This window comes from Periplaneta americana, chromosome 3 (genome assembly GCF_040183065.1).
Source record: "Periplaneta americana isolate PAMFEO1 chromosome 3, P.americana_PAMFEO1_priV1, whole genome shotgun sequence".
In the NCBI taxonomy this organism is placed as follows: Eukaryota; Metazoa; Arthropoda; class Insecta; order Blattodea; family Blattidae; genus Periplaneta; species Periplaneta americana.
In genome coordinates, this window is record NC_091119.1 from 32602677 (window position 1) to 32674765 (window position 72089).

The 72089-nt window shown below is 35.5% G+C and overlaps 1 protein-coding gene across 1 annotated transcript; it reads right to left on the reverse strand.

Moving 5' to 3' along the window:
* Window positions 1-263: 263 nt before the first annotated feature.
* On the reverse strand, window positions 264-30986 carry Stip1 (Stress-induced phosphoprotein 1). Its single transcript, XM_069820250.1, has 11 exons — window positions 30752-30986; window positions 30321-30530; window positions 29140-29423; window positions 17556-17748; window positions 14724-14850; window positions 12717-12859; window positions 12341-12518; window positions 10080-10241; window positions 5888-5991; window positions 5639-5802; window positions 264-905 (listed from the first exon to the last, which is right to left on the reverse strand). The coding sequence occupies exons 1-11, from the start codon at window positions 30758-30760 to the stop codon at window positions 833-835; spliced, it is 1647 nt and encodes a 548-aa protein (XP_069676351.1). The 5' UTR covers window positions 30761-30986; the 3' UTR covers window positions 264-832.
* Between the last annotated feature and the right edge of the window lie 41103 nt (window positions 30987-72089).

Here is a 72089-nt window from a genome sequence, read left to right on the forward strand (position 1 = left end):
TACCATAGCTTAATACTGGCTGTGCTAAGGTTTTATACAAGCCTATTCTTGTGTGTCTTTGTACTAGTGAGGGTTTCATGTGATTGAATACTAAGCTTTAGTAATATGATTAAACAATTAACACAAGTTATTAATATCCAATATTTGAATATACCCATCTCCTGCACACAGTACACGTAAAATCAAAGGTTTCTGTGCTTCATTTTAACATGATATTCATGAACACAAAGTGAGAGAGGAATGGGAGAAGATATGCTACAAGCTCTGCTACCAAGACTTTATTGTAACACATCATGTAGACAAAGCACAAATGATGAAACCATTTAATAGCTGAAGAACAATTGTTTGAGTTCATTCACTTTCGTTTGTTACATCTTTCTTCCACTGTTACTGTAATCCAGTACCAACTTAAATTTTTCACTTTCACATGATATGTGCTCTACCTCACAGTTTGAGAACCATTACTGGATAAGTCTTAAAAACAGGACGATTTTAAAGATGGCATCCCATTTCAACCTATCCCACTTCAAGCACTAATCACAAGAACAATGCAAAATTCAATTGCAACAGTTGTATGAAATAATTGTTTTTTCATCAGTTAGAACTTGCTTCGGTGTATGTTAACAATGATGTTACTACCACAACACCTAAGCATTTCTAACATTAAATGAGGCTCGCATATCATTCATGCATAGCGAACATAATTTTACAAATACGTAGTACTCATTTCCTCAAATCTTGGAATATGACTATGCACAGGCAATAAATGCATATTTCTGTCACTTAAAACACGTCTGTAATGTTAATAAAGTAACATTCAAGTCAAGTCCTCTCAATGAATAGCAATCAATCCTGATTCAAGGAGCTTCTGTATCTTCGCAGCAATCTCTGGATTCTTCAAGTGACTGAAAGAATATGAAAGAAATAACAATTACATTTATTATATAAGAAAAATAAAAGGGAACATTAATAAGAGTAAACAGTTGCAGTGGAACCATGTGAATAAAATGATTATTAAGCCAATGAATGAAATGAAGGGATCTTAAATACAGTAAAAGTCCGACATAACAAGAAGTGTTACACCGTGGATTTGGATACAACAAGGTGAAGCATATGGGCTATTCTATATGAAATCAATCAGTAAAAAACCTCGCATTTTTTATACTCTAATTTTTTCCCTATTTATACAAGGTGCTGAGGAGAGTGCATTTTCAAAAATATACTATCGAAAGTCAAACGGTTTTCGTATTATTGAGCGACAAATTAGCGTATTTTATAAAAACAAGCCTCTTTCAGCGCTCAGAACTCTAGAACCATTTACTGCAGAACATTGAACGGGAGCTCATTTTGAAGCTGACATTTAGTAGGTAAGAAGTAATACTTATTTTTATTGTATACAGAGAGACAGATAATCTGATTTTACTTACTTTGAGGCTTTTTGCCCATTTGTAAAAATGTAAAAAATATTGAGAAAAAACCTTGCATTATTAAGAGAGATTCGGCATTGTTTGCTTAGTGGCTCGGCAATAACTTTCGAGGGTATTAAATAAATTATTTTCACACGCCTAGACTTGAACGGCGCAGTACCCCACGCACTGGCCGAGAGCTGAAGATAAGCGAGCATTGGGCGTCATTTTACTCCTGTGTTTATGAAAACCTGTGATAAAGCTAGCACAGCCATGACTGCTAGACGACACATCACGTGTTTGTCTCCTGGCCTTGCTTGTCTCGACTACCTACAGTCAGCTGGTTAGTTCATGCGCGTACTATTTATTTTATTTGATATTTTCAATACTTTCTTATCAACGGTGCAACAGTAAAAAATATGTGTTTATTTGTACTTTCAATGTGGAATCTAACCATATATTTTAAAAATATTTTTTTCGTGGTCAAAGGCGTCTTAATGAAGCAAAATCTAAATTTCTCCATTTCCATAAAAAGTAAGAAAAACTGTTTACATGTCAATATAAACTATAATTTCTCAGCAGCAAAATAAACAATGATTTTGATTATTGGGTGCAAGGGTTTCGGAGCCACAACAGTTTAAAGTTGCTAATTTTATGAAAGTACGATAAATTTAAATATTTTTAATTTAAACACTATGAAGTTCTGTTGCCTCAAACTTTGCACAAAGCATTGTATGACAGTTGTCAACGGACAGAAAAAGTTTCATTGTATTTAAAAATTGCAAGGTCAATTTTCTCTATATTTAGGTCGATTTGAGATGGAATAGCCCATATGCTACCTGGGGAAGGGGGAAGTCATCATCAGTGAATATCAATTTAGCAATTTTCCTATGGTGGGAGTATTCTTCTGTTCATCACATACACATTGTGTTTATGATATGAAATAATTGCATGGAACCCTATTAGAAATACTTACAGAAAAACAGTAAATTAGTTCTACACAAGGTTGCGAAAATGTTATGGTTTATTTAACAACGCTCGCAACTGCAGAGGTTATATCAGCGTCCCCGGATGTGCCGGAATTTTGTCTCGCAGGAGTTCTTTTACATGCCAGTAAATCTACTGACATGAGCCTGTCGCATTTAAGCACACTTAAATGCCATCAACCTGGCCCGGGATCGAACCCGAAACCTTATACTGCTGTGAGCAGACACAAAATGGCGTCTCAAATGCTAGGAAGTTAAATGGCGCGTTTGTTATCTAGCAGATGCACTTGGATCATGAATTTCAATGTTGTCAACATTGTATTTTTACAGCCAACGATAATACTGAGCTCATTCTCTGGATGTTTTCGCGAATTTGTTATATGTCCATTTGTCAACCTGTGTATTTATAAATACAATAAAGGATTGCTGATGAACATGCGTCGTCGTATTTTTACACTGTTGTACCAGATTTAAATGAGTATTTACATCGCATTGCTACTGTAATTTTTTTTTTACAGTACTGAGTAAGTGTGATGGTGAAGAAGGAAAGGAAAAGTTTCTGAATTGAAGAGAAGATCAATATATGCACTTCAGGAAGTCGACTCTCTTTTGGGACGTGTTGCTTTGGCAAAGGAGTTGGGGATATCGGTCATGATGATGACAATGATGATAATGATGACTGATGATCATAATTGTAATGTTATTCCCATATGTGCAGAGGCAGTTGCAGCTTTAGGAACACTGAGGAAATATCTTTCTGCTGCCGATGGTGATGACACTATTTTTGAGAATCTGTATGAACTCTAAAAACAAACAAGAGTCACTGCAAAACAAAAATAAATAAAAATATCAGACTTCTTCACTTCTTCATCTCGTCTTTTCAAACTTTTCCTCGTTTCTGTAACACTTAACACACATGTATTGCATATTATTTTATGGTCGATCTTAATAAAAAAGATTAATTATTATTAATCATTTTAGTTTGCTATTTGTCGGTAGGTGTCATTCATTTGTTTTTATTTGTATTTGTTGATAGGTGTTATTCATTTGTTATTTACTTACCGCACATGTACTGTATGTACGTTCAACTTACAAGGTCTACCAAGAATATTGGTAAAGTCGTTATTCTACTTAAATGACATGTACAATTTTATATAGCTCAACTAAAATATGTTTTTATATTGACTTAATCTGTTTACTATGTATTGTATATTTTTGTTTAGCATAACTGATGAATTGTATGTGCTGTAAATTGAATAGTATACTGTATGATGAATTGTATATAGGTCTACTGTAAATTTAATGGTAGTCTGTATAGCTCAATTGATGAATTGTATATGGTGTAAATTGTATAGTAGTCTGTATAGCTCAACTAATGAATTGTTTATGATTATAAATTGAATTAATCTACTTGATATTAATTGCACAAATTTGTATAGCTTAATGAAAGTATGCTTGTAAATTAAATTATTCTGCTTACTTTGTACTATATATATTTGTATAGTTTTAGCCGATGAATTGTATATGCTTTAAATTGAATAGTAATCTGTATAGCTCTGTTGATAAATTGTTTGTGTTTTTAATTTGAAGTAGTTTGCATGATATGTATTATCAATTTCTGTGTTTCACAATTGGTTGAATTGTTTATGCCTTAAATTTAATTAACTTGTTTTGTATTATACATATAGCTCAACTTATGAATGATCGTTTGCATTTGTAAATTTAATAATCTGATTGGCTATGTATTGTATACTTTTAGTAGAGCCATCGATGTAGCTCAGTCGGCAGTCTTGCTGGATTGCTGATCCGGAGCTGTGTTCGGGTTTGGGTTGGATCCCTCTTTGGTCTTTGGTTTCTTCCGAGGTTTTCCACAGCCGTGGGACTGAAGCCGGATGGTCTATGGCGAGTCTTCGGCATCAACCCCTTTGATTTGATTACCTGGTTGGGTTTTTCCGAGGTTTCCCCAACCAAAAGGAAAATGCCGGGTAATATTTTGGCGAATCCTCGGACCTCACCTCATCTCACTACATCTCGCCAAAATATTGTAAAAAATTGCACAAAATTGTAGAAAATTACTCAATTGTAAAACTGTAAAAATTGTAATTGTAATATTGTAAAATTTTGACTTGTTCCACATCTTAAAGCTTCATTGCTCATGTAAGATCTATGGAATAAAATAAATGAAGGAATGAATGAAAAAACATGATCGGCCAAAAAAAACTATTATGGTATTTCCTTCTTTTCAATAACTAAACTAAGAACTCTGTGCCAGCCAAGAGGTTATCTGGAATCAATGGAACTGACGACAGTGAAATGGTATTTGGAGAGTAAAGTCCAAAGATTTGCTACCAGTATTACCTGATATTCGTCTTAAAGGTGGAGAAAATCTAAGAAAAAACTCAATCAGGCTATTAGCCCAAGTAGCATTCGAATCCGCACCTTAGCACAACCTGGGATCCTGAGTACCTCTCATTACCTCGAGATTATGTGGGTGGCTACTATTTTCTTGAATTAAAATACCAAACGAATACAGTAGAATCCCGATTATCCGTCACCCTATTAACCAACTGACGGATTATTCGACTGTCTATTTCTCGATCTTTTTTTTTCTGCAGAAATAAATAACTTATATGAAGTACTGTTTTGTACATCATATTATTAGGTTCTATATATTTTTTGATAGAGAGTGTTATTACAAGCCTTTATCACTACACAGCATTGTCTACTGTTCAAATTGCCGTTCTATAATATAATTTGTATAGCCTATAAAATGTCTTCCACGGGTGTTAACAGAAAACGTATTGTGCTTAAATAAAAAAAAAAAAAAGGAAATAATTTAATGGTTTGAGAAAGAGAAACTGTGACTCATCTCGCATCAGAATACGAGAATGGAGTTACAACTGCGCGATTTAATAAAAACAACAAGGATACAGTGTTAAAAAGTATGTAAATCTACAACATGAGACCGCCTTTATTCCTATCTTTCCTGAGACAGTCATTACAAATGGTTTCCTTGTCCCTTAAAAACCTGTCGTTGACAACCAGACTTAAATACGTGAACTTCTGATCCACTACTTAGCATGTTAAATACTAGACCATGGAGGAAATTACAAATTCTTTCTTGGTACAGATTATTCGATTTTTTCGATCCACCATTCAGTCCATCCCCTTCATTACCATGGATAATAGAGGTTCTACTGTATTAACAAAAGCATCTTTGAAAATATTCTCTATAATTTTACTCACTCCTGCAAAGCCTTGGGATCATTCTGCATCTGCTCAAGAATAACTCTCATGGCTGGATCGCGCATGATAGCTTGAACCTCAGGATCGGCCATAGCACGTTTACGAACCTCTTCAGGGTTTGAATTCACTGCCATTGTGCAAGATCTATAACCTTCCAATGCCTCCTGAAATTTCAATAAAGTAGCATTTAATTAACAAATTCAGAGAAATATACCGCATAAGAATAATACGCATAAACTTTATACTTACGGCATTGGTAGAATCAAGTTCAAGTGCCTTCTGGTACGCAGAAATTGCTTTGCTATGTTGTTGCATACCTTGAAGAATTTTACCTTTCCTAATCCATCCCTTGACTGTAAAAAAAATAACAAAATAAAAATAAATTGTTGCGCATATTGAGTATACAATTGCAGACTTTCTGGATAAAAGAGTCAGGATTACTAAAGAAAGAAATACCAACAAACATCATTTAAGATTAGTACAAAATAAACTCTGAGAGAAATCTGAAGCAGAAACAGAAATGGTTCACAGCAGTATTAGGAAAGACCTTTATTAACCAATTGGTTATTAATGGAGAAAAATTCGCTCCAGCACTGGGAATCGAACCCGGGTCCCCGATTCTATGCACCAAGCACTCTAACCACTGAGCTATGCCGAGGTCCAATCCACAGCACTGGATCGAATCTGTCTCCTTTGGTATTTTTCCTCTGTATCTTTACTCCATGTTCGACATATACTGTATGTTGACACATATCAACTGTCATCACTCATACAAGGAGTGCACTCATTTGAGTGATTTGGTAGCCGGGATTCCACAGTATATGCACTGCTGGCAAATAATCTACGTAAAGATTAATTTTTATTGTCCTACAGAATTATCTATTATGATTACCATTGGCTACTGACTGACTGACTGACTTACTGGCTTTTAAGAAACCCGGAGGTTCATTGCTGCCCTCACATAAGCCCGCCATCGGTCCGTATTCTGAGCAAGATTAATCCAGTCTCTATCATTATATCCTACCTCCCTCAAATCCATTTTAATATTATCTTCCCACTTACGTCTCGGCCTCCCTAAAGGTTTTTTCCCTCCGGCCTCCCAACTAACACTCTATATGCATTTCTGGATTCGCCCATAAGTGCTACATGCCCTGCCCATCTCAAATGTCTGGATTTAATGTTCCTAATTATGTCAGGTGAAGAATACAATGTGTGCAGTTCTGTATTGTGTAACTTTCTCCATTCTCCTGTAACTTCATCCCTCTTAGCCCAAATATTTTCCTAAGCACCTTATTCTCAAACACCCTTAATCTCTGTTCCTCTCTCAAGTGAGAGTCCAAGTTTCACAACCATAAAGAACAACCAGTAACATAACTGTTTTATAAATTCTAACTTTCAGATTTTTTGACAGCAGACTGGATGATAAAAGTTTCTCAACTGAATAATAACAGGCATTTCCCATATTTATTCTGTGTTTAATTTCCTCCCGAGTATCATTTATATTTGTTACTGTTGCTCCCAGATATTTGAACTTCTCCATCTCTTCAAAAGATAAATTTCCAATTTTTATATTTCCATTTCGTACAATATTCTGGTCACGAGACATAATCATATACTTTGTCTTTTCGAGATTTACTTCCAAACCTATCTCTTTACTTGCTTCCAGTAAAATTCCCGTGTTTTCCCTAATCGTTTGTGAATTTTCTCCTAACATATTCACGTCATCCGCATAGACAAGACATTGGCTATTAATGGAGAAAAATTCACTCTGGCGCCAGGAATCGAACCATAACAAATAATTCTGTTGCTTTAAATTTCGCTTCTCATTTGTATATATTAGAAGGAACGGGAGAATTCGGAAATTTTCAGCAACACTTCCTCCACTTGGATCTCTTAAGGGGTTAGGTACAGCTTATAGCAGTAAAATTTTGTAAATATTCAACATTTTTTCCTCCATTACTGTATCTTGTACAATAATAAAAATTAATATGTGTAACACACTGTCCTTCTGCTATATGAAAAAAAAATGTTCTTAGGATTTAAAAAAGAATTATTTACATTTTTTTTTTTTTCAAAATTCAGTTCACTGTGCAGTGATGAAGCGTTTCTCACATAACTAAAAAAACTATCCAGCATTCTGTGATGAAATTTTTTGTGTGTATTTATGCATGTCATATCTACAATATGATCCAAGATCACTTCTCTACCTTTGATAGATTGTCTGATAAAAAATAAATTCTTTTAAAAAATTGTCAAATATCAGTATTTTCTTCTCACTTACTTACTTACTGGCTTTTAAGGAACCCGGAGGTTCATTGCCGCCCTCACATAAGCCCGCCATTGGTCCCTATCCTGAGCAAGATTAATCCAGTCTCTACCATCATATCCCACCTCCCTCAAATCCATTTTAATATTATCTTCCTACCTACGTCTCGGCCTCCCCAAAGGTCTTTTTCCCTCTGGCCTCCCAACTAACACTCTATATACATTTCTGGATTCGCCCATATGTGCTACATGTCCTGCCCATCTCAAACGTCTGGATTTTATATTCCTAATTATGTCAGGTGAAGTATAAAATGCGATTTTCTTCTAACGCAAAATAAAAAAAAATATTATTTATTAAGGAACGTAGTTGAAAGAGCATGATATTAAATATGTGTTTCCACAATAAAATAAAAGAGAGAGAACATAAAAAAATTAACAAGTTTGTGAGTTATGAGGAAAACACTTCATCATTGCACAGTAAACTGCCACCATTTTGAAGAAATATATATAGGCCTATATAATATTTTTTTAATCGTAAAAATATTTTTTTTTCACATAGCAGAAGGACAGCGTTTTACATATACCAATTTTCATTACTGTACAAGATACAGTAATGGAGGAAAAAAAAAAGTTGAATATTTCCAAAAATTTTACTGCTGTAAGCTGTACCTAACCCCATAATAAATGTACAAATAAAAACTCACTGTTTGATGCTGAATCTCACTGGATTGCACCTAATTGAATCAGTACACAAGTAATGCACATACCCACACAAAATAATCCAGAACTTCAGTTTGCTTCTGATATGCATTGAGAGGAATATAAATCTCCAAGCTCAGCATAGCATCACAATTCATTGGTCGGAATTATTCAGTTGTTTCACCTTTTACACAGTTCACAAAGCAAAAGATGCATTAAGAACAAAAGCAACAACAGGATAATGATACTCTTGGATAGACTATGTATTATAGCAAATATGAAGATAAGCAGGATAGAAGTAGTCGAGATTTAGATAAAGCAAACAAACATGAATTCACTGTGGGCTAAAGCAAGGAGATGCACTATCACCTTTACTTCTTAACTTTGCTCTAGAGTATGCCATTAGGAAAGTCCAGCATAACAGAGAGGGTTTGGAATTGAACGGGTTACATCAGCTGCTTGTCTATGCGGATGACGTGAATATGTTAGGAGAAAATCCACAAACAATTAGGGAAAATACGGGAATTTTACTGGAAGCAAGTAAAGAGATAGGTTTGGAAGTAAATCCCGACGAGACAAAGTATATGATTATGTCTCGTGACGAGAATATTGTACGAAATGGAAATATAAAAATTGGAAATTTATCTTTCAAAGAAGTGGAGAAGTTCAAATATCTTGGAGCAACAGTAACAAATATAAATGATACTCGGGAGGAAATTAAACACAGAATAAATATGGGAAATGCCTGTTAATATTCGGTTGAGAAGCTTTTATCATGCAGTCTGCTGTCAAAAACTCTGAAAGTTAGAATTTATAAAACAGTTATATTACTGGTTGCTCTGTATGGTTGTGAAACTTGGACTCTCATTTTGAGAGAGGAACGGAGATTAAGGGTATTTGAGGATAAGGTTCTTAGGAAAATATTTGGGATTAAGAGGAATGAAGTTACAGGAGAATGGAGAAAGTTACACAACGCGAAACTGCACGCATTGTATTCTTCACCTGACATAATTAGGAACATTAAATCCAGACCTTTGAGATGGGCAGGGCATGTAGCATGTATGGGCGAATCCAGAAATGCATATCGAGTGTTAGTTGGGAGACCGGAGGGAAAAAGACCTTTGGGGAGGCCGAGACGTAGATGGAGGATAATATTAAAATGGATTTGAGGGAGGTGGAATATGATGATAGAGACTGGATTAATCTTGCACAGGATAGGGACCGATGCCGGGCTTATGTGAGGGCGGCAATGAACCTCCGGGTTCCTTAAAAGCCAGTAAGTAAGTAAACAAACATGAAACAATGTATACCGCACATAAATCAAATTAAGAAAAAAAGATTATAAACCAAAAACTGGAAGAAAACAACATGAAGATACTGGACTTCTGCCAAGAGACAGAAATTGGTCAGAGATTCCAACTCCATAGGTATATATAAAGATGTTACTGTGCATCAGGTAGTATAAGCCGATACTTACTGAATTTAGGATCCAGTTCCACGCATTTCTCACAATCTTTGAGTCCAAGATCAAAAGCAGCTAATTTTGTATAACAGGCAGCTCTATTGCTGTAATACTTCGGGTCATCTGGGTTACGTTTAATGGCCTCAGTATAGTGCTTCATAGCTGTTGCATAATCACCTGAAAAATATTATAATAAGAGATATGAAACTTCCCCTTTTAGCAATTTTATCAGTTTCGATATACACAATGTCAACACTTGGTGCACCATTAGCTGAATGACTGAATATCAGCTTTCCATGCTGCCATTGTACTACCAATTTTCCATTAATCATCACTAGAGCTGGGATTCATATATACTAAAAGCTAACAATTTTAGACGGTATAATTTATAAACATACAAGCCATGCCCGTCACTACTTTTAGATGCCATTCTCGTCATTCAGTACTTCCATTTGGTACCACTAAGGGTCTAAATAATCCACTTAATAACCACTTACAAATCAGCATGTGATTTACAAGATGCATTGTCTAGTCCTTGTGACTAAGTTCTCTGTTATTACATTTCAGTCTTGTGCATCAGGTTTAAAAATCCTCATAACAGACATCACATCCATTCAGCTATATAGGCCCCTATTCGGTGTCATTCTTAACTGTTAATACATATAAATCCCAGCTCTAATCATCACCATCATTCTTGGTTTACAATAGGTAATATCTACAGGAAACTGATTTATGTATATCTTAAGCAAGTTTCAATAATTTTTTAGTAGGTTATTTTAAGATGCTTTATCAACATCTTAGGTTATTTAGCATCTGAATGAGATGAAGGTGATGTCTAGCCTGGGTTCGATTCCTGGCAAGGTCAGATATTTTCTTATAAAATTTCTATCTCAGGACTAGGAGAGATGGTGGTTCACAACTTCTAATCACAAAATTTCGCACCAATATGCCTGGGTTAAATCCAAAATCTCTCTGCAGTGCATATGAAGGGAAGGCATATGTCACTGTTGATAGTAATTCGACCATCGGATGGGGACGTTAAGCCTGGTGGCCCCTTTGGTGCTATTCGACAGGAGTAGGCTACGTGCCAGCACCGGGTTTCCCCCTTCTCAACACACACGCACGCACACACACACACAAACCCTCCCCCCACCCCCGCCGGTGAAATGAGTCTGGGGTCCAGCACCAATACTTACCCAGCATTTGCTCATAATGGGTTGAGGGAAAATCCCAGAAAAAACCTCAACCGGGTAAGTTGCCCTGACCGGAAATTGAACCCGGGCCACCTGGTTTCGCGGCCAGACACGCTAACTGTTACTCCACAGGTGTGGACAGTTTCAATAATAATACTGTATAAAGTATGTGGATTTACAGGAGGTCATCACAGACTGATCCAGAGGTGTGGTCCTGAGCACTTTAGGTCCAATGGGAATGCTGTGCCTTCTTTTTCTATCACAGGATACCTAACACTGTTAAACTAGTTCCATCTTTGCCATAATTTTTAGTGACCCTGCACAAGTCTACAGAATCTCTGCAACGATGCCTGTAACTGGTTTTAAGTTCTGACTTCCACCAAGGATCACTGCAGTCTTGTAGGGTTTGTCCAGAAAAATAAAACCTGACAATAAAATAGCGATAATTTTGTCTCAAATTTTCTCATTCAGGAACAGGGTTCTTTGCAGTTTTGTAAATCTGTGATATGAGACCAGAGCAGTCACTGAGAATGTTTGTACAATGAAATGTTTTATTGAAGCTTTTACAATGTTAATATTTTTGTTAAATGATAGGTATTAAAAGGATAAAAATGACAGTAAATTAATTTATAAATTAGCCATTAATTGAAGACCTGAATTGACAAACATCCCAAGTTCAAAATTTACCGAATTTGAGTTAGAGTTTTTACCTGCCTGACACATTGTGTTTTGCATAGGGTACCATTCTGTTTAAAAAAAAAATCCCAAGTCCGAATCCAAGCTTGTGTTTTTGAATCATACAAATACCTATTTATTTCAGTACTCTTATATTGCAAACCTATTGCTCTCCTGAAAAATGTACTTGAATGGACTTGGGATGTTTGTCAATTCTGATCTTGAATTTCATTCTGAAGGAAGCCAAAGTTAAAAACATTTAATGTTTTCGTAAATCCACTATTCTCAGCTCGATATCAATCTGTAAACCCAAGAACCAATGACGAAGGATGGTAACCACTACTGTACCATGGATGACATATTTTTAATAGTTTCACTTCTCATCTAACAATAAAAGAAAATACGAACCATTCTTAAATAGTTCATTTCCCTTCTCTTTCTCTTCCTCGGCCTTTACTGGATCAATATAAGCCTTTCTTTCCTCCTCTTTTATTTTCTTCTCAACCTCCGAGAGTAATGCTTTTATTTCTGGAGTACGGAATTCCGACATTGACTTTTCATATGCAGTCTTGGCACTACGTAAATCCTGGAAATGAACAACATACATCTTAAATATGAAAGTTACAAAAGGATGTAGTGTGAATTCAGTCAATTTAATCAAAAACCATAATTGGAGCCACGTGAGTTTAACAAGATTTAGATTTCTGATCATTGGTACTTTGCAAAGTTATTTTGTAATTTTATTCCTTCACCTTTAAAATAAACAAAAATTCACAGTTCTTACCCCTAATTTCTTGTGTGCATTGCCAATTCTAGTAAATGCTTTTGCAATCAACTTAAAATCTGCTCTATTTTCTCTACCAACTTCAATAGCTTTTTCACACTGTTCGATACATTTCTGGTATTCCTTCTGTTCAAAGTACACAGCTGAAAAAAAAGAAAAGAACATAAAAAAAATTAACCATACATACATCTTGATTACACAACTTTTAACACTATATCACTTCGGAATATGTATTATATGTCTTTTCCATGATAAATTTTACTGTACTTGGTTAACATGTATTAGCCTTCTTCAGAACTGGTTGTTGCTGGTCTTGGCGCCTTTTGTTTTGTTTCCTGTGGGGGTGTGTTTGTGTAGTGTAATGTGGAGTCAAAGAGTATGTGTGTTCTGAAATTGAGTTGTGTGTTGAGAATTTCACAACACACAAACACACAAAAATACATCCAAATAACAAATATAAATGATACTCGGGAGGAAATTAAACACAGAATAAATATGGGAAATGCCTGTTATTATTCGGTTGAGAAGCTTTTATCATCCTGTCTGCTGTCAAAAAAACTGAAAGTTAGAATTTATAAAACAGTTATATATTACCGGTTGTTCTGTATGGTTGTGAAACTTGGACTCTGAGAGGAACATAGGTTAAGGGTGTTTGAGAATAAGGTGCTTAGGAAAATATTTGGTGCTAAGCGGGATGAAGTTACAGGAGAATGGAGAAAGTTACACAACACAGAACTGCATGCATTGTATTCTTCACCTGACATAATTAGGAACATTAAATCCAGACGTTTGAGATGGGCAGGGCATGTAGCACGTATGGGCGTATCCAGAAATGCATATAGAGTGATAGTTGGGAGGCTGGAGGGAAAAAGACCTTTAGATAGGCCGAGACGTAGATGGGAAGATAATATTAAAATGGATTTGAGGGAGGTGGGATATGATGATAGAGAATGGATTAATCTTGCTCAGGATAGGGACCAATGGCGGGCTTATGTGAGGGCGGCAATGAACCTCCGGGTTCTTTAAAAGCCAATAAGTAAGTAAGTCCTAATAATTAATGTAATAAGAACATTAGAGAAAATAACTGCCACACAACGCGATGTTTATGCACACTCGCTCACGAAACTGTGGAAAAATTTAACTTTGTATATAGGCTATAGTAGTACCTACAACGCTAACATCATAACCATGTTTTTTCAATTCCTCTTACATTATATTTCCGCTTTTCTCATGACTCGTGCTTGCTTCTTCAGCAAAACAGTTTAAAAAATTACGAATATATTCATTTAGTATAACTTTTCTGTGGGCAAAATTAATTTACGCTTTTAAATTTCTATAATTTTCATTGTTAGAGTTGACTACCCTGAATAGTCCTTTTGTCGTTGATTGGCGGAACGTTGTGAATTCGTCTCTTCTACTATTTCATGTCTGACCAAAGCCACGATACTAACTGTTGTTGCAGGGTGAGGGGGTGTAGCCTTGTTGCCATGGTAACCATAGCTGAGTGAGGAAGAAAATCGAGCTCACTTCACCAGTGCAGAACTTAAACGTATCAGAGTCTTGTTGCTACGGTAACTATAGAAAGCGAAATAGAAAGTCGCAATGCAAGAAGTGAATTCACCAGCGCTACATTCGTTAATTCTTCAGTGCAGTACGATTTTTGAATGTACATTAAACATAAATATCATAAAATCAGTCGCATTGTGATGTATAATAAAAGTAAAATGAATTTTTCAATTTTTAAAATTCTATGGTGAAGTTGTGCTTCACTTGGTTCACCTGAAAAGCCGCCTCTGGTTTTTATGGTGTAGTCTCTAAATGTTTAAATAAAATCTGGTTGCTAGTATTCATGTAATCACATGTTTTACCTTATTTCACTCATTCAAATTGAAAATATGTCTTAATGCATACCTTTATTTTCCAATACTTACACTTCAGAAAGAATCAGGTTAACTGCAACACAAAAATATAGGATTCTAATGGATCAAATAACTGAAATACACATACCTGCTATATTATTTAAGTATGTTATATCACTCGAATCCAATTCTATTGCTTTATTATAATGTTTCAAGGCTTCTTCAAAATTCTTCTTCTTGTAAGCTTGGTTTCCTAAGTCTTTTTCTTTTAGCGCCTAGAAAGAAATATTTTCATTGTCACACATACTGCAGATATGATTAAAAAAGTGGTACAGTAGAACCTCTATTATCCGTGGTAATGAAGGGGGTGGAATGAACGGTTAATCGAAAAAATCGGATAATCCGTACCATATAAGGTTTTCATAAATTAAATGCATAGATTAATACAGTTTCGTAATTTTCTCCGTGGTCTTCTGTTTTAACATTCTAGATAACAGATCAGACATTCACTAATTTAAGTCTGATTTTCAACGACTAAACTCCTTATGACAGCTGTCTGTGAAAAGATAGGAATAGTAGGCCTACAGGTCTCATGTTGTAGATTTACATACTTTATACGCTTTATATATTTTTTTCATTAAATCGTGCACAGTTGTAATTCCTACTTCGTATTCTGATGCGAGATGAACCACAGTTTCTCTTTTTCCAAACCATTCAATTACTTGTACTTTTTTCGTGGCACAACATGTTTTCTTTTGACACCTGTACAAAACATTCCGCATAGAAGTTAGACAGTAAGAGTAGACCATACAGTATAAGGGTAAAGGTTTGTAAAGAAAACACTCTGTAGAAAAAAATTCGTACTAATATAATGTACATACAGTACTTCATATTTTTTCTACATAAAAAAAAAAGAGCGAGAGAGAAATTTAGTTGGATAATCCATCAATCGGTTAATAGGGTGACAGATAATCGAGTTCTACTGTAATTCAATATTAAATTTTAAGTCATGCTCAATAATCTAGAAGATATCAAGTATCGTGGAACATGAGTTTTTCAGATAAAAGAATTCACATTGCAGCTTTCTCCAGAACTCTACTCAACAAAAATACGGAATTGTATTTTTCTATCTCACAACATTAAAAATTCACATGTAACGTATGGAATCACTCATATCAATTTCATTTTAGGAGGCGCACTGTTGGCCGAAAGGCTAGAGCATCAGCTTTCCATCCTGGTAATCCAGGTTTCGAATACCTTCAGGTCCAAATGAAGTTTGTGGTGGAAAGAGACAGTGTTTGGTGGTAGGTTTTCATGGAGCACCCCGTTTCCCCTATCAGCATTCCACCAATGCTCCATTATTATAGTTCAGCTCCTATGGTGCATGAGCGGCTGAAATAACTACAAGCTTCAGCAAACTGCCACTAGAGGGGGATGCTTGGGTGAATAATGTTAGTCAATTGTCTACCAGTAGTTAAAATATATATACTGGGTGAATTGTAAGTAATGTCAATAATTTTGGTTTGCAGTAGCAGGAAAATGATGAAATTTGAAGTAACTAAGCTTGTGAATTAATAATTAATTAGTAATACCAGTATTAATATTAATACCAATACATAATTCAGTTGTGTTGTGATTCCTATTCAACACTATATTCAGCCAAGTGTAATTTTAAGAAGATATAACTTAATAGATCTACTTGGTATTAAACACACATGTGGCTAATGGACAGAAGTATATTTCACATTTCAATTCATTTCTTTCGTGTTTAGAATTTTATTAAAATGTCCAAGAGATGAAATACCATGGCAGCAACTTCTCCAAGAAAGAAAGTGCTTGCCACTCGAAGTATTTACACTTTGCGAGGTTATATTTAATATTATGTACACCTATCATGTGCTGAAGAAAGAAGACATTAAAAAAATAAATTATGCACACTGACAAGCCAATTATAACGAGAATATCAACATTTTTAAGGGTTAGTATTTTAAGAAGATTATACATTTCAAAATGGTATTCTGTTTTCGGAATTCGTACTAATCATTTCATGTGATCAAACAAAATACATTTTTAGGTTAGGTCTCATGAATTGTAAACTGTTTAGTCAAAGCAATGAATTTCATGTTGTCACACTAAATACATTTTAATATTAGATCATACTAATCTACTAATTACCGACATAATATGCGAGAAACCACGAGGGAAATATACTATTTCATAAATTATTGAATCATTTAGAAAACACGTCCCAACATAAAAATGAGATGTGGTAAATAAGTAAATTAGCAAGACATTGTTATTGTCAATACTACATTATTATTATTACATGGCAGCAACTTCTCTAAGAAATAAAGTGCTTGCCATTCAAAGTATTTATACACTTCACGAGGTTATATTTAATATTATGTACACCTATGATGTGCTGAAGAAAGAAGACATTAAAAAAGAAATTATGCACACAGACAGGGCAATTATAACGAGAATAGCAACATTTTTAAGGGTAAGTATTTTAAGTGATTATACATTTCAAAATGGTATTCTGTTTTCGGAATTCGTACTAATCATTTCATGTGATCAAACAAAATACATTTTTAGGTTAGGTCTCATGAATTGTAAACTGGTTAGTCAAAGCAATGAACTTATGTTGTCACACTAAATACATTTTAATATTAGACCAATCTAATCTACTAACTACCAACATAATATGCGAGATATCCATGAGGGAAATATACTATTTCATAAATTATTGAATCATTTAGAAAACACGTCCCAACATAAAAATGAGACGTGGTAAATAAGTAAATTAGCAAGACATCGTTATTGTCAATACTATATTATTATTATTTCAGTATTTTTAACAAACACAGTACTCTTTTCTGAAGTGTATGTAACTTTCTTAAAAAAAAAAAAAAACACAGAATTACATACAATCTCACTTCAAACACAAATCTGTAACTACCTTGTCCACAAGATAGTTTACCTGTACTTTTTCTGGACTGAGATCTTCTTCCATCTTCTCCTGTTTAGGCTGAGGTTTTTGTGTTGGTCTTGAAGATGCTTCTTTCTTCGGAGGTGGAGGAGACATTTCCATGTCATCATCTCCTGGTGTCTCAATATTAAGACCAAGCAAAACGCTTAGTGTGGTTAGCACCCGTGTATCATTCAATCTGTTGCTAAAGAGAGAGGGAACAGAATATTAAACACAGTCTAGATTTCATAAGCTCTACAAGGCAAAGCTGATTATGTCGCAACTATTTAGCATCATCAAGTTAATTAATTATTACAAATCTAGTGACGCTGAAACTTCAAATTCTGTTTTTAATAGTAGGATCAAATAAGATAATCTTTTACTGTATTACTGAGCCTCTTACAATACTAAAAACGATTCTTCAATACATATTATTATTGTTATTATTATTATTATTATTATTATTATTATTATTATTATACACTAATGGTGAAATAGTCCTGTGAGATTCCTAAGATTACAGCTACTACAGACATTATTATGACATGAGGTGAGAAAACGGCAGGCTGCTCCTTGCACAGTCCGCGATGAGCGGGCGGTCAAGAGGTGCGATGTAGTAGATCCTCAGTCGCAAATTGCATTCGCTGTAGTCACAAGTCGTGTTACAAAAGTCTTGATTCTTCAAGTGTACAAAGTTAGTGTATAAAGTTCAGTGATTATTGTGTAGAGGAAGCGCAAAGAAAGCTTGCCCATTTGACTGATGCCCAGAGAACGATATTCGGTCCTCGTGCCGCCATGCTCGTTACAGGGCTGCTATGAATCACGTAATGCTGATTACAGGGCGCATTCGAAAGCGCGGTCTTGAACTGTTCGTATCATGTGGAGTGTTGCTGTGCAGAGCGGGTAGAAGCTAGCATTTGCGTTACATATTCTGCGTTTTATCCCTGATATCAGGAGTTTTATGTAGTTCAAAGTGTGTTTGTTAAATAACAGAGTTCTGTATAACATTCTATGTACTTAACAATGCCCCCATTTCGCTCTAAATTAGGAAGTGCTAATGAAACCTTACACAGTCAAACTAGGGAATTATTTATAACGTTTATAAATGTATGAAAAACGAAACAGGCTCCACTCGTGACATAAGGAGTATATACAGATTAAAATAAACCGACCATAGTGCCCTAGTTATCGGAACATTTTAATAAAATCACCTAGTATTAGTGTTTTATTACAACGTCAAATATAAATTATTACACAATTACATATTTCTTACAACATCTTCGTCATTTCATTCAGTGATTTTATACTTACTTACTTACTGGCTTTTAAGGAACCCGGAGGTTCATTGCCGCCCTCACGTAAGCCTGCCATTGGTCCCTATCCTGAGCAACATTAATCCAGTCTCTATCATCATATCCCACCTCCCTTAAATCCATTTTAATATTATCTTCCCATCTACGTCTCAGCCTCCCAACTAACACTCTATATGCATTTCTGGATTCACCCATACGTGCTACATGCCCTGCCCATCTCAAACGTCTGGATTTAATGTTCCTAATTATGTCAGATGAAGAATATACTGATACAAAAAAACGAATACCTTATCAGTGATTTTATATGTAAAAAAAAATTCGTGTTTCTGTATTTTCAACAATTACATATTTCTTATAACATCTTTGTCATTTCATTCAGTGATCTTATATGTAAAAAAAAAAAAAAAAAAAAAAAAAATTGTGATTCTGTATTTTCAACAATGTTATGTTATTAGTTATTCTCCAACAAGGTTTAGGTTCCGTTACATGCTCTGTGATAAATATCACTCAAAACATCAAGCTAGCAGACGAGTGAGAACTGTCGACAGTTTCCCAATCGAATCAAAGTGAGGTCAAGTGCACCCGAACGATTCCGAAAGTTAGCGCAGCTTTCCGTGGCAAGCTCTTCTTGAGTCTACTCTATTTAGGTAATGTCTACCAACAAATTCTCATTGAGTAAATGTGTGCATATGTACAATACATACAGAATCACTAGCAGTTTGGAAAGGATTCCATCTTAATGGATGATATTGTGCATGTCCATCAAGCAGTTCTCGTGAACACCTTCCTTCACTGTGCTGGGATCACCAGACTGGAGTGGTCTGCCTGTTCCCCAAACATAAACCCAATTGAACATGTCTCGAGTCGAATCTCAGGCCATGTGATTAATTGATTTTCAAAGATATTAAATATACAAAAAATACAGTATAAAAACCTTCCGAATTTTACGTCCGGCACCACGGAATTGCCCAATAAATAACAGTAAATTATTTGCATATCAATCACAACTGTGATTTCTGATCCTTTGAATCATTGTCTCTATTTTTTTTTATTTTAGTAGGTTATTTTACGACGCTTTACCAACATATTAGGTTATTTAGTGTCTGAATGAGATGAAGGTGAAAATGCTGGTGAAATGAGGGGTCCAACACCGAAAGTTACCCAGCATTTGCTCATAATGGGTTGAGGGAAAACCCTGGAAAAAAACCTCAACCCGGTAACGGGAATTGAACCTGGGTCATTTGGTTTCGCGGCCAGACGTGCTAACCATTACTCCACAGGTGTGGACTTCTGTCTCTACGGTTTGCCAATTCCACATCAGCTTTTTTGTTATACTCAAAATGTTTCACATTCAATAAAATTAAGTCTGCCTCTCAGATTTTTCAAGCATGCCACAAGAGTAGCCATTATAAATTAGCGAGAGCTTATATGAATGCTATAATACAATAAAGCAGTACCAACAGTATAATTGTCAGTACTTTTAACAACTCAAGTCATACTTAACTGAAAAATGCACTGAAATATCATATAGGATATAATATCAAATTAAAACAAACGAGAATGAACAACAGCCATTTCTTACGAGAAGGAACAAAAAGGTTCCTGAAATTGACAAACCCAGTCTACTCCAGTCCTTTTCGAACCCTGCATATACCTCACCTCATGTCATGTATTTATTTACACTGCAAGTGGGCAAGCACCAGGTGGCAGTGGTATACACAATATAAACAATACACAATAAAATTTACTAGTTTCGATGGAATTTAAATTTAAAAAAAATGTCCATAAACATGCGACAGGAAGCTATAATGAGCACACACAACTAACAAAATATGTTGTTGTTGTTTTCTAATGCCAGGAGTTTGACAATAAAGTCATTTGACCTCTTGCACTCCAATATTTTTCAAAGATATTATCATGGTCAGCCACTGAAGCACAGATTTTGAGGTTAAATGGCAAGTTGTAGCAGATTTAAGTGAACACCATATTTTAACGTTTTGGTGGCTACTTCATTCACACACAACCCCCAGAATGTCTGGAGGACCACACCTGCTGTTGGTCGACAGGTCCATTGGACCTAGCTGGGAGATCTTGTTGATCACCAGCTTTCCTTCCTTAAGCCACTGGAGGACGATTTTAGTGCCATAGCAGGTCAGCACTAGGAACAGAAAAGTAGAAAGGGGAGGAAGGAAAGGGAAATGAACCCCTAGGCCTCGAATGCTCTAATGCCGTTGGGGTCGAAGAAAGTAAGAGTTCAGTCAGAGGACTGGATAGGAAAGGGTAAAGAGGGAATTAGGTATTGGATAGAGGGAAATTATACCAAATTCAGTCATTAACTCATCAAGCTGAGCAGTGCTAATGGATGAGTAGCCCCACCCTTTAGTTCAGCTCGTAAAATTATGCTTACTAACAGCTGCACCACGGGAAGGTAGGGATGGGACATTGGGTATTTGTCCAGGTTGGTTCCTTAAAGCCTTCTATGAGAAGGATTAATGGCTCTTCCCCCTGTATCAGACAGATACCCTTTTGCAGCCACTAACAAAATATGACGTAATACTTACACACATCTCACAATATTTCCTTACTGTGTAAATTCTTCCTCTTCATGTTTGTATACAATATTACAGGCACTCCATGTTCCATAGCTCTCCCTCCCCCTCAACAATGTGCAAATAATTGGGTAATGACTGAAAATACTTCCCACAACCTGGAAGCTATGTGCTAATGTTCACTATTCTTGCTACTACTACTGCTTGTTGAACTAGCAGGACTGCTCTCCTCCTGCATCTTCCTTCGTTTATGACTGCTATTGCGATGGTGTGAATCTTCGGTAATTTCATAGAAGACGGGCACTTGGTTGAATGTAGTAAGCATTACCAACTTTTTTTACTTCAGAGTTAAATGTTAGTGATCTTTTAGTGACTTTTATATGTTAGTTCTACGTTTTTATACTAGGTGTCGCCGTGATTTTCTTTCGATTTGATTGCTTATAGTTGTCACTTGTTCTAGAATTTTCATTAATTTTGAATGGATAATGACGTTGTCAGTTGTTCTTGGTTGTTTGACGTGAGTGGTGGTTATATTGTGTCTGATGGCTAAAACTATTGAAAGTTTGTCATTTTATGATATTTGTGAAATATGTGTGAACTTAGAACAAAGTATTAAACTTTGTGTCGATTTTGGTTTAGTTCTTTCGCTGGTGAATAAGAATTGTGTTGAATGTTGAGGAGAAAACTGTTTTTATGTGGTTTAAAGGAATTATTTACTGAATTTTCTTTATAAGTTAAAATGTACGGTAATAAGTGTTTGAAGAGAATTTCATTTAGTGTAAACACATGGTTTATTTATGCGAAGTTGACTGTAGACAAAGTGTTGGTTCAGTGCTTTATTGCCTGTATAGTTTGTTTAAATTGCCTTAAAGCCTGTGTCATATACTTGACGTGAAGTGGTTGTCGTTGAAGACGTCAATGAGAATTGAATTTTATTTGATAAGGTGATAAATTATGATTTGTTTTGTATTTTAGTGATTTTTTGGGGGTAAAGTTCGGACGAAAACTGCCAGAAAAGTACTGCCAACTATGAAGTTCGAATGCCACCAAACGCCAAAAAAATCAAAGGTGAAAAATTAATTATATTTTAATTTTTTTGGAGGGCTTTTTCCTCTTCAAAAATATGGATATATATTTGATTTTCCATCTTTTTTTTGTGATGTTTGGTGACATTTGAACTTCACAGTTGGCAGAACGTTTTTGGTAGTTTTCGTCAACCATGTTGGATTTTGCCCGTCTTCTAGGAAATTACCGAATCTTCTAATTCATCTTCTACGTCACTGTCCTCCAGGGGCGGCTTTCGAAGAGGGGCTGGGAGCTGCAGCACCCCCAGACATTTGTGGCTCTTGTCTCGTTTTATGTTGTGAAATACATTTATTATACAGTCTCTATTTAACGGCTCGAATTTTTTTAAAAATTTCGCTCTCAATGACATGCACGCGATCGTTAGTGAAGTCACTTCCTCCCCTGGTGCTGCCAGAGCGAAACCCGAGGCAAGGACTATAAGATGAAGCCACTTCCTCCCCTGGAGCTGTCAGTCTCGCCTCGGATGCTTTGCGCGTTAGTTTTACCCCTCCTCCCTGTTGCCCCTGGTCGTGAATCCAGAGTTTCCAGGCGCTGCAAAATTTGCAGCAGTTTGTCAGTAGCGCGCAGTTTTAAATACGTTTTCTTTAATGTTGTGAGTATAACAAGTGCACCAATGTTTAATTCTGTACAATATTTGCAGTCTATTCAGTTCAGTACCATAACAATTCAGGAGAAATGTGAAATTAAGTGCCCATCAGTTGAATCTCGTAATGGAAAGAGCCGCTAAACAAAATAGTCCACAAAGCTCGCATATTTTTGCTAATGTATCCAGTATCCCTGCTTTCTTCTCTCGATCTCCACACAGTCTGTATTAAATTAATGTGTTTGAAAGACAATTCCATCAGCCGGGGCAACAAGATGGATTTAAAATAAGAACATTAAATGTTGTTCATGAGAAGAAGGAGCCATTGCTAGAATATTTTCAAACTATAATGGAATCTGAAACATCTAACATCACAATAAATGAGGCAAGCGCCCTGGTGCGTACTCTTGAATATTCTGATTTCAATTTCTGGCTCAATTGTTTTTTTTTCATTTATTGATGTATCATGTATATATACTATACAACCAACTACAACATCACCAGTTAGATATTTCTAAGGTTCAAATCTGCATATAAAAAATTAAATTATGATTTATTTAACGACACTCGCAACTGCAAGGGTTATATCAGCGTCGCCGGTGTGCCAGAATTTTGTCCGCAGGATTCTTTTAAATGCCAGTAAATCTACTGACACGAGCCTGTCTCATTTAAACACAACTTAAAAGATAAGGCGCATGGAACTAATCTTTAAATAAAGTAAGTTGCTTGGTTTATTTTTGTATGCAGCCCCCCTTAATTCAATACCCACGAGCCGCCACTGCTGTCCTCTGAATGGTTCCTTGGATGTAGTGAACTGCTCACAACCACAACTCGCTTACGAGGATTATTCCCCCCTTCTCCTGGCCTGATGGGTTATACACTCCAGACATCAGAGCTACCTATTCATCACACACCTTGGCCTGTCACTTAGTGATTCCTCATCAAACCCAGCTTTAACCTTGTCATAAACAATCCTTCTCCATTTCTACTCGTTTTTCATCAGCAATAGTAAAATTAGACTGGGGTGAAATCTTGGGAATAGTATAGATTTCTGATGCTGATAAGGAAGGGTAGATGCTGGGACTCATCAGGCTACATCTATGCAGATAGGACCTGGCTCTATCAGGGACTGAGGAAGGATGGTCTACCTGTCAGCGTCGGATTCACGAATGCCACCCAGGCCACCTGACGGACTTAGACAATCATTGCATAAAAGGGAGCACAATGGGCCAAACCGTCCTGTTGTATTAAGATTTTTTCAACTCTGAGAAGATTGAAATTTTTCTTACAGAGAATCCTTGTTCTATAGAACTGCCAAGAAATGTAAATGATTTGTGTGCTGTAAACGTAGGGTCGAATTCATAGTCGTCACTTATAAAATGAGGAAACACTTAAGTAATGAGCATTTCCTTAGCACTTATTTCAGATTGTATTGCAGAGACGCTACTCATTGATATGCCCTGAGCATTCCCGTGGCATCGAAAGAAATATGGCAACATGGCTAGACATGAGCGCTTTCCTACATTCAATTGTTTTCCAGCGCCTCCAAATTGTTAAATCGGCATTATTGTCATACACAAAGACAGAAGTAAATATTATAGAGCTAAAAATTATACAAGATGTCCAGAAAGCATTTTACAGAAAAGAAAGAAGTGAGCTAAGATAACTAGTTATGAAATATGTTGATATCGTCGAAAGTAAAAAACAATTGATAATTCTCTCCAAAAGAAGAAATTGACATGGAACAAAATTGCAGTTGAGTTTAATGCAAACTCCGGAAATATTCCTGTAAGTAAATCATTTCAATTTATTTTTCAGTTATTTTTATGCTAAACGAAGTGGAAATGATATAATTACGCAAATTTTAACAGCTTATTCCTTGGGTAGAATACAAACAAAAATGCAAATGACACTTTGTTGGGACGTGAATACTTTTCGAAAAAAATGCCACTTAAATCTACTTGAAATGCTGCTGTATCATAAAATCTCAAAGCAATCAATACTTTCAGCAGTGGCAAAATCGGTAAGCCTCATGGTTGTATTGTGAATTGAAATGAGAGACACCAGAATATTCACAACAGTGTTCTTGTCGAAACGGTATCTCCTCTTAAATTGTTGATCATTATTCATCTCTAAAGGGTTTTCCATATCTCTGATATATCTTTTGCTTGCCGAAACTCATTTTCATTTTAATTACAGAACTCAATAAATTAAATTAAATCATAATCATCATCTATTGTATACCGAATCAGCTGATTACAATGCATATGAGGGAACACTTGAGTAAGCTGACAAGCTACCTTATTTGAATAAGTGTTCACTTCAGTGGGATTTATGAATTGGAAATTATTATAAGCAACTGCTTAAGTGTTTCCTTACGATAAGTGTTGACTATGAATTCGGCCCGTAGTGTATAATGGTGGTGTAAAGTCATGATGTAATATCATTAGGGGATTCACATTGGCATACACATATAATAAATAAATGAACATAATGTAACCTAACTGACATTGGCATTTAAGATAGGCTTGCCTATGATTTTATTAGGGAAAATCTGAAAGAACAGAACAGGGAAGCTCTGCTCACTATCCCCTCCACTAGAAAGTAAGAGTTTAAGGAAGGGTGATACCTAGTGGAGAAAAGTGGAACTGAAAATGCCATCTTGTTGATCACCAGCTTTCCTTTCTTAAGCTACTTTGACAGTGATATCAGTCTACTATATACAGTCGCGAAGCTTAAGGTGTTTTTTTGCAAATCTCGTGATAAAGCGCTCCAAGCGGTTAGCAACTAGAAACAATAGACTGTCCATGGTCGACTTTGGACTGTGTCGTATTTCTATCGAGTGCTAGCTCGTTGCGTATTTCACATTGATGCTTGTGAAATGTTCGTTATTGGTTGTAATGAAAATGTTAATAGCTAAAATATAATAATTGGAATAATAATATGGGACAAGGAGGAGACGTTTGTAGTGCTATAAATTGTAGCAACAGTAAGAGAAAGAGGCCAGAGTTATCCGATTTCCGAAAGATTCAGAAACTGTGCAGAAACAAAACTGTTAATTTGAAGTTCTTTGTGACTGTTAGAATACATTATATCCTTAAATTTCACAATGAAATGTTTCAGTCTAACCGAAAGGACATTAGATACCGGTTAAAGTTCTGTCACTTAGGCTGCTAAATTTCCAGAGAAATAAAGGTTAGGTCTACTTTTTTTTTCAGAGGATATATTTTTAATTGTAGCTATTAATTTTGTTATTATTTTTATGTGTTATTTTACTAAAGACGTAGAAAAATTAAGTTTGTTTTAATGAAATTTATTGATCACGTTTTATTTTCAATTCTGGTGGGATTATTATTGCTTAGGCCTACTTTTTTCTTCAAAGGATATGTTTTTAATTATAGCTGTTAATTTTGTTGTTATTTTTATTTGTTGCTTTACTAGAGACGTAGAAAAAGTCTGTTACAATAAAATTTATTGATCACGTTTTATTTCCAATTCTGGTGTGATTATTATTGCTTAACCTCATCCCACTTTGTTAACTACGTAAGCCTACACTACAAGTACCGGTACATGTAAGTTACTCCATTAATTCATATTTCCAATATTATTGTTGTAAAGAGAAATGCAAATTAATATTTATTGGTTTCATAGTTAATTATCGCTATCGCTATAATCTTGAATGAGTGAAGCTATTATAGTAAATTTCAGTTCGTTTTGCACAAACAAAAATTATATTAACTTATTTCTTGCAGGTATCTTCGAGTTTATGGTGGAATTTAATATGCATTCATTAAAATAATAAATTAACTTTATGCATTTATTATTTCAATAATGGAAGGAAGGTGTTAATTTTTTCCAAAAGAACACGACAACGAAAGTGTAACATATTTTGTCGGCTGCTAGGAGAGAGATCTGCGATGATGAGGCGATAGTAGCGATCCTAGTGGTGGGCAACTACCCATGTTTGCATTTTTACTACATATGGAGCTTCACGACTGTATATAGTAGACTGTGGTGATATGTTATTCGGCTTTAATGGTCTCTGGTTTTTCAAGAAATGGATTTAATTCATGTTATTATTTATATATTTCTACCTTTTTAATTTTTATTTTATTAATATAAATATTATGGGGGATAAGCTCTTTAATATATTTTTATAATTTTTAATCAGTGTTGGTTTTATAATAACTATCATTTTAAGTTTGTTACAATTTTATTTTGTTAATTTTTTATTATTTAATTATTTTATTGGAATTTTTCATTAAAGTGTATTTATTTGTAATTATGATGAAATTAGTAATTTATGTATTTGTATTTCTGGAATTTTTGTTTTAATATTAAAAGGAACTAGGCAAAAGTTGTTATTCTAGCATGTTTATCAAAAACATCTTTCCTTGTATTTTAATATGAAATATGACCTGCCCCACTGATTAGTTTTGAAGGGCCGCGGTATTTTGACCGTGCAAAGGTAGCGTAATCATTAGTCCTTTAATTGTGGACTGGAATGAATGGTTGGACGAGGAATAAACAGTTTCTTATTACATAGGTTGGATCAAAAGTAATGGCAACACTGTTGTCATGTGACGATGGTGCGTTCGAGAGCTGCCAGCTGTGTGGACATGAACAAGGACTGTTAGATGAGTTAGTGCAGCCAGCGGCGACAGTACTCCATCAATCTACTGCAGTGTGCAGAACATTCACTTTCATAGGGATAGTGTGAGTGCCCTAAGACCATCCTTACAAAACTAGAGCAACGTTCCTGGATCAAAATTGAAATGGTACGAGGTCATAGTGCACAAGAATGTTTTCAGGGACTGCGTGAAGTATGTGGCGATGCAGCGTTGCCATATCGCACAGTTGCACGATGGGTTAAAGCGTTCCGGGAAGGCCTTGTTGCACCGGTACCAAAGGGAAGATGACGACTTTCTTGAACGAATCGTCGCTATGGACGAAACCTGGACTCGCTCGTATGAACCAAACTTGAAATGCCAATCAAATGAATGGAAGCATCCCGGTTCTCCTCGTCCAAAGAAAGTGCGCCCTACACAAAGTGCTGTGAAGGAGATGTTCATTGTGGCGTATGACATTGATGGGGTAATACTGCACCATGCTGTACCTCCAAGGCAGACGGAAAACGCGGACTACTGGAACATCCACCGTACTCACCCGATATGATCCATGCGATTACGATCTTTTCACCAAAGTGAAAGAACCACTGCGAGGGACCCGGTATAATACCAGAAATGAACTTATCCGTGCTTTAGGGCGGTCAATACGGAACATCAACAAAGATGGATGCGCTGATGGTGTACGACGCCTTCCAAACATTTGGAAAAAGGTAATTAATAAGGGGGGCGACTATATAGAAGGTACGTAAATGTTGTACCCCTGTGAATAAAGCCATGTCAGATATATCGAACTGTTGCCATTACTTTTTATCCAACCCAAGTATTTTTGTTGAATTTAATTTTTAAGTTAAAAAGCTTAAATGTATTTATGGGACAAGAAGACCCTAGAGTTTATGCACATGTCAGAGATGCGTACTCACCAGTACATGCCTCAATCTGCCAACTACTTCTGATCGTTCAGTAGCTTGTTGGAACATCCAACTGAAGTACATGTTTCCGGTTCAGAACTGGTTTGGAGTGTGTTGGAATGCCTTTTCTGTACTGTGCATGTTCATGATAGTTATGGACCATTACCGACTGTTGTTGGAATGAATCTAGAGAGAACAACTGCCGTGCGAGAAGCGGTAAGAGTGGGGATAAGTTCCCCTACCAGCCTTTTATTAATACAGACTACAAGCCATGTGGTTAGGGAAAGAAGGAAATGCATAGGCCTAAACTACAGACTAAAAGCAGGTTCACAATATACCGGGAACGAAAACGAAAACGAGAACGTAAATATTGTTAAAATAAATTTATTTAAATGTGAGCATTCACAATTAACTATTGTCAACATTCACATTTAAATACATTTATTTTAACATTATTTCCGTTCTCGTTTCCGGTTTATTGTGAATCAGCCTTAACACTGAAGGTTACCGGTACACATATTTTGCTTACCCTAAGCTGTTTGGGTTAGTTTGAAGATCCTGAACTAGTTTCACATAATCGGGGTCATCCAAGTATGCCCGAGTGCGAGGATCCGCTCTAAGTTTGATAAAAAGATCTGGTGTCAAAAATGGATTGGACATTCCTTTATTTCCTCCATGCTGAGTTTTAACTCCATGTAATCCTTCCTTCAGCTGAGCATTGTCAGGCTCATGGACAAGCCCTTCTTCATAAGCCTTGATCGATTCGTCAATCCTACCGAGGTAAGCCAAGGCACTCCCTTTTCTCGAATAACCCTAGAAAAATATACAAGCTATCATAAGCAATGTGAAGTGGGTCACAAGAAATTGTAAGTACATTTACAAGTTGAAATGTGGATATGGAGAAGAATGGAACGTGTGAAATGGACAGTCAGAATAAGAAACGAAGCTGTGTTGGAAAGAGTAGGTGATGAAAGAATGATGCTGAAACTGATCAGAAACAGAAAAAGGAATTGATAATTGACTGGGTCACTGGCTGAGAACAAACTAAAGTAATCAGCAAGGGGCTGCCGATCTTTTACAAGATTAGTGGGTTAGTAGAAGTAATACGTAAAAATATTTTAATGATGTAAGATCCTCGGCATCACGTCACTTACATATCCCCTTAAGTAATCCACTAACCTTTCCACAAAAGACTGCAGTCCCTTGCTAATTACCAAAACGGCCTACTGAAGGGTGCACTAGAAGGAATGGTGTACAGGAGAAGAATTCGGGGCAGAAGAAGATATCAGATGATATACGATATTTTTTTTATTGGGTTATTTTACGACGCTGTATCAACATCTAGGTTATTTAGCGTCTAAATGATATGAAGGCGACAATGCTGGTGAAATGAGTCCGGGGTCCAGCACCGAAAATTACCCAGCATTTGCTCGTATTGGGTTGAGGGAAAACCACGGAAAAAACCTCAACCAGGTAACTTGTCCCGACCGGGATTCGAACCCGGGCCACCTGATTTCGCAGCCAGACGCGCTGACCGTTACTCCACAGGTGGATACACGATATTAAAATATACAAATCATATGAGGAGACTAAGAGGAATGCAGAAAATAGGAAAGATCGGAGATTGCTGGGTTTGCAGTTAAAGAATCTGCCCTTGAGCAGAAAACTATGAATGAATGACAATAAAAAAAAAACATATTAAATACAAACCTTTCCCCAGTCAGGTTTCAATTGAACAGTCTTTTCTGCATCCTCGAGGGCCTGACTGTACTTTCCAGCTTTAGCGTAAGCTGCTGATCTGTTACTGTACAATACATGATTGCTGCTGTCTAAGGTTATGGCTTCTGTGTAAAATTGTATAGCTTCATCAAATTTCCCGGCTTGAAGAGCAGCATTGCCTTTGTCTTTCAATGCTGTTACCTGTAAAAATAAATCAACACGGTTAGTTATATAGCTGGTACGTTAATTGGTTGTAAATGCATCAACATGAAAAGAAAATACTTTCTGAACGTATCTCGAACTTCGGTCCATGCCTGCAGTATAACCTTACTACATTAGAAAAATAAATAAACGTACTACCACATTATTTTAAGTTAAAAAAATACAAACTCACTACATACATTAACACGAACTCCTCTTACCTTCTCCATAATTATGATACCGATAACACAAACACGCCAATTTCTCTTCTGAAATTCAGAAACGTCTGGAACTAACAACCTCCTAGATCGTGGTCACACTATGCCGGCTCAATACTGACTTACTGAGTCATGTAAGCATGTTCTCGAAAGTTCTGTAACTTCGATGAATATATATGTAAAATGTTCGTCTTTGGTCTCCTTAAATTTTTAATATGCTTGCACCGAAATGAATCCGGATGTAATTAAACAATACATTAGTAAATGTTAATCACATTATATTTGTTGAAATTACAATGAGGAATGTTACATGATCCAGTAAGCTATGGTCAGCGAGTTTATATTGTGCTTAGAATCAAAGACTTAGAATTACAGAAGGCAATGGAATTATGTACTATATCTTTGACTACATGCAAATCCCATCCCATGACATCATTATTTTTTTTATTTTAGTTGTTATTTAACGACGCTGTATCAACTACTAGGTTATTTAGCGTCGATGAGATTGGCGATAGCGAGATGAGGCCGAGGATTCGCCATAGATTACCTTGCATCCACATAATGGTTGGGGAAAACCTCGGAAAAAAACCCAACCTGGTAATCAGCCCAAGCGGGAATCGAACCCGCGCCCGAACGCAACTTCAGACCGGCAGGCAAGCGCCTTAACCGACTGAGCCACGCCCGTGGCCTATCACATTATTACAATGCATGAAATATGTAGAATAAAATTCAAATACAGTAGGGGGAAGTCTTGCAGTACCGACCGCTTAAGGTTTTTGGGTTATAAATAAGAAAACATTCAACTTTGTGACAGGTTTTTGGGTTATAAATAAGAAAACATTCAACTTTTTGACACACTCTTTTGATATAATGTAAGTACATATATTATTGAACTCAATGGTAATTACAAAAAAAAAAATCAGAAATTAATATTAATACAAAACATAAGCAAATTAAATGTCCATAAAATCGATACAATCAGAAAATTGGCAGGCAGTACCGGTCACAGATTACTTTTGACAAAAATCACATTCATACGTGTCAGATGTCTCAGGAATGCTGGCACAGGCTTCATGAGCCCACATTTGGCATGAAGAACATTGGATCCAATCTTCGTCATGAGATTCCCCGCAAAAAATGCATGTAGTTTCCTCCTTTTCGTCATTTTTATTAGTTGTCTTTCTTGAGCTTTTCGGGAAGAATTTTCCTGATAAGGGGCGTTTCCCACGCACTAGGCTCTTGACTTCTCTCTTCAGCTTTTCATTATTTTTTCTTCTAGATATGTCTTGTAAGGACTGGTTATCAAAACCTCACTTCTTTCAGATTTTCGGCATCGACTAACTTCTCGCTTCTTACTGGCATCCGGAATTGGTATGAGCTGCTGAATTGTTTCCTTTACAACAGTGGTATCATTAGGCCTATCAGTAGGAGTGGGCCTATTAGGACTAGTCTCATGAAGTAAACTTGCCTTAAGTGCAGAAGTCATGTCAGGGAATGGAAGCATAGGCCTAACTGTTGGGCTCTCAGTTTGATCCACGTTCGATTGAGCTTCACCTATGCTCTCTTTGGGAGCACCAATGAGGAGTCTTTCATTCATGCGTTGTCGAGGAAATATGAAAAATATTTGAATGTACTGACCCCCAGCATTCATACAGAATAGTACAGTAACACTTCTTCCCCTTTCAGCCGAAGTCAGTTTGCCCACTTGGCAGTTCTGTTTCAGCAAAATAACTTTGAAATGTTTTTGTACAGTAATGACAATAGTTTCGTCACAGTTATAAATTTTATAGAGTGTGAATTCATAGTTTTCCATTAGATTTGTAAGACTCTCAAAGAATCTATTAACGTGTGGCTTGTTACACCCAATTGATCTGTTAAGGCTTGTCGATTCAGGAGTTTGGAGAGACAAATTCGGGTGCTGTTTCATGAAATCATAATAAAATTGCTTACCAGAAGTCTTTTTGTCACGGTTGAATTGATGAGGGATTTTTAAGGCCTCAGCAAGTTGTAAAGCTAGATTTAAAAACTCTTTCCTTGTGAGTGGTAGTAATCTATCAGATAGATCTTTCACATGATTCAATAGAACTCCTTCGAATTCGGCACTGAACGTGGGTTTAAAACGGCCAAGTTCAAGAGTGAATGTAATTTCCTTACCTCTTTTTACGGCAGAAACACGATCAAACAACATATTTTTGGGGATATTGTATATTTCAGCAGCTTTGCGGATAGAAAGTTGGCCTGTTAACACATTCTCTACAGCTTGTTTCATAGAATCTGGATGCCATTTTCCTTTGGAAGGTCTACTTATCACTGGAGGCATCATGAACATCCTATAAAAATATTAAACGAACATAACTTACATGTAAGAATATGACCAGCACTACAAAATCAAGAGGTGATCGGTACTGGCTGACACACAGCGAAACATATAATATTTTTTTCTATAGCACCATTATGTTATGTAACATGGATCATGCACAAAAGTAATTCATAAATCATGACTGAATCGAATGAAACAAGATTTATAACGATACTTACCGAATTGCCTTGGTGTCAGTCAATTTAGATTTAGTCGATTCACGCCACAGCAAACAGAAAAGTCTTTCAACGGACTTTGTTAACGAATGAATGTAGATTTAAGTTTGGATTATTTACCAGTGATTATTGACTATTCGAAGTAACATACACTACATTTCGCGTCCTGCTAATTGCTGTCGGTATTTAAATACGCACACTGACCGGTACTGTATGCTGACCAGCGCTGCAAGACTTCACCCTACCTATTTTCATAACTTGCTCACCAAGCTAAATATTATTGTATTCATTCATTCATTCATTCATTCATTCATTCAGTTTTCTGCCCAAGGAGAGGTCTTTCATTGCAAACCCAGCTTTCTCCAATCTTTCTGTTTTCTGTCTTCCTCTTTGTCTTCACATATGATCCATTATGTTATATCTTCATGTCGTCTATCATCTGATATCTTCTTCTGTCTCGAACTCTTCTCTTGTTCACCATTCCTTCCAGTGCATCCTTCAGTAGGCAGTTTCTTCTCAGCCAGTGATCCAACCAATTCCTTTTCCTCTTCCTGATCACTTTCAGCATCATTCTTTCTTTACCCACTCTTTCCAACACAGCTTCATTTCTTATTCTGTCTGTCAACTTCACACGTGTCATTCTTCTCCATATCCACATTTCAAATGCTTCTATTCATTTCTCTTCACTTCGTCATAATGTCCATATTTTTACCCCAAACAGTGCCACACTCCATACAAAGCACTTCACTAGTCTCTTCCTTAGTTCTTTTTCCAGAGGTCAGCAGAAGATGTTCCTCTTCCTATTAAAAGCTTACTTGATCATCGCTATCCTCCTTTTGAATTCCTGACAGCAGCTCGTGTTACTGCTTATAGTACACCCCAATTATTTGAAATTGTCCACTTGCTCTACTGCCTCATTTAGAATTCGCAATTTTATCTTCTGTATTTTTCTTCCTATGACCATGGTTTTCGTCTTATTTGCATCTATCTTCATCCCATCTGCTCATAGCTGTCATTTAGCTCCAGTAGCATATCCTTTAGTATCACCTCCTCTGCTGCTAACAACGCCATATCATCAGCATGTATTTTATTCTTCTTCCTCCTACTATCACTCCTCCCATGTTCTGAAAACAGTTCTTTACTAAATCCTCCAAGTAGATGTTGAACAGGGTAGATGATGAAGGGTATCCTTGATTTACTCCTCTCCCAAATTCACTTCCTTCTGACATTTCTTCTCCTGTCCTGACTTTGACTCGTTTCATATAAAGATTACTGAACAGTCTTCTCTCTTTCCAATCCACACCTATTTTCTTTAGGATCCCCATCAGTCTCTGTCAAAAGCCTTTTCTAGGTCCACAAATACTACATTATTAAGTATTATTAATTGATGAACTAGTGGACTTACTCGTGTTAAATATGTAATATTTGTCAGGATTACAGCTGTTTCAGTGCTTCACGCACCATCATCAGAGCCTACTAGATCGCTGCGTCATCTCAAACTTCTCTGCCTGTTAGGAGGGTGTGGTTTTATTGTTGGAAGGTGTTGAAGTGTGAAGTCGAATAGTCACACCCTCCTAACAGGCAGAGAAGTTCGAGATGACGCAGCGATCTAGTAGGCTCTGATGACGGTGCGTGAAGCACTGAAACAGCTGTAAGCCTGACAGATATTACATATTTAATACGAGTAAGTCCACTAGTTCATCAATTAATTATATTCAAGTGTTAAAAGTGGTGTACGCAAGATTCAAAATGGAATAAGTATTATTCATACATCTTGATTACGGACACAACTTTTATCACTCTAACACTTCGGAATATTATATATATAGCCTATATATGCTTCTTTCGCCTAGTTAATTAACATATATATTACAGTGAAACCTCATCTTACGGGAACCCCCAAGATACGGACACTCCTTATATACGGACAGATTTTTATGTCCTAACTGAAATAGGCCTAATATAGAAATAATGATAAATTCAACTCTCGTTTTCGGACACTCTCAGACACAGACACGGACAGCTGTTTGACAGTTCTAAAGCTTGCTTTGCCTCCTGACTGCAGACAGAACTTGGATTTCAAGACCCAATGTGTTACAAAAATGGACAATTTAGTTTTGAGGATTGTACAAAAATTCCTTAACATAAAAGAAGACAATACAGTTAGCTGGAAGTGGATGAAATTTCTTAAAATGAAAGAAGACAATAAGGGTCTTGTAGGCTACTGCTAGTCGAGCCTGCTATCCCTTGTTATGCTGGAAGTGGGTGGATAAACAAATTCATAAAATTTTATTTAAAGCTTGAAGGGATATACTATAATTTACTTACTTATGGGCTTTTAAGGAACCTGGAGGTTCATTGCCGCCCTCACACAAGTCCGCCATCGGTCCCTATCCTGTGCAAGATTAATCCAGTCGCTACCATCATATCCATCCTTCAAATCCAATTTTATATTATCCTCCCATCTACGTCTCGGCCTCCCCAAAGGTCTTTTCCCCTCCTGCCTCCCAACTGACACTCTATTTGCATTTGTGGATTCGGCAATTCGTGCCACATGTCCTGGAAAATATAGGCTAATGCATATTATAAATTTATTGTTAGACTGGGGAGCCTCACTCCTAATAAAGGACACCTCCCAGATGCGGACAGATTGTTACGTCCCTTTGATGTCTGTAAATGAGAGGTTTCACTGTATATATATATATATATATATATATATATATATATATATTTATATAAAATTTACTAAGTATTTTATTATTATTATTATTATTATTATTATTATTATTATTATTATTATTATTATTGTATTAATAAAATTAATTGATTCACTAGCGGACTTACTTGTGTTAATTATGTAAGATTTGTGCGGCTTACAGCTGTTTCAGTGCTTCATGCACCATCCTCAGAGTCTTCCGGTAGGCTCTGAGGATGGTGCATGAAGCACTGAAACAGCTGTAAGCCGCACAAATCTTACATAATTAACACAAGTAAGTCCGCTAGTGCATCAATTAATTATATTCAAGTGTTAGAGGTAGTGTACGCAAGATTCAAAATGGATTATTGTATTAAGTTAAATATTTGTATTAAATTCTCACACTTCAGTCTTAGAAAACTTAAATCTTTACCATTCAATTAAATCCAAGGCTTTAGTTGGAAATTTATAACTACCAGTAGGCCTACTCACCAGTGGCGTAGCATGAAATTTTGAGCAGGGGAAGCTAACTCAAGTTGTCTTTCATGCAATATGAGAAAACGTATTACAAAAATACAGTCTTAAAATAAATAGTAGTCAGTTTCAAGTCAGCAGTCGAAGATTGGTTGGAACATCGTAAGTAACACCAATAAGGCATGACCTCAAATGATACGTAATAAAATATGATTTCACGGTTTGCACATATCTCTTAACAAATAGACACGTATACGTATAACATTAGCTCACTCCCTGTCATACTTAGAGAAATCACAATATTAGTATCATTACGTAAGTATGCGTCTGTCTTTTGGTTGTGTCCTTCATTGACAGCAAGGGAGTAGGTCATTTGTTTTTTAAATCACACTTTCGTTCGTAAGTCAGTCTTGATAATGCAATTGTCCTAAAAAAATTCAAGTAAATTGGTGTCAGGAACTGTTATTTCGCTCATTATTTATTATATCAGCCACAATGCACACTAACACTTCAACTGAACACAACTGACGAAAAGGTATAACTCGGAAACTACTTATTTTAAATGTTAAAGCTAGCTTCTTGCGAGCCTTGCGACTAAGGTAGTTTAGTTAGAAAGGGATGGAAAATCTGTGGGGTGGATTACACAGAAGAAACCAGTTTGCTTGGAAGCTGGTGTGTGCAGGCTTCTTGTTTACTGCTGCATCACAAATCATCCTGAGCTGCAGCATCACAATATTTAACGCATAAATAAAAATTCTATTAAAATTAATAAATAATTTTCTCCATAAACTGCCGGTTTATTATGAAATTATTATTAACTGGGGAAGCTAAGCTTTTTAGCTTACATTGACGCTACGCTACTGCTACTCACCTAATCCTTTAAAAATTTCCAGACTAGTTCGAAAGGATGTTGTTCTGCTGTCATTTTTATTTTACGACAGGTGATTTCTTCTGCTGATCGTCTCCCAGTTGTCAGCAAGGATTTCACATATGGTAGTGGGTCGAATTAAAGAAGAGGAAGTCCAGTTAAATTCATGAACATCAAATCAGCTAAGTATATGTTCCACCAAAAGTGCACTTCGTATTGGGGTTACATGGAGCTAAATGATCATTCACACTCAGCTGTTGATATAGCAAGTGTGTCTGAAGCAGAAAGAAGTGGCAATAGCTCATCTGGCTTTCTTTAATAATTTATAAGTATCTTATTTACACTCCCTGAAAGGTCTAATAATTTTCCAGTTATCTGAGATTCTAAATTGGTTATAGAGGTGCACTATACTTTCTTCTCCATACATTACATCTAGCTCCTCAGGCCATTCTGATAGATTTAACACAGTTAAGTGACAGAGAAGATTATTATAGTTAGTACCGTACTATTCTGCAAATCTTAATTCATTCCTCTGTGAAATGACTGAGTAGTTAATAATCCTAATTGCAATTTGGCAGCAAGACTCCAATACAACTGTCCTGCATTGATGCTTTGTATGTTATTGCATCTTGACAGAGGCACAGATTTGAATTTACTTAATTTAGTCATATTATTAGCTATCTTGACGTAATAGTCTGGATTTTATTGCATGACTGAAATACTCTAATAGTTCTATTTATATCAGTTTATTTGTTGTTGATATTTCCGTAAACCAGAATATTTATCTCTTTCTTTCTGATCTCTTGTAACAGTCTTTTCAAAATGGGAATACACTCTCCAAGTTTTCCCACACATCCTACAGAGTTGATGAAACCCACCGAATTGTGAAAATTTTACCAATATGCAAAATTCATTGCCTCAAACTTTTTGCACAGATGTTTAGTTCTCTTTGGTTCTTTTGTTTGGTTTTTTTTTAATACGTTATTTTACGACGCTTTTTCAACAGCTTAGATTATTTAGCGTCTGAATGAGATGAAGGTGATAATGCCCGAGGTCCAACACTGAAGTTACCCAGCATTTGCTCATATTGGGTTGAGGGAAAACTCCGGAAAAAAACCTCAATCAGGTAACTTGCCCCAACCGGGAATCGAATCCGGGCCACCTGGTTTCGTGGCTAGACGCGCTAACCGTTACTCCACAGGTGTGGACTCTTTGGTTCTTAGGAAATTGATTGTAAAGATCAGTGGTTCCCAATTACTTCAGAGTTGTGGACCTCCTTTTTATTTTTAAGACAAGCTGAGGAGAATCCTTCCTGGCATGACTAACCGGGATCACCTTAATCAGTCGCCTTCCTAGGAAGAGGACCATGCCCCGAGGGGACATTATGGGCTGAACTTGAACTTGAAGGACCGCACACCTTTAAATTTTGATATCTGCTTAGTAGTAGTAGTTGAGAGGTAGGTAGTAATATTAACAATTAAATTGAACATATAGTATATTCACAGTCTACTACATACAGTCACGAAGCTTGGGTTTTGAGGGTGCTAGAAACAATAGACTGTACCGGTACTATTTTGCATTGCCTGTAATGAGGCGATATTAGCGATCCTAGTGGTGAGCAACCATCTAATGTATGCATATTTACTACGTATTGAGCTTCGTGACTGTATATACTAGACTGTGGTATATTCCTGAATCTATATGTCATGGGAAAAATGACACCTCTTTTTGTTTCGGACAATTCTTTTCACGTCTGGTTCAATATTTGCTACTTTTAGCCTTAAAACAGGTTCAACATTGAGGCGACTTCTATATTTGTTTTCCAGGAAACAAAATATTGGAAATGTTTGTTCACGAAGATATGTTCTACAAAATGGAACTAGGTGTTTCAATCCCTTTTCATTTATTTTCTTATACTCAGAAAATACCTTCACCCAAAACTTGTCAAGTGTACATTCTTTGAAAAATATTTTAAATGAGCCATTACAAGTAACAACAAGTTAATCTTGCTCCTTCTCAGACAAAGTTTTTAATATACCACACCATACCCGAAAGAATTTCTATCCATGAGTTTTTAGAATCTGATGGAGGGAAGTAATCTCTGAAGCTAGTCGATAAATCATTCGATACTCAACGATGACATGTTGAACTTTTTGTGGCAATTCATTTAATATAATTAAATATGTACCAAACCTATATGCACATAGAATTATTCCAATTCAGAAACAACTACGTAAACTAAAAGAACTCCATAGGGAAATAACATTTCAATGGATACCTAGTCATCGTGGTATACCTGGAAACGAGAAAGTCGATAATATTGCAAAACAGGCAACATATTTGCAACCAACACCTTTTCAAGTGATCTCTCTATCCAGTGCTTTTGCTTCAGTAAAGTCTCATTTTACAAACCTATGGATCAACAATTGGCTCTCTTCTGACAAAGGAAAAATTGTACAGTCTGTACAAAAGAAACAATGACCTGGAAATGTACAAAAACTTGCCCAGATATGTTCAAACATTTTTAACAAGAGCCAGAACAGGTCACATTGTCACTCAATTGTACCTACACCGCTTTCACATTTCTGATAATCCTACTTGTCTGTGGTGTAATAATCATGATGAAGTTCTGGAACACATTCTTCTATACTGTCCATCCATAAACCACAAAAGAAGTAAATTAAAATTATCAGTACCAGTTGCAGAAGACACAGCCCTGCAGTATATATTGACTACACCCCATCTCTGGCTACTAGCAACAGGCATCTATAATGAACAGCAATCAAAATACCCCTCATTTCCCGTGAAAAACAACAACTGAATAGAATACAGTGGACTATAGTGGACTTTATGTTGTCGGCAAACAGCTGGATACATTAAGAAGATTGATTGATCAGTGGACTTCAGAAATGATTTCAATGTTGGGAAGGTGCTGAGACTACCACCTTCGTCTCGGCTTGCCCACAGTCGTATTTTTATAATAGCCGCCTCAATCCTGTCTCCAACGTCAAAAATATTCATAGCACTATGTTGAGTATGTTCAAGTACGCAAAAATATTTGCTAAGTCGGCTGCCATAGACAACCAAGAGAAGTTATTCAACTGATCATATGGACATTTAGTATCAGAAAGAGTTATACTTCATCACTTTTGCATACAGAAGTGCATTGGTATCCAGAGGAAAAATTTCGCAGCAATTATTTGCAAAATTGAGCAGACCACCAATTGGGAACACTGGTATAGATCATATAGTTTTTTAAAAGTATCTGAAAGTAATTTATTCTTTGGACTTTTCTGATAGGATCATTAATAGTTAGCTCTAGACTATGTTACTACATGACCAGTGGCGGCTCGTGGGTATTAAATTAAGGGGGGCTGCATACAAAAATAAACCAAGCAACTTACTTTATTTAAAGATTAGTTCCATGCGCCTTATCTTGTAAGTGTGTTTAAATGAGACAGGCTCATGTTAGTAGATTTACTGGCATTTAAAAGAATCGTGCGAGACAAAATTCCGGCACACCGGCAACGCTGATGTAATCCCTGCAGTTGCGAATGTCGTTAAATAAACCATAACTTAATTTTTTATATGCAGATTTGAACCTTAGAAATATCTAACTGGTGATGTTGTAGTTGGTTGTATAATATATATACATGATACATCAATAAATGAAAAAAAATAACAGCCAGAAATTGAATTCAGGATATTCAAGAGTACGCACCAGGGCGCTTGCCTCATTTATTGTGATGTTAGATGTTTTAGATTCCATTATGGTTTGAAAACATTCTAGCAATGGCTCCTTCTTCTCATGGACAACATTTACTGTTCTTATTTTAAATCCATCTTGTTGCCCCAGCTGATGGAATTGTCTTTGAAACACATTAATCTAATACAGATCGAGAGAAGAAAGCAGGGATACTGGATAAATTATCAAAAAAATATGCGAGCCTTTGTATTTTGTTTAGCGGCTCTTTCCATTTTGAGATTCAACTGATGGGCACTTAATTTCACATTTCTCCTGAATTCTTAAGGTACTGAACTGAATAGACTGTAAATATTGTACAGAATTAAACATTGTTGCACTTGTTATACTCACAACATTAAAGAAAATGTATTTAAAACTGCGTGCTACTGACAAACTGCTGCAAATTTTGCAGCGCCTGGAAACTCTGGATTCATGGCAAGGGGCAGCAGGGGGAGGGGTAAAACTAACGTGCAAAGCATCCGAGACGAGACTGGTAGCTCCAGGGGAGGAAGTGGCTTCACCTTATAGTCCTTGTCTCTGGTTTCGCTCTGGCAACACCAGGGAAGGAAGTGACTTCACTAACGATTGCGGGCCATGTCATTGAGAGCGAATTTTTTTTCTTAAATTCGAGCCACTAAATAGAGACTGTATAATAAATGTTTTTCACAACATAAAACGAGACAAGAGTCACAAATGTCTGGGGGTGCTGCAGCTCCGCAGCCCCCCTTCGAAAGCCGCCCCTGACAATGACAGATTATGACAGAGATGATAGAGGGAAATAATTTTTTTAATTCCACCCCTGGGGAAATTCCACAGATAGTAACAGTATATTCCTATTGCAAAAAAGAGTAATTAGAATAATAGTGGGTGCCAATTCTAGGGAATCGTGTAGGACTATTTAAAAAAAAAACTACAAATAATGCCCATGGCTTGTCAGTATATCTTTTCATTAATAATCTTCCTCATATGTAATCGTGAAAACTTTGTAACTAATTCAACAATTCATAGCATAAATACACGTCAAAAAAATGACTTTCATACTCCATCGGCAAGTCTATCGTGCTATCAAAAAGGAGTGCGTTATATGGCAGTAAAAATTTTTAATAGCCTCCCTAACGATATGAAAAATGAAACTCAAAACATAAAATTATTTAGGGTCAAATTAAAGAAGTACCTAATTTCTCACGCCTTCTATTCTGTAGGTGAATTCATGACATTCAATAATACTTCATGAAATTGATACTAAAACTTTGTGTTGTACTAGTAGACTATATTGTAAATCTCGTCTGTATATATTTCATCTAGACTGTTACTATAAATTAAGACTTTATAATAGTATTAAGTTTTTTGACTAGTTCCATATTCTAGCTGTGAAGCAATGTATGAATACCATGGAATGTTAATAAATACAATACAATACAATACAATACAATACAATACACCACTTTTTCTGCCTATCATTGTTGAGGCACCATTGCGGCATTACTGGAAATGAGACTGTAGATAATACTGCTGAACAGGCAACATCTTTGGGGCCCAAACCTATGCAAATAGCTTCTTTAACCAGCACATATTCTGTAGTTAATTCTCATTTAACAAATTTATGGATCGAATTATGGCTTTCTTCTGATAAAGGCTAAGTACTTCAAAACATACAAAAGAAAGCTAATAATTTACAAATGTTCCGCAACATTCCAAGACACATACAAACTTTCTTAACAAGAGCCAGGACAGATCATATTATCACTCAGAAGTATCTTCATTGCTTTTATCTTGTTGACTCTAGTAGTTGTTGCTGGTGCAACAATAACGAAGAAGATTTGGAACATATCCTCTTAAACTGCCCTGTCACAAACATCCGTAGAACTAATCTAAAATCTGCAATCCCTGTAACCTTGGACAATTCTCTCCAATACATAATGAATACAATTCATCTTTGAAATGTGGCTGCTGAAATATATAACCAGCATCGTGCTTTTTACCCATCATTTGTAAGAAGAGGAAATTCATAGTGAAACATAGTGGAACACGTGTTGTTAGCAAATAGCTGGATACACTACGAAGATAGATTATTGAGGCACCATCACATGAAACACTTATGAGACATTCTTTTAAATATTCTTCACTCATTCCGAACAAATTGAGTTTTTCAAGAAGGACAATCAGATGTAAGAACATAGTTTGACACCTGTCAGTGTTCTGCACAGAACATTTTAAACACAACTAGTGTCTCCTTCTTGCTTTGAGGTTCTACTCATTATTTTCCAATCTTAAACTGGTCAGGGGGAGGGAAATTTCCCCATCCCCTCTGCCGCCTTTCTAAATGACAGTTCTATGTATCCTGTCCTCGTAATTATTATTAGTTCACTGTTTCTCTTCAGCTGTGTCTGCCTATTTTGTTTCTTTTCAAGAGCTTATGTCTTCAGTGATATTTTATTTTATTTAGTTCATATGTAGAAGCGCCCTTGAGCCTGACCTCGCAGTTGATAGTAGGCCTACATCCATTTTGCGCCAGACATAAAACTAACAAGTGCTTACTAATTTCGACCTCCTGAATTCAAAAATAACAATCAAAATGTACCATCAGTTCGGGTTTCCGAGATGCACAATATGCATTCTATTTAAAAAATCACCGTATTTCCTGTGTAACTACTTTGTTTTACAAATGTGACGACACATTATGTGAAAACAATAATAGTATAAGTAGGCCATCATGTTAGAAACACTTGTAGAAGCGGAAATTATTTTATTGCCCTTTTACGAGTCTATTTGGAGGGGAGGAAACAGGTTTGCAATATGAATTCGCTTGAGTTTACCTGATTTTACTTGAGATGTGCATTTCTTTCACTGATTGATCACAACTGATTGAATTGTTTATGCCTTAAATTTAATTAACTTTTTGTTTTGTATTACACATACAACTCAACTGATGAATGATCGTTTACGTTCGTAAATTTAATAATCTGATTGGCTATGTATTGCATATTTTCAGTAGAGCCATCGATGTAGCTCAGTAGGCAGACTTGCTGGACTGCTGATCCGGAGCTGCGTTCGGGCTTGGGTTGGATCCCCCTTTGGTCTCATCGAATGGTTTCTTCCGAGGTTTTCCCCAGACGTGGGACTGAAGCCAGATGGTCTATGGTGAGTCCTCGGCATTACTTCATTTCACCCCTTTGATTTGATTACCTGGTTGGGTTTTTCCGATGTTTTCCCCAACCAAAAGGCAAATGCTGGGTATCTTTTGGCGAATCCTCGGACCTCACCTCATCTCACTACATCTCGCCAAAATATTGTAAAAAATTGCACAAAATTGTAGAAAATTACTAAATTGTGAAACTGTAAAATTGTAAAATATTGTAAAAATTTGTAAAAATTGTAATTGTAATATTGTAAAATTTTTACTTGTTCCACATCTTAAAGCTTCATTGCTCATGTAAGATCTATGGAATATAATAAATGAATGAATGTGAGCTTTAATGACATTACTGTATGAATTTAAATACTATTATAGTCACAATCATGCCATGGTATGAAAGAAAAATTTCACAACCTCGAGCGGGAATCGAACCTGCGACTTCCTGTAGTTTATATTTTGCAATAGACCACCTTGTCAAAATGACTTCTATAAGCGGAAATCGTTTTATTGCCCTTTTCGATTCCATTTGGAAGGGTAGAAACAGGTTCACTATAAGAAATCGCTTCAGTTTACCAGGAGATTTCCATGGTGTTAGTATTCTGTGTAAGATGTGTATTTCTTCAAAGTGTGCTTTAATGATAATATTCAAATTACGAATGGTTTATATGTGCGGATTTGAAGATTGTAGCATTGCTTCTTGGAATGCAATTAGACTACACAAAATTTTGCTGCTTTCTGTGTGAATGGGACAGTCGTGCTCGAGATAAGCATTATAAAATAAAACGACAATCACTTGAGCCAGGAAAGAAATATATTATACATCAACCTCTTGTACCTCAAAGTGAAGTAATTTTACTCCCTTCACAAATTAAGTTAGGGTTAATAAAGAATTTTGTTAAGGGGATGAATCATAAAACTGAAGCATTTAAACATATCCAGGAAAAATTTCCTGCTCGAAAATAAAAGAGGGAGTTTTCAATGGACCACGAATTAGAGAAATAATGAAGGACAATCACTTCGAATCTTTGTTGGAAGGAAAAGAGAGAGCTGCCTGGATTGCATTCAAGGAGGTTGCATTAAATTTTCTGGACAACCGTAGAAGTGAGAACTATGAAGAACTAATGAAAAATTTACTGTTGGCATATAAGACTATGAGTTGTAACATGTGCCTGAAAATTCACTTCCTTCACTCCCATCTTGACTTTTTCCTTGAGAATTGTGACGTTTTAAGTGATGAGCATGGTGAGCGTTTCTATAAAAAAAATTAGACTATGGAAAAAAGACACCAAGGACAGTGGAGTATCTATGCTAGCAGACTATTGTTGAACTTTATCTCGTGATTTACCTGATGCCCAGTATGAAAGAAAATGCAGAAAAAGAAAGCTATAAACTTCTGAACAGTGAATATTTAACCTTATTGCCACTATATAAAACAGTATTTTAAATAGATATAAATTCGAAAATTTATCAAACATCGTAACCAAAAACTAATTTTTTATTATCATATTCGTATTCAGGAGGCTCAAATTATATAGAAAACATGTATCATATGCTCAACACAAGAAAAAAGTAAAAATTTGTTACACAGTGTTATCAGTGACAACATTACAGTAAATTGTTATACAGAAAATCATTATTATACATTATAATATTATACTTAGCTTAAGTCTATAAATATTACTTTATACAGTAGAACAATCTCTGAGTTTCTTCTTAAAGTTAGCCCACTATTTAATTTGTCCGATCTCATCAGGTACTAGTACATCAATAAATTGTTTTTACTCAGGGCTATTTTGTACTGCTAAAAAGTTTGCATGATAACATTGATTCTATTATAAGCATTTAAATTTGGTAATCAATAAACATAATTAATTTGTTTATTAAATAACATGTGACGTCGTACAACATTTTGTCCACTATTCTTTTGAGAAGATTAACTCCATATGTAGATGGAATTATTGGGAATCATCAATGTGGTTTTAGGCATAATAGATCAACTATTGACTAGATATTTTGTATTCGACAGATAATGGAGAAAAAATGGGAGTATAAGGGTACAGTGCATCAGTTATTCATAGATTTAAAAAAGGCATATGACTCGGTTAAGAGAGAAGTATTATATGATATTCTTATTGAATTTGGTATTCCCAAGAAACTAGTTCGATTACTCCATTTTGAATCTTGCGTACACCAATTTTAACACTTGAATATAATTAATTGATGAACTAGTGGACTTACTCGTGTTAAATATATTATATATTATATTTAACACGAGTAAGTCCACTAGTTCATCAATTAATTATAGTTTGATTAATTAAAATGTGTCTCAGTAAAACGTACAGCAGAGTTCGTATAGGTCAGTTTCTGTCAGATGCGTTTCCAATTCACTGTGGGCTAAAGCAAGGCGATGCACTATCACCTTTACTTTTTAACTTTGCTCTAGAGTATGCCATTAGGAAAGTCCAGGATAACAGAGAGGGTTTGGAATTGAACGGGTTACATCAGCTGCTTGTCTATGCGGATGACGTGAATATGTTAGGAGAAAATCCACAAACGATTAGGGAAAACACAGGAATTTTACTTGAAGCAAGTAAAGAGATAGGTTTGGAAGTAAATCCCGAAAAGACAAAGTATATGATTATGTCTCGTGACCAGAATATTGTACGAAATGGAAATATAAAAATTGGAGATTTATCTTTTGAAGAGGTGGAGAAGTTCAAATATCTGGGAGCAACAGTAACAAATATAAATGATACTCGGGAGGAAATTAAACACAGAATAAATATGGGAAATGCCTGTTATTATTCGGTTGAGAAACTTTTATCATCCAGTCTGCTGTCGAAAAATCTGAAAGTTAGAATTTATAAAACAGTTATATTACCAGTTGTTCTGTATGGTTGTGAAACTTGGACTCTCACTTTGAGAGAGGAACAGAGATTAAGGGTGTTTGAGAATAAGATTCTTAGAAAAATATTTGGGGCTAAGAGGGATGAAGTTACAGGAGAATGGAGAAAGTTACACAACACAGAACTCCACGCATTGTATTCTCCACCTGACATAATTAGGAACATTAAATCCAGACGTTTGAGATGGGCAGGGCATGTAGCACGTATGGGCGAATCCAGAATTGCATATAGAGTGTTAGTTGGAAGGCCGGAGGGAAAAAGACCTTTAGGGAGGCCGAGACGTAGATGGGAAGATAATATTAAAATGGATTTGAGGGAGGTGGGATATGATGATAGAGAATGGATTCATTTTGCTCAGGATAGGGACCAATGGCGGGCTTATGTGAGGGCGGCAATGAACCTCCGGGTTCCTTAAAAGTCAGTAAGTTAGTAAGTAAGTAAGTAAGTAAGTAAGTACCGGTATTAAATAACATGAGGAAATTATTACATAAAATTAATATAAAATGTAACTACTAGATCTACTACAGACACATTTTAAGGTTATATTGAAAAATTACTTTTTTTACTAAGTCCCGCATAGTTGGCTTAATAATGAAATTTCTTTGACCTTATTTATTCAACAACTGTTCTAATTTTTATACTCGTTTTGGATTTCCATAATACGTTGAAATTTTTAGATGGCAAGAGGTCAAAAGGATTCTCCAGAGAGAAGGCAGTATGCAATAAGGGAAAGACATTCCAGTGAAATGCTACAGCAGGCACTGGATGATATAAACACTAGAAAACTTTATCAACGAGAAGCTGCACGTTTGTATTCCATCCCAAGGCAAAGACTAGTGAATAAATTGAAAAATAAACACAGAAATAATTTTAGGAGGCCAAATATGTTTCCACCGAGAATGTTGATGTTCTGTGTTCTGATGACTTTGTAATAGTCTCATATAAAGATTCACTGTTCCCTGGTAGGCCCACAGTCAATGGCATTGAACTGCATGGTCTCATCTCCAGATACAAAATCAGTTGTACGGTCGAGAAGGGAATGCATTGGATGTGGCCTGGCCAGTTTGAAGTAATAAAGAAAGTTAATAGGTTGGTAAATAAAAGTGACACATATGAACTGATTTTGTTAAGACTATCAAGAATTTAACTAGCGAATTAAAAATACCAGTAACTTATAGCGAACATATACGTAGGTAAAAAACAAATGCTGATATATTTCATTGTTATGGTAAATGTTCTAAGTTTACAATCAACTTTTTTTTTGTGACTTCATATAAATAAAATTTCATGTATTTTCTTACTGTATGGTCAAAAGTTATCTTGAATTTGAAGGGAAATGTAGAGAATTGAATTTAATAGAAAAACACATATGTGGTACAAAGTCTATTAGCCGCTTAACTTTGTACCATCATTAAATGTCAAATTTCACCTACCAGTACCCTATTTAAAATATAATATTTTATGTTTATTATGTCTCAATCCATAAAAGAAGTACTGGTACCAGTAGTTTTCTTAAATAATTTACTTTCTAACATCAATTTTAATGCACACTATTTTAGATAGTGTCCTAAGTATAAAAATATGATAGAAGTGGTACAATTACCCCAAATGACTGCAACATACCATGCAAATTATTTCAATTTACAACATAAACAATTCATTAGTTGAACTATACACATTATTATTCAGTTTGCAGCATATACAATTTTATTTTATTTTACTCCTATAACTTTCATAGTAAATCTTTCACTGCCAGCAGGCTACTTCCCAGGTAGTTTAAAGATGGCAAAAGTAAAACCCTTATATAAAAAAGGACCATAGACGAAAGTTCAAAATTATAGACCAGTCTCCTTACACTCTGTTTTTTTTAAGCTAATTGAAAAGGTTATGCACAAGAGGCTTGTATCATTTTTAACCCAACATAATATAATTCTTGAAAACCAACATGGATTTTGTAAGGTAAATCAACTAATACGGTAACTATTAACTTTTTAAAAAGAGTATATGAATCTATCGGCAAGAAAAAAATAGAAATAGAATAATTTTTAGACCTCTCAAAAGCATTTGATCTAGTGGATCACACTATTTTGTTAGAAAAATTAAAAACTATTGGAATTAGAGTCTTGGCACACGGTTGGTTTACCGGTACTTCTTACCTGAAAAACCGTGAACAAAGGACAGAGATCACTTGTAAAGAAAATGGTGGAATAATAAATTATCTGTCTAAGAAAAAAACGTATAGAGTATGGTGTTCTACAGGGCTCAATTCTTGGACCAATTCTATTTTTTTTATATATATAAACAATTTAGAGTCATACATCAGTCATGGAGAACCAACTTTCTTTGCAGATGATACCAGTATCTTTTATCAGGAAAAGATGTCAATACCATGTGTTTTCTTATAGAAAGGACAATAAATAACTAGTGGAATGGTTTGAGAGAAACAGACTGGTAATCAATAAGTCGAAAACCATAGCCATTTCTTTTCATCATTCACAAAACAATCATTCTGAGTGGCTGGTCATAGAGTATCAAAATGAAACAATTCAATATTTTAACAATACAAAATTTTTTGGTATATGGCTAGATGAACATTTAAAATGTTCTGTACACCTTCAGGAACTAGGGAAGAAATTAAGTAAAATTTGCTTTGCCTTGCGATTACTAATAAGAGCATCATCTATTGAATCTGCTCGCACATTGTACTTTGCATACTTTCACTCTATCCTAACGTACGGTATAATCTTTTGGGGTAATTCACCTAATGCAATCCAAATATTTAAACTACATTAGAGCCATAGTTCAGGTACCTCAAACTACCAGCTGCAGGCCATTCTTAAAAAAATTACATGTCTTGCCATTACTCTGTATTTATATTTATGAACTCTTAAATTTTATCAAATATAATTTGTATAGCTTTCCTACAAATTCAGACACACACCAGCACAATACAAGAAATAAAGATAATATTTTCATTGAAAGTTTTAACACAACTCTATGTAAAAACAGTTTCATTCATGCTGGTCTTCTTATATATAATAACCTACCATATTATCTTAAAGAAATAACTGCACATCAAAAATTTAAAAACAAAAACTGCTTTTACAGTATGAACGAATTTATTGAAAATTGCCATAACTGAATAGAAAAAATAACGCCTTACTTAAAAAAATTTACTTTCTCTTTTCCAGATAATAATAATAATAATAATAATAATAATAATAATAATAATAATAATAATAATAATAATAATAATAATAATATTTATTTGTCAGAAACCAGTGTACAAGGCCTGGATATGACATTGTCAGGTTCGATCTTGACTTCGAGAAGGATGTCTTCTCATGAAGGACACGTTGGTCGAAATTGACTCCAGACTGCTAAATGAAATGTAATTTGTTTTGTAAAGTGTTATATCTGTTCTTGTGGTTGTTATTTGTTAGAGTTGAAATTATTTATAATTAATGTTGAAATTTTGTATGTTATATTTTAGTTAATGTAGTAGGCCTATGTTGTATTTTAATTCTGTTGTAGCTTAGTAATTATGTGTCATTTTTGACATGTCCCATGTCACGTATGTGATCAGTTGGATGCAATAAATGAATATGAATAGGAATATGAATATTCATCACTCAAGCTATGCAAACATATGCAATACAAAGTAAACAGATTAATTCAATTTACAAGCATATTTTAGTTGAGGTATACAGAATTGTACAATTCATATCAAGTAGATTAATTCAATTTATAAGCATCAACAATTAGTCAATTGAGCTATACAGACTACTATTCAATTTACGGCATATACAATTCATCAATTAAGCTATACCAAAAATATACAATGCATAGTAAACAGATAATTAAATTTACAAGCATATTTTAGTCGAGCTATTATACAAAACTGTACAAATCATATCAAGTATATTCATTCAATTTACAAGCATAAACAAATTCTCAGTTGTGTAGAAGATATGAATATGTAGAAATTTGGTTAATTCTGTTCTACATCTTTTCTCATGGTCCTCCAAAGCTTTAAGATAATTAGGCAGTGCATTGAAGACTCAAAGAAACTCAGGAAAATTTTGTGCTTTGAAGAATTTAATAAATGGTGTCAACTGCCACAGAAAGGTAAACGAGTCAGCTTATATCAAGACTTCACTCCCACAAACAGCTGGGTCAGACATCATACAGGCCTTTCTAGCTCCGAGTGGAGAGATGCGCTGAAGATGACTGGTAATGTTGCTCCTGTACGCGCTATTCCAGGCAGAACTCAAGACAATAATCACTGTAGGCGAAGCCACAGTGAGGTTGAAACTTTGGCTCATGTCTTGGGTTCATACCCATTTGGTGAAACTCTTCGTAACGGCAGACATCACAAAACCAGGTCTGTAATCGCAACATGCCTTAAGTCCAATGGCTACACTACCTATGAAGAAGTCCATGGAATAGCGGATACTGGAAGTCATCGGCATATTGATATTATAACATTTAAACCTGGAGAGACAAAAGGTTATATTCTGGATCCGACCATCAGATTCGAGACGTATCAGAATCAATCTGAGGAGGTTAATCTAGGGAAAAGGACAATTTATGAACCCACTATCCCTTATTACACAACACATCATATAAACTCAGGGATATAGAAGTCATCGGATTAATGGTGGGAGCTAGAAGGACAATAACGAAACAATTCGTGTCATTCTGTCATAAATTTGGAGTCCCAACAACAACAATTAAGGAAATTTCTATTATAGCTTTGAAGGGTTCTCTGCAGATTTTACGGCGACATTTGTATTTCAATTCAAATTATAGTTGAATTTTCTCAGTCTATTTTTTTATCTGTATTTTTTTTATAAATTTTCATTATGTGAAATATTATCTACTGCAAATTTCAGTTTCTTGTAAACAAATTTCTTGTAAGATATTTTTAATGTCATTTTAAATGTTACTGTTTAACATCCTTTGTCTTTGGCAACCTCACCGAGTTGAGGAAGATTGAATTATTTTATTACATGAATTGTGATTTTTATAACAGCTTAGACTAACAGAGAGTAGATGGAGATCTGATTTATGTCTTGTATTCAAATTATGAAAGATACTCGTATGCTATTACACTACATCAAAGATCTTTGATCAAATTCAGTTTTCTGTATAGAATGCTGTGTCGTATAATTCTAAAAGGGGCCTACTGCCAGTGTGTATTATTATTATTATTATTATTATTATTATTATTATTATTATTATTATTATTATTATTACCATCATTATTATTAATTCAAATTAATTCCCTCCTTTTTTAAATCAGGAAATATGTTTTGTTCTACTTATAGAAGACCATTTTTGACAATTTATTAAGACACAAGTTTTGCATTATTTAATTGTGTTCTTGTATTGAGCAACGCTTTATTAGAACAGTCTTATTTTTTTCGTTCTATTATATTCCAAAATTAAATCTCTACATAATCTGCATATGCATAATATTACTATGGACGAACCTAGAATTTTGGTTCAAAGGCCAGGCAGAGGAAGAAAGAAGGATAGAGATCCTAGCAGATGGTAAAAGAATAAAAGAAAAGCAGCAGGTAAGATCATTTTATGTTGAAAGTGGGATTTTCAAAAACGTTTCCATTAAAGATATAATGTTTAATCTAATCTAAAATATTGCATATATTTTAAACTTTGTTGCTGGTAGGAAAGTTTCCTTACAGATTATGATCTTGTTTCTTTCAGGTATTTTTCCAAAGGCTCATCAATTCAACCTAGATGTGGACATAACACCGAGGCACTAAAATTTTCAACATTATCATTTATTAATTTCATTTTGTTGAAGTTTTGACAGATAAGCGAAGTACAATAGGTTAGGATTAAATAGGTCCGTCTAATGCTTATCTATTAATATTGTATTGATATATTACAATTTATTGATCATGAACGTTTTCGGCACATATATGTGCCATCTTCAGATGTTAAAAAATAGTCTTAATACATACTTGATAATGCCATAATGGTAAAACATGAGTAACAGCGACATAACCGTTATATACTATTCAAATGACCTTATGGTTGCAATGAAGGGAGAGTGTGTAATTAATAACGGTGTGAACATTGCAATCATAAGGTCATTTGGATAGTATATAACGGTTATGTCGCTGTTACTCATGTTTTACAATTATGACATTATCAAGTATGTATTAAGACTATCTTTTAACATCTGAAGACGGCACATATATGTGCCGAAAACGTTCATGATCAATAAATTGTAATATATCAATACAATATTAATAGATAAGCATTAGACGGATCAATTTAATCCTAACCTATTATCATTTATGCCACCTGACCGGGTATTTGCCTGAATAGGAAGAATTATCAGAAAGGTAGATATTATAACATCTCCAGATGAATATTTAAAGATTTTCTCTGATAATGGTTCCTTGAAAATATTTATTTCTCCAAAAGTTCTAGCGTATGACTGGAAAACTCGTGTGCGACTAGATATGCAGCCACCAGGGTCTTAGCACTTTAAGTTACAAGCTTCAAAAAGGTTTTCATTAGGCGTAATGCATATGGTAACATAACCAGTGAGGGAAGTGAGACGGTATGGAATACCGCCACTGGTTTCTATGGCCAGAAAACATACTGTTAGTAAAAAAAATGACATACCATCACTGAAAAAATGTGATCGTGAAAATTCGTTTATACATTTCTTCACAGCAAAGAGTACTATCTGTTTGCTTCGTAAATCTAAACCACAGCCTTCTGAAATTGTATTCAGTATGTATTTAGACAAGCGTATTTCAAGTATAGAAGGCTGTGATCTGTAGCTTGTGATGGCCCTTGTTGCCAATTTAGTGACTGTCATTTTTAAGTAAGACACTTTGAAGCTTTAACATTATTTTAAATGATAAGTCTCAAAAGACATTGTAAAATGATCTGGTAAATAACTGAAGTAACTTGAAATTATTTTATTAAGGGGACACTCAACTATATTTTGGAACTTTTTTCCTATTTGACCAATCTTTTTCAAATTTGGAGAAAAAGTTTAATATACACATGGAAAGAAACATGCAAAATCTCAGGTCATTAGATCCAATACTTTTCAAAATAAAAAAATATTTCAATTTTTAATCAATCATTAATTGAAATATCACTTTTAATTATCATTTTTTATTTTTTGGCTTTGTGCATTTGACTGTGACTTCTCAATGAATAGGGGAAGAATTCTGTGTATTGATTTAGTTCTGTCATGTAAATTAGTGTAGAAATTTAATTTTTCATTTCTATGACACTTTTTCTCCAATTTTTAAGTTGAGTGCCCCCTTAAGAAATTAAGAAAGCGTAAGCTTCAAAGATTCGCATTACTGACTGTACGAAACAATTTATTGTATACATCATTTTTGTCTATGCCTTTTTTAAATCGAGGTATGCCAGAGGAAAATCTTAGGGCAGCATACCACCTCTGGTTTTTCCCACTTCCCTCACTGAACATAACTGTAGTTAAAGGTGAACTTCATTACAGGAATAACCTGTCAGTATTTAAGGGAATTTTCAAAAAGGGAAAAACAGCTGCTACTATTAATCCCATAATTCTACCTAATGAGATTGTTGTCAAATGACAATAAATTAAAAGACATTGAAAATCTGCTTGTAAAACATTTTGAGGAAGATTGGAAAGAAAATTAATCTTTTTCCTTTTACAATGAGCTATTTGTGAAACAAAATGTGTTAAGATGCCAAGGCTATGTTGAGGATTTTGATCAGAATGACAATACGTGTGGAAAAAATGTTTATGACATAAAGGACATGCATACTTACTTACTTACTTACAAATGGTTTTTAAGGAATTCGGAGGTTCATTGCCACCCTCACATAAGCCCGCCATCGGTCCCTATCCTGTGCAAGATTGATCCACTCTCTATCATCATATCTCACCTCCCTCAAATCCATTTTAATATAATCCTTCCATCTACGTCTCGGCCTCTCCAAACGTCTTTAACCCTCCGGCCTCCCAACTAACACTCTATATGCATTTCTGGATTCGCCCATACGTGCTACATGTCCTGCCCATCTCAAACGTTTGGATTTAATGTTCCTCATTATGTCAGGTGAAGAATAAAATGCGTGCAGTTCTGCATTGTGTAACTTTCTCCATTCTCCTGCAACTTCATCCCTCTTAGCCCCAAATATTTTCGTAAGAACTTTATTCTCAAACACCCTTAATCTTTGTTCTTCTCTCAAAGTGAGAGTCCAAGTTTCACAACCATACAGAACAACCGGTAATATAACTGTTTTATAAATTCTAAGTTTCAGATTTTTTGGCAGGAGACTGGATGACAAATGCTTCTCAACCGAATAATAACAGGCATTTCCCATATTTATTCTACGTTTAATTTCCTCCTGAGTGTCATTTATATTTGTTACTGTTGCTCCAAGATATTTGAATTTTTCCACCTCTTTGAAGGATAAATCTCCAATTTTTATATTTCCATTTCGTACAATATTCTGGTCACAAGACATAATCATATACTTTGTCTTTTCGGGATTTACTTCCAAACCTTTCGTTTTACTTGCTTCAAATAAAAGTTCCTTGTTTTCCCTAATCGTTTGTGGATTTTCTCCTAACATATTCACGTCATCAGCATAGTCAAGAAGCTGGTGTGACCCGTTCATAAAGGACATGCATATATAAAAATAATGTTTCATTGTTTTTTTTTTGTGTAAAAGTTGTTTATAAAACTACCAGAAATAATTTTGTTTATTGAAAATGTATGCTTTTCTTTGTGTTCCGAAAGAATTTTGCGTAATACTGTTTACATTGCACATTACTCTGAAAAGTTTAATGATGACTAATACTGTTGTGTTCATTCCTTAATGTGTTTTATCCATACCCGTATGTTTATTTCAAGTTTCTAAATCCACGAATTATTTCCAAAAGGGGATGTCTCCTTTTTAAATGCAATTATCAATAAAACCAGTGGTTGAAAATCATTATGAATGAATACAAACCTAACTATGTTAGTATATTTCAATGAAATAGTAACTGAATTACCTACATTTTAAACACTATGAAGGCCTAAATCAGTTTTTCTCAAATTTAAAACATGTGGATAGCATGTACAGTAGTGGCAAAAAAAAAAAAAAAAACCGGACCAACCCATGTAGCTGATTTCAGAGCCTTGTTCACTCCAGAGCACGATAGACTGGTAACTAAGACTTTCGTGGTTCGAATCCTGCCTGGGAAGGAAACTTTTTTTGTTCCTTATTCAAATTTATTCCCAATACTTTTCGATTGCTGGTAAAATCCATGTTCTGGGAATAATAAGTTAATTAAGTAGTAAAATATCTCAGTACTCGAATAGTATTCAGAATAAATTTGAATGGGGAACAAAAAAAAGGTTTCCTTCTCAGACAGGATTCGAACCACGAAAGTCTTACTTTTAGTTACCAGTCTATCGTGCTCTGGAATGAACAAGGCTCTGAAATCGGCTACAAGGATCGGTCCAGTTTTTTTTGCCACTACTGTACATACCGGTAGATGGAACTATACGACAAAATATGGAATTCGAGCAAAATGCCGCCATTTTTGAGAGTGCGAGCGCGATATTATATATGAAGAGTCCACTGCAAGAATGATGGATGTCATTTGGAATACATTTTGCAGGAGAAGCAATTGAAAGTTTGAAATGCTTAGCGCTCAAAGCTTTTCCGATCATTACTGGACAATGACTATCAGTGTTAATGCCATATAACTCTCTATGTACATTCTATATGTCTTAAGCTATGCATTGACAGTCTCGGTTCATTTTCGACAAGAAAGTGACATCCATCATTCTTGCAGTGGACTCTTCATATTAATATTGGCTTTATTAATAAAAGCTGGAACACGAAAGAAGAAGAAAATCAGGAAATGTTGGATCCATAATTTTACTAAGTTTAATTTCGTTTTTTCTTTTAATTCGGGAATTTCGAGTTATAAAGAAACTCGTTCTCCTCATATCAATTTTTACTTCAATTATTAGTCTATTATATTTCAAATCTAAAACAGAACAAATATATACTTATACTTTATCATGTTAAATACAAATAGAGGAAGGGTGAAAACAGATTTCATTTATTGCAAACAAATTTAGATAATAAAAATGGTGGGAAATTTTTGCCCAACCTTCATAATGCTAGGGTTAAGGGAATAGGGACTCAGAAAACTTTCTGCAAAACTTTTAAGAAAATTAAATTACATTATGTTTTATTTAACGATGCTGGCAACTGCCGAGTTGATATCAGCGTCGTTGGTGTGCCGGAATTTTGTCCTGCAGGAGTTCTTTTACATGTCAGTAAATCTACTGACATGAGCCTGTCGCATTTAAGCACACTTAAATGCCATCGACCTGGGCCAGGATCGAACCCGCAATCTCGGGCACAGAAGGTCAGCACTCAACCGACTGCGCCACCCAGGCCGAAAACTTTTAAGAAAACCGGATGGCGATCTGCAACACATCAAAGGAGGGAGGTGTCCTTTTGTCAGACATTCCCAGCTAGCAAGAAGTGACCAGTAATTTTGGTGTTGACTGTATGTGGTTGGAATAGGTGTGTAGTGTGCTCGTAAATATTAGGTGCATAATTCTGTGGCGATTTTTCATAAGTTTATTAAACACATCAGGTACACATAAGAGAGAAGTTAATCATCAACAATATATTCTCCTTCACTATTTACAACAATCTGGCAACGCTGGAATAGTTTTTCGATTCCACGCCTGTAGAAATCGCGTGGTTTTGAGTTTTAAAGGTTGTTCGATAGAGAGCGGAAGAGGTGAAAATGTGAGGGCGCAAGATCAGGTGAATAAGGTAGGTACGGAATGACTTCCCAATCCAATTCCTGGATAGTGTTTTGTGTCAGGTTAGCAGAGTGCGTGCCGACGTTATCGTGGAGTAGCATCACTTCACGCAGTCTTGTTGGTCGTTTTTCTTGGATTGCGTGTGCAAGAAGTCTCAGTTGGTGGCAGTAATGGTTACACCTCGGGGAAGCAATTCGTAGTACAACACACCCTCGCAGTTCCACCAGATGCATAACATTTTCTTTTGTGGATGCGCGCTATCCTTTGTACGGGGAGTTGCTTTTTTGTTCGGGCTTAACCATCCCTTTCTTTTCCTTTATGTTAGCATAAAGAACCATTCCTCGTCACCAATAACGATATTGGATAGGAATGTTCGATGTTGTTCACGAGCTAATCGATGACGAGTAAGCAAAGATGCACATAAGGCCACCTCGTGATTTTTGTGGTTTTTGGCTTAGAGCATGTGGTACTCATACACCTGATTTTTTAATCTTGTCCATTGAATGCAAATATCGCACGATGGTAGAATGATCACAGTTCATCACATTTGCCAGATCTCGGGTACACTGACGTGGATCATTGTGGATTAATGTGTTTAAACGGTCTTCATCAAGCCCCGAAGGTCTTACTGAACGTGAAGTGACACTAATGTCAAAGCAACCCTCCTTAAAACGAGAAAACCATTTTTCTTGCCATGCTCTCTCCGTAAATGTTTCTGGCCGCCTACGTTGCTTTCGCCCCTCTATTGAACTCAAAAAAAAAAAGAATATGTCGGAAATGTTCTATTTTCTCCATTTGACACTCCATTTTCTAGCGTCCACGGCTCCATTCACTATATGCAAAAATGAAAACTTCAATATGTAAACTCAAGTAGGCCTACAACAATTGAACTTCAAATAAAAAATGACAATCGGTAAATAAACCCATAGCAACGGAGTACCAACACGCGAAACAAAAACGATACGAAATTTATTTATTTTATTGGGTTATTTTACGACGCTGTATCAACATCTAGGTTATTTAGCGTCTGAATGAAATGAAGGTGATAATGCCGGTGAAATGAGTCCGGGGTCCAGCACCGAAAGTTACCCAGCAGATACGAAATTATGCACAAACCTAATAATTTGGTACCTTTATGCGTGCTTGTTTAAGGGAACAGGAACGCAAACAAACACTCTGAAAATCTTTTAAGAAGGTCTTGTCTGCAGCATGTAATCCATTAAAGAAGGCTTCCATTCATATTGCATTTCAATAAACGTTTTGTTGTAAATAAATAGTAGGTTATTTTAAGACGCTTTATCAACATCTTAGGTTATTTAGCGTCTGAATGGGGTGAAGGTGATAATGCCGGTGAAATGAGTCCGGGGTCCAACACCGATAGTTACCCAGCATTTGCTCTTATTGGGTTGAGGGAAAACCCCGGAAAAAACCTCAACCAGGTAACTTGTCCCGACCGGGAATCGAATCCTGGCCATTGGTTTCGCGGCCAGATGCGCTGGCCGGTACTCCACAGATGTGGACGCAAGGATAAATAACTGAATAACTTCATGATATCTTTAATGAGTTAACTTTTGCAATTTACCTGGCTGACCAGTCCGAAGCCTAATGAAGATTCCGCGCTGCCATCTGGTTTCTTGTTGTGGTGAGGTGTGTTCATGATTGTGTCGAAAAGGGTGTGTGTTTTGAAATTCAGTTGAGTGTTCAGGATGTGATGTGGGTGTGTTTTCGTATGTTTATAAATTTCATATTGTTATACAATGTTAAGGGCGGCCGGGTAGCTCAGTTGGTAGAGCAGCTAGCTACGGACTGGAAGGTCCGGGGTTCAATTCCAGGTGGTGACAGGATTTTTTTCTCGTTGCCAAACTTTCAGAACGGCCCCAAGGTTCACTCAGCCTCCTATAAAATTGAGTACCGGGTCTTTCCCGGGGGTAAAAGGCGGTCAGAGCGTGGTGCCGACCACACCACCACATTCTAGTGCCGAGGTCATGGAAGCATGGGGCTCTACCTCCATGCCCCTCAAATACCTTCATGGCATGTTACGGGGATACCTTTACCTTTTTACCTTTATAGGATGTCAAGTTTCTGGTTTTTTGGTTGAATGTGTAGTATTTTCATGTCAGTGTCTATGTTGCTGTAGTTGTGATTGGAGTTTGTGATGTGTGATTTTTGTTTAGCATAACTGATGAATTGTATGTGATATAAATCTAATAGTATACTGTATAGGTCAACTGATGAATTGTTTAAGCTTATAAATTGAATTAATCTACTTCATATGAATTGTACAATTTTGTATAGCTTAACGAAAATAAGTTTGTAAATTGAACTAATTTGATTGTATATGTTTGTATAGTTTGGCTGATGAATTGTATAAGTTATGCTTTTAAAATGATTACTAGTCTGTGTAGCTCTACTGATGAATTGCATATAGGCCTACTGTAAATTGAATGGTAGTCTGTATAGCTCAATTGATGAATTGTATATGCTGTAAATTGTATAGTAGTTTGTATAGCTCAACTGATGAATTGTGTATGATTATAAATTGAATTAATCTACTTGATATTAATTGCACAAATTTGTATAGCTTAATGAAAGTATGCTTGTAAATTAAATTATTCTGCTTACTTTGTATTGTATATATTTGTATAGTTTTGGCCGATGAATTGTACATGCTTTAAATTGAATAGTAATCTGTATAACTTTGTTGATAAATTGTTTATGTTCGTAATTTGAAATAGTTTGCATGATATGTATTATCAATTTCTGTATATCAAAACTGGTTGAATTGTTTATGCCTTAAATTTAATTAACTTACTTGTTTTGTATTATACATATAGCTCAACTTATGAATGATCGTTTGCGTTTGTAAATTTAATAATCTGATTGGCTATGTATTGTATACTTTTAGTAGAGCCATCGATGTAGCTCAGTCGGCAGACTCGCTGGGCTGCTGATCCAGAGCTGCGTTCGGGCTTGGGTTGGATCCCCCTTTGGTCTTTGGTTTCTTCCGAGGTTTTCCACAGCCATGGGACTGAAGCCGACGCGTCCTCGGCATCAACCCCTTTGATTTGATTACCTGGTTGGGTTTTTCCGAGATTTTCCCCAACCAAAAGGCAAATGCCGGGTAATATTTAAAAATAGGCTTAAGGACTTTACTAATAGACGATAATTATACACAGTATTTAAAGGGTATAATTGATATTTTGTTATTGAAGTGTTGTATCAGTGAAGAATTATGTTGTGTCAGTGAAGTGTGTTGTGTCAGTGAAGTGTGTTGAGTAAGTGAAACTTGTTCCTGTCAGTGAAGCTTTATAGTTTATAGTGGCAGTGCAAAGTATTTGAACAGTGAAATGTTTTTGAAGTGTTAGTGACATCAGGATAGAATCAGTGAAATGTGTCGTAGTTCCAGTGCAGTGAGTGAGTTGACAGCGAAATGAGTGTAGTGGTGAAAGGTACTTGTGCAGATATGAACATATCATACTCGTGAGTTTTAGTTCGAACATAGGTTTAAGGTACAAATTAGATTTACTTTAAATGTTATTTTAACCGATCGTGCTTCATTTAATTTAGGATGTTCCCTGTTGTTATTATTATTATTATTATTAATTATTGTTAGTATTAATTATTAGTATTATTATTAACTGTATTTTTATTGTGTTTATTATTGTCTTTATTGAGTGTAATTAGTTACCACTGCCACCGGGTATATACCCATTGCAGTGTGAATACATACATACATACATACAATATTTTGGCGAATTCTCGGACCTCACCTCATCTCACTACATCTCGCCAAAATATTGTAAAAAATTGCACAAAATTGTGAAAATTGTAGAAAATTACTAAATTGTAAAACTGTGAAAATTTGTAAAAATTGTAATTGTAATATTGTAAAATGTTGACTTGTTCCACATCTTAAAGCTTCATTGCTCATGTAAGATCTATGGAATAAAATGAATGAATGAATAAATGAATGAATGAATTCTGCGTAGAATAAATAACAGGAGATTTGTCTAATTTTTTCGATTTTCAGAAGTAGATTAGTAGATTTCTAAAAAGCAGGAGATATACTGCAAAATCAGTAGGCCTGGCAACAGTGACAAATTACAAACATGAAGGTCCGTCAGCTGCGCGGCGGCCTCCCGGTCTGACCCAGATGTGAACGGCACGGCGGTCTCGGGCGAATTCCTCCACTGTTCAGCGGTCCGTGAGCTGGAAAACTAATTAGGCTCACGATGAACTGTTATAACGAGAACCAGACTGTACCTAGTGACCGGGGAATCCCCTCTACTAAAAGAACTAAACATTGGAAATTCCAGTGACTCAAGGTGTAATACATCCGGGTCTCGAACCCCTGACGGCCCATGAACCGCAAATGAGTTCTGTGCTCGATTTGTGACAATAGACGAGTTGGACCATGGCTTCGTTGAAAATATGTATCGACAAGGAACCCGCCTCATGGACAAGGCGGGAACACGGAAGGCATAGATGAATGAGAATGATGAAACAGAAAGGAGAGGGCAGGGGATGTGGTTTTTTATCCCCACTCTATATATCCATGACTTCACCACAATTCTGACCAGCGTTAATATTAATGCTGTTGGCAGACTGTGTCAGGAGCCATTTGCACAAACAAACTCAATGACACTTGTCGTCAGTTTTCGCATTTGTAAATGGAAACTGTTTACGTTAACTTAACGTAACTTTTCGTTCAGTTGAAATGGTATATTACAAAATCGAGGAAAAGTTTGAAAAACTCTCTCTGCTCGTCTTTCAGTTTCCGAGATTTTGTAATGCACTTCACAAATGAAGAGTCCACTGCAAGAATGATGGATGTCATTTCGAATACATTTTGCAGGAGAAGCAATTGAAAGTTTGAAATGCTTAGCGCTCAAAGCTTGTATGTATGTATTTATTCACACTGCAATGGGTATATACCCGGTGGCAGTGGTATAATTACACTCAATAATGACAATAATAAACTTATTAATTAAATATACAGTTAATAATAATACCAGTAATTAATACAAATAATTAATACTAACAATAATGTATAATAATAATAATAATAATAATAATAATAATAATAATAATAATAATAATAATAATAATAATAATAATAATAATAATAATAGGGAATATCCTAAATTAAATGAAGCACGATCACTTAAAATAACATTTAAATAAATCTAATTTGTATCTTAAATCTAAGTTCGAACTAAAACCCACGAGTATGATATGTTCATATCTGCACAAGTACCTTTCCACATTTCGCTGTCAATTCACTCACTGCACTGGAACTACGATACATTTCACTGATTCTATCCTGATTTCACTAACACTTCAAAAACATTTCACTGTTCAAATACTTTGCACTGCCACTATAAACTATAAAGCTTCCCTGACAGGAACACGTTTCATTGATACAACACACTTCACTGACACAACATAATTCTTCACTGATACAACACTTCAATAACAAAATATCATTTACATCCTTTACATACTGTGTATAATTACCGTCTATTAGTAAAGTCCTTAAGCCTATTTTTAAATACTTTTTGGTTGTTGGTAAAGGCTTTAGTAAGTCTGCAGGTAAAGCATTCCAGTCCCTGATAGTACGATTGAGAAAAGAAAACTTTCCAGTGTCCGTCGTCTGTCTTCTTTCCCTCAATTTATATGAGTGGTCGTTCCTTGAAGAGTAATTTGGCGGTTGCAACCTATTTTTTATTTCTCTCCAGGCAGGCTCACCTCTGTATGTTTTGAACAGTGCGCATAATCGAATTCGCGTTCTCCTGTCCTTGAGTGTGTCCCATTTTAATGGTGAATTTTTCCGACAACACTTGAGAGCCCGTTTTTGAATCTTTTCCAGTGTCTTAATATGTTCTAATATGTAATGATCCCAACATGCAGCACCATATTCCATTACTGGACGTACTAGTGATTTATATGCAATTTCTTTGGATTTATCAGAGCCTTTTCTTAGTACCCTCATCACAAAGTGTAACGCTCTCCATGCTTTTCCCGCTGTGTCCGTAACGTGTTCCCCCCAGCCGAGATCGCTGCTAAATGTTATTCCGAGGTATTTACATTTGTGAACTTCCGGAATGGTTTCATCCCCTAATGTATACGATGCGACTATTTTATTTCTTTTCCTTGTAAAGCTGATGGGTTTGCTCTTTAGAGAATTTATTTTCATTTTGTTGGCTATTGCCCAATCATTTATTCTATTTAGGTCAGTCTGAAGAAGAGTAGTATCTTCATAACTTTTTATTTCCCTGTATACCATACAATCATCCCTAGACAAGATATTAACTGGCAGATCATTTACAAAAGCCAAGAATAGAAGAGGCCCCAAGACACTCCCCTGTGGGACTCCGGAAGTAATTTCAATTGGGTTCGATAATTTCTCCCCTGCCCGTACTCTCCGAGTCCGACAAGTTAAAAATTCCTTGATCCACTGGAGTACTCTGAAGTCAATCCCCGTTGATTGTAGTTTAACCAGCAATATATCGTGTGGGACTACATCGAATGCGCGTGAAAAGTCAATGATCAGTGCTTAACTGTGATATTCCGACCATTACTGGACATTGGACAATGACTATCAGTGTTAATGTCATGTAACTCTGTATGTACATTCTATATGTCTTAAACTATGCATTGACAGTCTTGGTTCATTTTCGACAAGAAAGTGACATCCATCATTCTTGCAGTGGACTCTTCAAATGTGTATTGTATAACATTTTTTCCACGATCACATTTTAAAAATTGCAAATACAATATATTTTGCGTTGAAAATATAGAGCAATATTATTCTATATGGATCATATGAGGAGACAAAGAAGAAGGCAGAAAATAGGAAAGACTGGGGAATGCTGGGTTTGCAGTAAAAGACCTGCCCTTGGGCAAACCACTGTGAATGAATGGATTGTTTCAAAACCTTCGCAAAACTGTACTGCAATGGTAACTAAGTAACAATAATGATGTGTAATGGGTCTATTTCAGTATAGTTTTATGTTATGAAGAATGGTTTCTGTGTGGGAATAACTTTCAAGGCCTAACAACAATAGCTGTAAGTACACCAAAATAGGGTTACCAAACGTCCGTATTTTGAAGGTTTGTCCTTCTGTCCATATTTATTTTTTAAGATTTGAAGAGTCCACTGCAAGAATGATGGATGTCATTTGAAATACAATTTGCAGGAGAAGCAATGGAAAGTTTGAAATGCTTAGCGCTCAAAGCTTAACTGTGATTTTCCGATCATTACTGGACAATGACTATCAGTGTTTATGCTATATAACTCTCTATGTACATTCTATATGTCTTAAGCTATGCGTTGACAGTCTTGGTTCATCTTCGACAAGAAAGTGACATCCATCATTCCTGCAGTGGACTCTTCATTTGTTAAATGTCCGTATTTTTATGAAAAAGTCCCAATCATCTAAGTTTCAATAATTACATTTGAAAATATAATTCTGAACTGTGAATAAAACTTTAGTTTTTCGTCTATATATTTTATTCAGAGACTGAACTCACTTCAACGCTACAATAGTGCTTCAAATATTAGCGTCATTGGTTAGTACATATTCTTTTTGGAATACAAGCCATGAATAAACTATGACAGATCACACCTTGTTCATGAAATCAATCGCTCGATGTGGATAAACAGTAGCATGTTCTGCTGCACCATCAGTAACACGATGTTAAGTCAAAATAATTTTTTTTGCACCTGGAAATCTGCATCAGTAAAACTGTAAACATGCGAAATTATTGTTCCGAGTGTAGTGAAAAACCATTGTTTCAGTCACCGTCTGCGAATATGGTGAATGAAGTAGTTTTTCTAATTAGATCTACAGTATAATTGTAAAATTTGGTAATAAAAAATTGGTTGGTGTTTTTCATGTATACAGTTCTGGCACTGAAAGGTACTGTACTGTAATTGTATTTTTTGTTTTAACTGTATTTTAATTATTGTACTGCATTATACAGATAATTATTTAATATACTGGGTGTTCAGTTCAAAGTGTGTCATGGCTCGCTGTATGCCGTCAGGTGGCTAGTCGATGAGCCTATAATCTTTTCGCAGTAAGAAAAATCCAAATGTAAACAATAGCATGTGACTGAAGTGAGGCTTCATTGGTCAATGTTTGGCGTCATAGATTCTCAGTACATGTTCCCGCCTACTGTTGTACATTCTGTTTCATGTTAAACATTTCCCGTTCTCGTCAAGTAGACCTAACCTCACTACTATGCATTCGTTTGCTTAGGAAACATTTATTTTATAATTACTGTAATTAAATTATTTTTGAGTCTTATGTCTTCACAATGAACAGTTGAGGATGCAAAAGCCACACTACAGTACCATGTGCTTATGTGAAGAACTACGAGCTCAAGTGACGCCAGCTTGTTACAAGAACAGACTACCTCGGTATTACTGTTGGTATTCATCCGCGTTCATAGTACATAACAAAATATAAAAGTAGCTTTTCTTTTACATAGCGTTTTACATATGATTAAAGTTAAATGTTTCATCGTATTTAACAACTAGAATTCAATGTTTTATTTTCAAATAATACAAGATTGCGGTTTCCAAATACGAACTATATTTTTCTGCGTCATGTGAGTGTTTCGACTGGGAGTCAATCATGGGTATGACAGCAACGTGCTTATGTTTACATTAGGATTTTTCTTACGGCGAAAACAGCATAGAGAATTGAATCTTCCTACACTTCCGCAGAGGTGTATTACTTATCTGCCAGAGAAGTTGCCTAGTAAGTACGGCGTTCATTCAGAAAAGTACTTACCGATACGTACGGTAACGCCGGTAGTGACAGGAATGTGAACTGTTTCGAAACATGTACTGAGGTGAGTTTTTTCTTACTGTCGGGATATGGGGAGAGGGTTAAGACGATTACTTACGTATTTGTTGACATTAACTTGGACGGTCAACTTGGACACGGAGCATTTGATTTGTATTGTGGAATGTTGCCGTACGCAACCGATGATAACAAATACCTTGCGTATGACTCGGCCGCGCAAAACACAGTTCGAAAGAGGTTATGGTAGCACACAGACCGTACAGACCACTATCTGTTGCTACGACGTTCAAGTTATACCGTACACGTTCTCAAGTTCAGATTGAACGCCTTGATTAATAGGCAACTTCTCTGATACAAAAGCTGAAACTCGCTTCAAATCGCTGACTCATCAACAGTGACGTCATGACACACTTTGAAATGAACACCCAGTATGTCTACGTAAATTAAGGAATAGGCTTAATATCAATTTTGCAGCTTAAATTTAACCCATTTTGAATCTTGAATCTTAAATTTAATTTCTGTATCTAAAAAGGTGCTAAGGAATAGGACATCTACAAATGTGTTTGTGTCCTGCTTTTTGAATCAGTTTGTTCTGTTTTTAACTCAAGATTATCTGGTAACCCTACACACAAAAAAATCACGATCGTGCAAAAAGGTTATATCTATATATTTCATGTAAAAGGGGCATTAAGGGAACTTATACGTGACCTCATAGTAAAGTCTTGATAAATTTGCTAATATTTCAAATGTAGATGCAAGCAATGATTTGATGTAATTTTCACCGTGTTATAATTGATCATTTAGGGATATTTAAGGCGTGGGACATAAATTTCAGGTGTCTAGTTCCTACTTTATCTGCTCTTACATTATATGAAACAAATAATTTCAATTTGCAAAATATGTGAATATGTGGAAATGATCGGGATGATATTTAAATACAACCTGCTGAGCCATTTATACCCGAACCCACACTTTCTGATGTCGAAATTGCGACAGAAAAAGTGAAAAAGTAGACAAGTCTTCAGGTATTGATCAAAATCCAGCAGCATTAATACAAGAGGGTCGAAACGAAATTTATAAGCTTGCCATTTTGGAAAAGGAATTTGTACCAGAACATTGGCAGGAGCCTATAATTACATTAATTGTACCTATCTTTAAGAAGGGGGAAATAACTCTAGTAACTTTCGAGAAATATCACTTTTATTGACGCCGTACACAATTCTGTACAACATTCTTTTGAGAAGATTAATTTCATATGTAGATGAAATTACTGGGAATCATCAATGTGGTTTTAGACATAATAGATTGACTATTGATCACAATTTTTTGTATTCGACAGATATTAGAGAAAAAAAGGGAGTATAAGAGTACAGTACATCAGTTATTTATAGATTTCAAAAAGACATATGACTCGGTTAAGAGAGAAGTTTTATATAACATTCTTATTGAATTTGATATTCCCAAGAAACTAGTTCGATTAATTAAAATGTGTCTCAGTGAAACTTACAGCAGAGTCCATATAGGCCAGTTTCTATCTGACGCTTTTCCAATTCACTGCAGTCTAAAGCAAGGAGATGCACTATCACCTTCACTTTTTAACTTCGCTCTAGAATATGTCATTAGGAAAGTCCAGGAAAGCAGAGAGGGTTTGGAACTGAAAAGGTTACATCAGCTGCTTCTTTATGCGGACGAATGAATAAGTCAGGAGAAAATCCACAAACGATTAGGGAAAACACGCGAATTTTACTTGAAGTAAGAAATGAGATAGGTTTGGAAGTAAGTCCCGGAAAGACAAGTATAATAATTTATACTTGTCTTTTCGGGATTTACAAGTATATGATTATGTCTCGTCACCAGAACATAGTACGAAACGAAAATATAAAAAATTGAAAATTTATCCTTTGAAGATGTGGAAAAATTCAAATACCTTGGAGCAACAATAACAAATATAAATGATACTCGAGAGGAAATTAAACGCAGAATAAATATGGTAAATGCCTGCTATTATTCGGTTGAGAAGCTTTACCATCTAGTCTGCTTTAAAAAATTAAAAGTTAGAATTTATAAAACAGTTACATTACCGATTGTTGTTCTGTATATTTGTGAAACTTGGACTTTCGCTTTGAGAGAGGAACTGTGGTTAAGAGTGCTTGAGAATAAGGTGCCTAGGAAAATATTTGGGGCTAAGAGGGATGAAGTTACAGGAGAATGGATAAAGTTACACAAAACAGAACTGCACGCATTTTATTCTTCACCTGACATAATTAGGAACATTAAATCCAAACGTTTGAGATGGGCAGGGCATGTAGCACGTATAGGCATATAGAGTGTTAGTTGGGAGGCCGGAGGGAAAAATACCTTTGGAGAGGCCGAGACGTAGATGAGAAGATAATATTAAAATGGATTTGAGGGAGGTGGGATGTGATAATAGAGACTGGATTAATCTTGCTCAGGATAGGGACCAATGGCGGGCTTATGTGAGGGCGGCAATGAACCTCCGGGTTCCTTAAAAGCCAGCAAGTAAGTAAGTAAGTAAGTAAGTAAGTAAGTAAGTAAGTAAGTAAGTAAGTAAGTAAGTAAGTAAGTAAATGTTCCGTAAAATATATAGACAACAGCGGTATATGCTTTTATTTTATGATAATTTATATTTTTATTTCACACTTTAAGTACCACCTAGCAGTGGTTCACGTACCACCGCACCGGTGGTACGTGTCCTTAGCTTGAGAACTGCCGGTGTAATGTTTATTTTCTTCCGCATCGCTTCCATTACTACAACAATGTGATAATCTCCTATGACGAAGTTGTTTTCACTTCTTCAAGCTCAGCTAAAGCGCTATTAATAATGTGGCAATGAAGAATGACGACATTTACTACAGATTTTATAGTTAAGCATAACGGTCCGAGTCTGAAGGACGTAATGTTGTTAAATTAACGTTAATTGTAAAATGTTTCGCATTCTTATGTATTCGAGTCGAGTTCAATTACCTAAGTACAACTATAACATTAGCACCGTCTCAATTCTGGCTCTGCTAAGAGAAAATGTCTGAAGAAAATTTTGTTCAACTTTTCTGGTCTTCGTGTATTGCTATTAAAACATGTACTACGACTACTACTTCATTGTGGATAGAGTTGGTAAAGCACAAATCGTCATTGTTCCTGCAAGAACTCCTACGTGCAAAATATAAAAATTTCAGTAGGAAGAAAATAGTACATTATGCAACGAGCCTATAATGATAGTAATTAAAACGGGAGTATGTTCGTTTATGAAACGAGCGCAAGCGAGTTTCATAATTTTCATACGAGCGTCTTAATTACCATTATAGGCAAGTTTCATACGACTTTTTATGGTCGACCATATTTCTAACTTGAAATTATTCAGAAGTATTCATTTTATTCGTATCTAACTGAAGAGTGGAAGTGACCTTGTGCATCGCTCGTAAATTGTGAGATGTGCGCAGACGCGAAAGTATTGATTTTTTCCGAGGAACAATAATGCAATTGACCTTCATGTAATGTAAAGAATAACATGAACTAATTTTTATATAACCTGGAAATTGATTTAGAATTGAAAAACGAGATGACAAATTGAATTTATTTTAATATTATTTACAATTAACGCTAATTATTATAGTAACAGAACATAACCTTCTGCGACAGTACTGGATTTCCAGCCTCCGTGACGTTTCCCTCGTTATCTTTCGATTGCATATCCGATAATAATCGAAAACCTGAATTTTAATGAATAGGTGTACTTTAATGACATGCATTAAAGGACTGCTACCAGGTGTATAATTACTACATTTCGGCATGGTCGAGCATAAAACACATGTATTCATCCTATGGCAGCCGTACATACGAGACTGTGAATTCTTACATTTTCGAAACAAAGAAATATAATTACATATAGAAACACTATTATTTGCTGTAGCACTATTTAAATTATTTAATGGTACAATAAAGTATAATTATTAAAATAAGAACAATAAATAAAAAAAATTCTATAATAATTATAACGAAAGATAGATTCTCTCGCTATAATTATTAATACACAAATTCATAATCTTAACAAAATTAGACCAAAGGAAATTAAATCCCCACCAAATAAGTACCCTAAATTACCCCAAACAAAATAAACCAGGTATAGAAAATATAAATAAAAAACATAAAAGCAATATTAATGACTGAAAAATGCCACATAGAATTTATTGCAGCAACAACGACGACATGTTTGCACTGAGTCTATACGCCTGGAGAGTAGGTTACATACCACACGGACACGGCAGAGAAATTGCCTATAGAGCATGGCGTTGCCACCCGAAGTTCCGGTACTTTCTGACCCTTCTACTATAATTCTATCGTACATTGTAAACTGTGAACGAGGATTTAGTTGCATGAATCTTGTAAAAACTGGAATTAGGAACTGTCTTTCAGTAAAAAGAGTTAGCACTCTGCTAACAATGAATTTCAATGTTTCAATGTTTAAACTGCCCATAAAATAACGTATTTTAATGTGATGTAAATTCAGCAGTAATTGATTCTAACATACCTACATCTAATGATTTGCTTACATAAGTACAGGGACATTATTTTATTTTTACTTCAATTTTTATTGTACCTGAGTTTTTGAATGTACTTCACTCCCACCCCTTTTACTAATGAAGTTCCAACCGTCCTCTATACAGAACCAAGGCCGCATATAGTGAACAGCACTGAGTTAGTGAGTATAGTACGTTCCAGAAATATGTTCGCGTTTTCCAGTGACGAAAGAGCTTTCAATATTGAATCATATTTTCGCATAGGTACTGTCCGTTTGCCTACGTCGCATCCCGGTTTCCTCCACCTGCTTCTGCCCGCCCCTCTGTAAAAGCTGGGCTTCTTAGCTCTTTTCTGAAAACATTAATTTCTGTTAGGTATTGGACGTTTACGTAATATTTACAACTGTTTAAAATAACTTAAATAAAAGGGCCTCGTTAAGTAACGAACTGTTACGTGATTTTCCCCCTTTCTACGATCCAGCGGCATAACCACTTGGACGGAAGTAGATAGCATGTCTGAGTAATTTTATCTGTGTGGGTCGGGCAGAGGTGAAAATTTAATTTACAGTACGTAAGGTACTCTTTTATAGAGTAGGTACAGAATTATTTCAACATGAGTTACTAGTACGTAGAACGAAACTGGTAATTGGAATTAGGTACAACAGTCTGTAGTGCGATAATATGCACAAAAGAAGTGAAGCCTGTATCGAAATGAACGGCCACCATTAAAAAAAAAATGTGTTTAAATATCCACATTATGATTATTTTTCAATTTAACTTCATTCTCTATATTGTACGC

What these genes read in the sequence shown, in the direction of transcription:
- Stip1 (XM_069820250.1), bottom strand. An exon ending in ACTAACCCAAACAGCTTAGG is followed by an intron (nt 17,749 to 29,139) that starts GTAAGCAAAATA and finishes CTCTCTCTTTAG; the next exon opens with CAACAGATTGAATGATACAC. An exon ending in ATACTTAAATAATATAGCAG is followed by an intron (nt 12,860 to 14,723) that starts GTATGTGTATTT and finishes CTTTTTTTTCAG; the next exon opens with CTGTGTACTTTGAACAGAAG.